General features: G+C 36.6%; 1 pseudogene; it reads right to left on the reverse strand.

The window, feature by feature from the left end:
* Nucleotides 1-9,080: 9,080 nt before the first annotated feature.
* LOC149161243 (uncharacterized) lies at nt 9,081-36,963 on the reverse strand (annotated as a pseudogene).
* Between the last annotated feature and the right edge of the window lie 35,126 nt (nt 36,964-72,089).

Consider the following 72,089-nt stretch of genomic DNA (forward strand, 5'->3'; position numbering starts at 1 on the left):
CATGGATGACATGTTGCAGTTGAGATGAGGACTACTTCATGGACCTAAGCATGGTTTACTTATATGGATGGATTCTTGATCGAGTTCAGGATGTGACAGGATGCTTTGAGGAACAACTAATGGTGGCATGAGAATGTGCATTCTCATGGTTTGGGCGTGATGGTTGGATTAGCTACCCAACTAGTTTAGACATGCGGGTTAACAGTGTGCAGAGATATGTTAGCATTGTGTTGGAGTATTATGGCAACAGTTCACATGAGGACGACACATGATAAGGTCGACACGATATGTTGCAGTGGGCATGTAGCTTGAGATGGAGGGACCAGCCTTCCACGATGGAGCAGCATGAGGAGATAGTGACATGATGGTTGATGATCATGGATTGAGATGACTTCCGATATATGAAATATTGTTGAGATGAGATGTTGGCACATGGTTGAGGTGTGTTAGCACTTGTTGACATATCATGGGCAGTTTTGCACATGGTGGTGATGACATGATGGAGTTTGACACATTGTTGCGGTGGACATGTAGCTTGAATTGGAGGGATCAACCTTCCATGGTGGAGAGCAACATAGGGAGACTGTGACAGGGTGGTCGATGATCATGGACATCTGATATATGACATACATTGGTATCTTGGTGACAGTTGGTTGCTAAGACGAGGCATGGTGGAGACGGTGACTCTACATATGTTGCAAGGATGTTGCTTTGTGTGGAGAAGTCAACATCATGGATGATGATGATCTTGGTGGATGGCTACCGAGATGGTATGTTGTCGAGGACGACAACGATTTCCAGTGGGTGAGAATGTAACGCCTTGCAGGTTCGTGCGAAGGCGCGCGCCCCTCTCACTTGAAAAACGACTAAGTCATGAAAGTGCGGTGGCTCGAACTTGCGAAGGCGCAGTCACATATGCGCGCGGAGATAGGAGAGCGCCCGCACGGTTATAGGGTGACTGGATAGCTCGCCCCACACACAAGCCAACCGAAGGGTGGATTGAGCAAAGCCGACGGCATAAAGGCTTGAAGACACAACGGTTGGGTGATAAAGGGGTCGGCCATGGAGATGGTCGCCGCATGGAATGATGGTATAAACTCTTGATTGAGCACGCTCATTTGACAACAACAACTTCGCATTCTCTTCGCACATATCAAGTGCGCACAAGAGGATGGCGCAGGTCTATCAACGACTCGCACTAAGGCAATGAGCCTGCCAAGCTGGGCGTAGAGTTGTAAGTGCACGGTGATAGGTTTGGAGGTTGCGGTGGTGCGCACGGGCGCCCACACCGGTATACGCTTAGATTGGGTTGAGGTTTGGGCACGGGTTGCGCATGGGTGCGCCTGCCCGCCCAACGCCAAGATTGTGTATGTATATTTGTATTACAGTGGATTATTGTGGCAGACCGTCATGCGTTCTTGCACGGGCGGGCGCCCTCTCATTTTATTAACGCCGGTGGAGCACGGCTCCCGGTCATTGTAAACTCTCATTATATAATAAAAGATCTCTTCTTTTATATTATTGTTGAGTTGTTATTATTCTTATATTGTTGATGGTTTCCGCACATTAATAATATGAATTCATGTTTATTATGAATTGTTGAAGGCATAGTTCGCGAAGTTAATTAACGGTGAACAAGTTATTAACTTAGGTGGTGCCGCACCCGCTCAATAAAACGAAAAAAGAATTGGGGGCGTGATAGTATCGAACTCCACTGCACGCAAGTGATTGTATTGTTGCCCGTTGCTAGTAATGTTGAGCAACCCCAGATACTGGTTTGACAGACTGCCGCTAACAATTGCGCGGGGCGTGACGACGAAGGTCAATCCGTGCCCCCCTTCGCCAGAGGGGGGATGCACCATGCAGAAAACAAAGGTAGTGCTGAAGGAGGAAAGCATGTAGTTGCGTTTCATCCAGACAGGAGTTGAATACAACGCCCGGCCGAGCACCCAACGCGTGTGATTAGTGAGTTGTAACACAGATTGAGAGGGGATAAGTGAAGCACCGGCCTCCAAAATCAAGTTGCTTCCATTGAATCCGTCGAAGACAAAAGTTGTAGGCAAAACTGGTATGACAAGGAAAAAGAACGCTGTAAGAGTAAGGCTGCCCACACAGCATGTCGGAAAAACAGGAGAGACGTGAATTATTTTCGAAGAATCCATCTCTATTTTTTTCTGTGTTCTTTATGAGCTGGCCATATTTTTATATATACACTTTGGACACAATCAACACACAACGATATCAACGACATAGGTAGAAAGTCAACCACACAATCTCTTTTATCAGTTCCGTTAGAGCAGGGACACGCTCGCCATGTTATTCAAGCAGCCTGCGAAAAGCAAAAGTTCGCCCCACGCTTTTGAAAATAATCCCCACATGCTAACTTTCTAGAACCACTTCATTGCGAATTCCGGAGACACCCTTGACAATGGCGAGTTTAATTATTTGACCTAGACAAATTTTAATTATCTGACCTTGCCCATTTTCGTGGGACACTGGATACATTGGAAACAGTCAACCACACAATGATATAAGCAATCGGGAAAGGAAAGTCGGCCAAAACTCTTTCCTTAAGAAAGGCCCCTCATTATAATCAGATTTAAATGAAATAATGACTAACGGTAAGTTTGGTTTCATCCTATAATGATGAAAATAGCTTAATATCTTTCATTTATACCTATAAAAATAAAAACTAAAATTAAAACAAATCATAATCTACACATATTTAGTAAAAGAAAATACTTTTTAACATACTGACACACATTTAATAAAAAAAATTGATTTTTTACATAATAACAAACTAAAAGAAAAATCATTTTACGAAAATAAAAATCCCGACAAGATAACATTGTACAGCATTCTGGATACATGCATAGAGTCAATGTAGTCACTAACACAGTGAGTCTGATGTGTAGGGTCTGAGATTAAAAGCCTTTATCAGACAGGGACAGCATGTAGAAAATGGAGGTAGTGATGAGGGAGGAATATCATTGCTTTTCATCCGTACAAAACTCAAATACAACTCTTGACCAAGATTAAAACAGTGTGAATCGTGAGCGCGAAAATGGGACCAGGTAAGTGAAGCACCCGACCACATGTTCGACTTAGTTCCCTTGAATCTACAGAAGACAAAAGTGGTAGGAAAAATCCGTTTGATAAGGAGAAGAAGCCTCTGATTGTGAGGCTGCAGATGCAGATGTATTGGAAGAAAAACAAAAATGGTAGGCATAATCCGATATGATAAGGTTGAAGCATGGAATAATTGTGAGGTCACATATTCATGGTATAATTGTGAGGTCACAGATGCGTGGTCATAGAAGACAAACCAGAGAGACACAATTTATATACATATATATGTGTTTTTAATCTTAAATTTTTTCAGCAATTGCCCCAAAAAGTGATCGAAGTGGCCTATAAATTTTAAAAATTAAAAATTTTATATTTTAATTTCCATAATCGAGTAAATAATAATAATTAAGAAATAACAATTGATATATTAAATTTGAGTTTTGTTAGTATATTTTTTTAATCTTTATAGACTATATTTTTGGTTTTAAATCTCTTCTCAATATTAGGATATAGCATATTAATGTTGAATTGAAGATGTTCTCTTTTGACAATGTTTTTTTACAACATCAAGTTGTCAAAAGATTTAATAAAGTTACTTGTGACCTGTATATATAAAAACAATAACTTCATATGTCCATTTTAGCTACTTTCACCACCATATCAAAATCTAGATAAATCCTATTGCAAAGATAAGACTCATACCAAACTTCATACCAAACTCGCTATGTAAAAGATTTGCATATATAATAAATAACATGAAAATATATAAAATAGATCTTATTCATATTTGTTTTGGGAATTTTTTTCTAAAACATTAAAATAGAATATTTATTAATTTATTCTCTTTTAATCATTTAATGATTATATAAATTTGATTTTTTTATTAAATTTTTGACTCTTTTATATATATATAGTGAAATATAACTATATATATTCCCTTTATATACATGTCTGATAGACAAACAAGTAATTAACAAGGATATATTGATCCATATCAATGTTTATGAAAGCCTTTACTATTGGATTATTTCCACTAATTTCTAGATTGACTAATACCACTACACTTCAAGTCAATTACTAGAAGTAATGGCAGAACTGTTTGATGGAGATTTCTATAATAGAAATCAACAACATTGTTTTTTGACATTTCTATAATAATAAATTATCCTATCCTTCTCCATATTGGACCCACAATCATAGCCAGTATGGGGTAGATCTCACGTAGACAAGTAAATGTAAACATAATGTTTAACATTTAACATTTGAAAAGTCAATCTAATTATTATTATGTATAAACACTATATAAATTTAAATATAAAGAAGTTTAGGAACACTAAAAAAAGAGATATTTAAAATATAAAGAGGTTTAGGAACACTAAAAAAAGAGATATTTAAAATATAAAAAGGTTTAGGAACACTTAAAAAAAAGAGGTATGGTAAATAAATATAAATATAAGCAAACCAGAGGTATATATATATATATATATATATATATATATATATATATATATATATATATATATATATATGTATTTACTCCAGAGGTATGGTAAATAAGTATAAATATAAATAAACTAGAGATATGGTAAATAAATCAAACTTCTTCTTATATTACTCCATAAAAAGAGGTTTTATTTAGGTGAAGCCTATGGGCCAAATACCATGGGTCAAATACCATATTTATAAAAGAGGTATGGTAAATAAATAAATATAAAAGAGATATAAGTAGCTATGGTAAATAAATAAAAATATATCAAATAGGATTAGAAATCAACATCTAATTATATTCCAAGCATGTGGACCAATACCATGGACCAAATTATTATTAATACCATGCAAAAAAATATTATTAACCCTAATATTAATATTAAAAGATTAAAATTATTATTATTATTAAATCTAATATTCATATTAATATATTATAATATTAATATTATTAAATTTAATAACTTTGGATTAATACAATATTAAATTTGTTATATTACAATATATATTAATATATCATGATATATATATATATATATTAACTTTAGATATATATGGGACAGAAGAACAAAAACATAGAGTGATAGAGGTGGAGAGATAGGGGGAGTGGCAAGGGAGAGATGAAGATAAAATGAAGGAGAGGGGAGAGGAGGAATTAAGAGAGAGAGAGAGAGAGGGAGAGAGGAGTGAGAGAGGTAGAGAAGGGTAAGAGAGGGAGAGGGAGACACAAAGATGTTGGGGGGAGAGAGAGAATGAAAGAGAGAGGGAGATAGCGAGAGGATTGGAGGGCAAAGAGAGAGAGAGAGATGGGGGAAGATAGATGAAGGTAGGAGAGAAAGGGAGAGAGAGGAAGGATGAGAGAGTATTTGTGAGAGAGGAGGAAAGAGGGAGGGATAGAGAGATGGAGTTGAAGGAGGAGAGAGGGAAGGAAGAAGAAAGAGATAAAGAGTGAGAAGTGGAGAGAGAGAGAGAGGGAGTGACAAGGGATAGAGAGATGGAGTTGGAGGGGGAGAGAGGGAGGGAAGAAGAAATACCTAGAAAGTGAGAAGTGGAGAGAGAGAGGGAGTGACAAGGGGTAGAGAGATGGAGTTGGAGGAGTAGAGAGGGAGGGAAGAAGAAAGACATAGAGAGTGACAAGTGGAGAGAGAGAGGGAGAGATAACAACGGGAGGTAAGAGAGATAGAAGAGGGAGAGAGGGAGAGAGAACAACGGGAGGTAAGAGAGATAGAAGAGGGAGAGAGGGAGAGAAGGGGAAGAGAGAGAGAGAGGGAGAGAGGGAGAGGAGGAGGGAGAGATAGATAGATAGATAGATAGATTGGAGAAAGAGAGTGTATGTTTTGAGGGTGATATAGAGAGGCAAAAATAGATAGAGATATAGATGGAAAGTGGAGAGGGAAGAAGCGAGAGATGGACAAAGTGAGGGAGGGACAAAGATATTGATAGATATGGAGTGAGAGAGTGTGTGTGTTTGGGGGGTTGAGATAGAGAGAAAAATAAGGAGGGATGGAGGAAGATATAGATATAGATGGCGAGGGGGAGAGAAAAGAAGGTTTCTTACACTAGATGCATTGATTTCAGTGTAGATGGTGATTTCTAATCCTATTTGATTGTTTGCACTAGATGCATTGATTTTAGTATAGATGTTGATTTCTAATGATATTTGATTTCTTGCACTAGATGCATTGATTTCAATGTACATTATTTATAATCCTATTTGATTGCTTGCACTAAATGCATTGATTTCAGTGTAGATCGTGATTTCTAATCCTATTTGATTTCTTGCATTAAATGCTTTGATTTCAATGTAGATGATTTCTAATCCTATTTGATTTCTTGCAATAAATGCAATGATTTTAGTGTAGATGGTGATTTCTAATCGTATTTGATTTTTTGCAATAGATGTATTGATTTCAGTGTAGATGTTGGTTTATAATCCTATTTGCTTACTTGCACTAGATGCATTGATTTTAGTGTAGATGTCGGTTTATAATCCTATTTGATTTTTTGCACTAGATGCATTGATTTCAGTGTAGATGGTGGTTTATAATCCTATTTGACTGCTTGCAATGGATGCATTGATTTCAGTGTAGATGTTGGTTTATAAGTCTATTTGCTTACTTGCACTAGATGCATTTATTTCAGTGTAGATGTTGGTTTATAATCCTATTTTCTTATTTGCACTAGATGCATTGATTTGAGTGTAAATGTTGATTTCTAATCCTATTTGATTGCTTACATTAGATGCATTGATTTTAGTGTAAATGTTGTTTTCTAATCTTATTTTATTGCTTGTATTAGATGCATTGATTTCGGTGTAGATGTTGATTTTTGATTTGATGTAATTGGATGTATGATGGTACATTAATTTTAAAGTGATTGGATTAACATTGTGCATTGATTTTAGTGTAAGCACAAAAAATTATTGACAATGTATATTGATTTTTGTGTTATAGTAATTCAACCTATTAATATTGGAGAGAAAGAGAGAGAAGGTATGATGTTTACTAGAATAGCTCGAGCTAAAGATTTAAATGGTTTACGATTTAGCCTGTCCTTTTCATGTAATCGATATGAAAACATGACAATCGATATGAAAATATGACAAAAGTAACAAGGGTGAGAATAAAAATAGTAGAAGAAAATAGTTTGTTATTAATCGCAATGAAGACTATTTGTAATTGGGGGAGATGCATTGATTTTAGTGTAGATGTTGATTTCTAATGATATTTGATTTCTTGCACTAGATGCATTGATTTCACTGTAGATGGTTTCTAATCCTATTTGATTGCTTGCACTAAATGCATTGATTTCAGTGTAGATGGTGATTTCTAATCATGTTTGATTGCTTTCACTAGATGCATTGATTTCAATGTAGATATTGATTTCTAATCATATTTGATTGCTTTCCCTAGATGCATTAATTTCAATGTAGATGATTTCTAATCCTATTTGATTTCTTGCACTAAATGCATTGATTTCAGTGTAGATGGTGATTTCTAATCCTATTTTATTGCTTGCAATAAATGCATTTATTTCAGTGTAGATGTTGGTTTATAATCCCATTTTCTTATTTACAATAGATGCATTGATTTGAGTGCAAATGTTGATTTTTAATCCCATTTGATTGCTTACATTAGATGCATTGATTTCAATGTAATTGCTATTTTCTAATCTTATTTGATTGCTTGCATTAGATGCATTGATTTGAGTGTAGATGTCAATTTCTGATTTGATGTAATTGGATGTATGATGGTACATTAATTGTAAAGTGATTGGATTAACATTGTGCATTGATTTAAGTGTAAGCACAAACAATTATTGACAATGTACATTGATTTTTGTGTTATACTAATTCAACCTATTAATATTGGAGAGAAATAGAGACAAGGAATGGTGTTTAGTACAATAGTTCGAGATAAAGATTTAAATGGTTTACAATTCAACCTGTCCTTTTAATATAATCGATATGAAAAGATGACAATCGATATGAAAATATGACAAAAAGTAACAAGGGTGACAATAAGAATAGTAGAAGAAAATAGTTTGAGATTAATCACAATGAAGATTATTTGTAATTGACTATATTCTTATTATTCACATTTTCTATCATTCAACACTATTACATTGTCAATTTACATTCAAAATTTTTATTTCATCACTTTTCATCATTAAAGTTATTAACAATATTTATTATCTCAACAAACTAAGGTAGCTAAGAAAATTTAAAATTAAAATGACCACATTAATTTGAGACATATTTAACATATTTAACATATTTAAAATGATTATATTAATATTAGATGAATTTACCTATTATTGATAAAATTAATCATATGTTCATTAGATTTTCTTTGGCCACACATGATTGAAACCAACCTAGATCCATCTTAAATCTGGGTCTACCAAGTGCAGAGAGGGATCAAATCTCCTAAGGTATAAACCTTTCCTCAAGTTTTGCACTCAAAAAAAGAGGTTTTCACCTCCAGAGATTTGATCCCTCGCAGCGCTTGATAGATCTAGAGTTAAGATGGATCTAGGCTAGTTATTAATAGAAGTTAGTACACTAAATGTGTGAGAAAATAACAAAACAACATATTGCAAGGGAGATTTGAAGGTTAACAAATCCCTAAGAAAACAATAATGTATTTTATTAAAAAAACAATTAAGACCTAGAAGAATATAAATCTATTATGAGAACCTGTAAGGTAGTATCATGGGTCCTGATTTCAATTGAATTTAAGCTCACGAAATATGATAAACGACCATCATGAAGCTATATAAAAATCATGTTAACCATTTGAAATTGGCATATCACTATAATAATATCTCATCAACAAAAATTTCATTAGAACAATTAAAAGAGAAGATTTTCACATGACAAACTGTTTGTTCATAACAGAATTTTACCCAATCCTTGCAACCCATATCCATTCAGTGAAAGAAGGGATCTCTCTGCATGGATCATACCAGTGTTGATAGGATTCCTCCAGATATTGAATCAGATAGGAAGTTATTCTATCATCTAATTAAAACATCTTCAAAGGCAAATTACTCATGTAAATATCTACTTTGTTGGACTTTTCACATGAGTTTCGTCGTTGTCTAGGAGAAAGACTAGACTTCACAACATCTTCCACCTCAGGTGTCCCTGCTGATTTATGTTTTTTGATCTCTCTCCTTTCTTTGTTCTCATCATTTTTATCAGATGGATTGTATGAATTGTATATTATTTATTATGCCTCAACAATTACAACTAAAATATCATTAGCAACATATAGAATCCTTTGTATTTTTGAAACTATCTTCTCAAAATCATAGGTATCAAACTTTGATTTTTTTCACTCCATTTAACTCATGCAGAAAAAATCTATTAACAAAAAAATGTATGACTCGAGTTATATTTGTGGTTACAGGTAATTTTTCAACATCTGGATTTTAACAAAGTATTTCAATATCCCTCAACTTTGCAAAGTAAAAGTCTCTTTCCTTCTCCAAGATGTCTACTGAAAGCTTCAATGTTGTGATCTACATGCCTCAATTCAACAACAAATATCACATAAATAAATATGGGAAGTTGACTTATATGAGAGCCTGAATGACATTCATGTTGCTCTAGTTCCTTTGGAAAAAATCCTAACAAAGTGATCCAGTGATGACTGGAACTGGATTGGATGAACATTCTCTATGAGACAAACATGATGCAATAGAAATATAGAGATAAAGAGGAAAATAGTATGAAGAAAAACAAAAACATCAATGGGCTTTATATGGAGTGTGTTTTTTTGACCTTCTGATTTAGAACGTAAACCAGTGTTGGGTTTACAGATGGAATGTTGGGCATTGAAGACCCATAAAATGATGGTTCAGTTGAAGTTTTTTGGAAGGGTGAAGACACATATCTAGTGCTAACGACATGTGACCCCATCCCACAATATTTAGTCCCTACATTTTCAACTGGAATTGAAGGATCATTTCGCCGAGAGCTAGCAACTATGGCCATTTTAGGCCCCGGTGCAGTTCCCTTTCTTGAAGGGTTTACTCGAGCTGCCTTCTTGTTAAAGTATTTTCCACCTTTGCAAGACTTTCTCCATTCCAGTGTATTGTAACTGATGAGAAAAAAAATAAACCACCAATTAAAAAAATGTTATCATTGACATATAAACAATTATGCCCAATGTAATTTGATAAAATCCAAAAGGAATCAGAAATAAGGACAAAAAAAAAGAGAAAGAAGGTACCTATTCATGACTCCACCATTTATCAAATCACAATATCTCTTTAACCATCGCAGGAATTCTATATTGTCAAGTGGGCAGCCCTTTACTAGTTTGTTAACATCAATGTACTACATGAAACCTCATATTAGATACATCTCGGTATCTTCTTGAAAGTAATAAAAAAACTAATCCCTTCGATGTATTTCCCCTCTAATAATAAAGATAGCACTAGGCCTATATCTAACATGGTACAAACATAGCTACCAAATATGATATATAAGACTACATTAGCTATAGAACACAAGAGAGCATAACAATAAAACAAGTGTGGAATGGGAGCACTTGCAATAATGCATAAAGCACCAAAAAAAATGTCCCTAAAATGTTTAGACATAACTAAAAGAAATCGAAACAAATGAAAAGAGATAGTAATGGAGGACTTAGACAACCCAATTGTAGCATGAAATCATTAAATATGTTTTTGTATCCTTAATTTATATTTCTTCTTCTAATTCATAAATCAAACTCACCCTTGCATATACAAATCAAGCCCATCTCTAATCTTAACAAAGCATAAAAACTATTCGATCCATCTTGCCATATTTTTAACAACTATCAAATAAACCTCTATGCATGTGGCTTATTTTAAAGTTAAAAAAAATGAAGTTGTCATGCATATAATAATTTTTTCTTGAATCTCATATTATTATTATGAAATGCAGAAAATATAAATTTAAAAATAAGTTTCTCACTTCAAACCAATAGTGTTTTTGGAGTGAGATATGTAATTCTATTTTTTGCTTCCATCATTTTGCTTCAAGACCCCAGTCTCACCAACTCAAAATCAAAATAGAGTTACATTCACCAACTCTTTCATTATAAATACCAACTTATGAGAAGAAAGAAAAATCTCCAGGACAACCATACCTTGCTAATCTTCAACTTGTTGAACACATCCTGTAACACTTTGTAGTTTTGAATCATCTCATACTCTGTCTTTACATCAAAATTGACCTAAAACAAAAGCCAAAAAAACATAATGATGTCAACAAATTTGTTATATCAAATCAAATGAAATAACGTCAAAGGTTCATAATGGATACCTTGTGTATGGGAATCACGCTAGTGTGTACAACATCCATAAGTTGAGATTGAGTTGGTTCATAGGAAACCTGCAAGAAACTCGAATAAGTGATATTTTCATTCTCTTTTTAAATATTCAAAAAGAAGGAAAAGAAAATGGTTTGTGTATTCTTCACAGAATAACCCTAAATGATTTGAGATGAAAAAGCTCAATGCTAAGACATAACTTCCATAATTTGAATAGGGAGACCCAAATTTAACATGGAAAAACATAGTGCCTCAGCCTTGAGCTATTGAATCACGCAATTGTGAAATCACCCAACCTCCACTTCATTTCATAAATACACAGTTGGTTGAATTAGTGCTCAACCCCTCAGCCTAGCTCACTGAGCTCCCAAAATGCGCAATCTTCTTCCTCAATATAGCTTGAACTGCACATTGCATAGTCTCAAGGCTCAAGCTTGACCCTTGACTTCTTGAGCTGCACAATTGCACAGTTATTGAGCTTCTCATTTAGCCTGTCACCCAGTTCCAGGTTAGTCAGTGGATCATCATGCAACATATTAAACTAGGGGTTTATCAGACTAACGTCATCATGTCATGAGTGAATTGCAGAAGAAGGTACTATGTCATACCATGACAAGATGATGATAAGGGAGATGGAGAAGGAGGCCATGACAAAAGACACTTTATTAGCTGCAAGGACAAGTTGATAAATCAAGAGAAAGAAAAGGGACGCCAAATTGAGACAACAGTTGGAGATCAAGTTCCGCTGAATACTCCTCATCTCTAAGCCATTTGGAGGACAAAGAAGAAGATCTTGATCCATATTTTAGAAGACACAAAGCAGGCAACAACAAAGAATGGCTTGACATTTCCATGTCATCATGCAAGTCCATGTCATCAGTGTCATGCCATGTCATGTCATGAGTCATCATGTGCCACATCATTTTGTGGAATATGTAGTTCAATATTGGACAAATATAATATAAAGTGGAAGTTCAAGAGTCATTCATGTAATGTGAAAAGTCATGTATGAAGTCAAAATGTCATAAAGAAGTTGAACAATCATGAGGGTAACCCAAGAGTCACAAGGGAGGTGAAGGATCACCCCATTTGTTATATATACACCGTCATGGTCCAAACAAAGGACTTTTCACCTTGGCTTCTCCCATAATGCTTCAAAGAGAGAAAATTAGTACTTTTGAGGAGTAAGTCATGGTTCCAATGCTCCACTATTGGAGCTAGTGATGCTTGTTGTATTCATGTATCTTGGCACTTTTACTTAATACTTGAAGCCTGATGGTCGTCAAATTTTCATGCATGGATTGTAAATATCTGTAAGACTATTCTATGAATAGCTATGATTCATGTTTTCTTTCATCTATACTAAATTAGTTAAACTATTTCGGTTATTTTAGTTGTTATCTAATTACAAATGTCTTGTAATGGTTGTGACAATCGCCGCATCTATGTGGATTATTCTTCTTGATGTTAGGTGGTTATCTTTTCACTAGTGTGCGCCTATACTAGGGTGGTACTGTTACCTTTCTCTTAGAGGCTCACCTTTCCTCCCTCCATAGTAGAAGAACTTTGATACACTTGCAACAGAACATTCACCAGACACACTTACTTGATTTTCGTAAAGGCACATACAAGCTTCTCTATGTTGCTGATAGCTAAAGCTAAGGAAAAGTTATGAGAATACATGGAAATCGGGTCGATACTGTGGATGAGGCTCCTATTCCAAATGGTGTGAGATGTAATTGAGACTTCACATTCGGGAAACCCCCCTAGTTGATGAATTTCGAACACCGTAAAGAATTCTTGAATCAAAATAAAACATAAATTAGTAAAAAACACGACTACGATTCGTTTATGTATAGACATTTTGAAAAGGATACAATAGAGCAAGGGTAGTATTTTACCCTAAATATATCTTTTGCTATTTTAATTCCCATAAAGACATTAAATCCTATCCATTGGGGCTTCACTCAATGAACCTCAGACATATCACGTGTGTTCATGGAATACTAAACAAGACCCCTAATTTGACTACATATTGGAATATCCTGTGTATCCTTAGATTATTGGGAGTATCTTGTGTATATGAAAGTGTCTCACTATGGTAAGCCACTGGATACCCCTGTTGAGTAAGAACTACACCAATAGCATAGTCAAAGGCATTTTTCTCAATCTTAAATGGTTGATACAGGTCTGGTAATGTGAGAACTAGTGCAGAGAAGGGGCACTACTTCAACTCAACAAATGCATTTTGTTGGGTCTCGTACCAAAAGAAAATTTCTTTTGCTCTGCCCTTGGTGACCTAGCTTAAAGTCCAAGTGATATGTGAGAACCCCAACACAAGCCTGTGGTAGAAATTGGAAAGGCCTAGAAAGTTGCAAAGCCCTGTTAGAGTGTTTGGGGTTTACCAATCCTGAATGACTGGTGTATTGACTTGGTCCACATGCACACCCTGCTCATCAATGATATACCCCAGATATTGAACCTTGGTCCAGATTGGCATACAACTTGTGTTGTCGCAGGGTTTGGAGGACCTGTCGAATATGGTGGAGGTGCTCTTCCCAACTCTAGCTAAAGATCAAGAAGTCATCTAAATACACCACTACAAGTTCATTGGTGAAGGGTCATAAGATGTCATCCATCAACTGCATGAAGGTTTTTGGGGCATTCGTCAACCCAAAAGGCATGAACAACCATTTGAAATGGCCCTCCTTCTATTTTAAGGTGGTCTTCCACACATCAAATGGTTTGATAGGCACCTGGTGGTAACCAGACTTCAAGTCAATCTTGTTGAAATATTTGGCCCTCTTTAGCTGGTCTAGAAGGTCATTAATCCATGGGATTGGGTACCTATTCTAGATAATGATCTTTTTTAGCGCCTGATAGTTAATATAGAGTCTCCATGTCTTATACTTCTTCTGTACCAATACAATCAGGCTCCCACAGGGTGATGAGCTTGGACTGATGTTCCCTTTCTCCAACAACTCTTGAATCTGCCTCTTGATCTCATCGATCTCCATAACAGAGCATCCATAGATTGGTTCGTTGGGTAGCGACGTGCCTTGGGGTAGATCGTTGGAATGCTTTACCTGGCAGTGCAGAGGTGCCCCCATAGGTGAGGCAAAAATATCCCTGTACTCCTCCATAACCTTGTCTATCTACAACTACTATGTGGAGGAGCCTTGTTTGAAAGTCATGGCCACAATATTCTTCTTACCCGGAGGGTGAATCATAAGGAAAACAATTTCCTGGTCTGTGAAATGATCTTACTACATTTCTTTGTAGAGATTAAATGGATGGTGATAGGCTAGGCTACCTCTGGTATCCTGTACAACTTGTTGCCAAAAGTGATAATAACAGAGCGAGGTCTAGACTCATATAAAACATATCGCTTCCACAAGTATGGTTGTCCTAATAATACATCACAAACTTCAAGAGGAGTACCGTCACATAGTACCTCATCTGTGAAGGGCTTGATGATGTAGGGAAGATGAAACTTCTTGCTAACACAGATATCTCTTCCTTGGTGAAGCCACCTGATGGTGTATGGATGTGGATGAGATGTAGTCTGTAGACCCAGCCGCTTCATGATCTCTACTAAAATGAGGTTCTTTTGGCTCCTTCTTTTGACAATGAACTACAACGGAGAACCATTCACCCACATCTATGAGTGGAAGAGGCATTCCCCCTCCTCTAGATCTTTAGGCTCATTTTTCAGGATCTTGGTGGTGGCTACAGTGGCACTGGGCTCCACGTCAATGATTTGCTTCCCTTTGTCATTCCCCTTGTCAGGTTCTAACTCAGAGTCGAAACATGTGTCTGATTCTGAAGCCTTCAGCTCGGCCACCAGTGACTGTCTAGCCCGACACTCACTTGTGTTGTGAGTGAAGCACTTATGGATCTTACACCGTTTCCTTGTGTACTTCTTTTTCCTGGGTCACCCCACCTTGGATTTTTCCTTTTCTTTTCAGTTTGGGGGCACCTTTCCCTTTCCTCGGATTCATAGATTCAAAGTCTCGCTGCTTCTATTTAAACTTCTTCTCAATCTTGACAGCATATCTGTACGTTGTGCTGAGCAAGGAGATGTCCAAGAAATCCATATCATCCTGAATGTATTTGTGTAGACAACCGTGGTATTTTAGTACTGAATGTTGCTTAGAATCCTTGATACCAACTTCATGTGGAGGGTATGAAATACATTGGTAAACTTTGGCCTGTCTTGGTCTTTTCCTTGCCGCAACATGGTCCACTTTATGTACTTATCGTAATAGCTCCCGATAGGGCAGTAATGCTCCTTGATGGCATCCCAGAATGGATCCAAAGTGGGTGCGGCTAAAAATAGCGAAGGTGTACTTTTGTCCTTTAGCTTACAATAGGTTTCCAACCAGTCTATGATGTGGAGGGTGGCTTTTAAAAGTGCAAAAGTAATCTTTTCTCGGATGGAAAAATCATGAACAAAAAAATATCCTTCTAGCAGATTTAACCATTTATCTACGATGTTCAAATATATATGACCTTCAAATATGGGGATGTCGAATTTAAATTGTACCTTAAAGGGTGTGGCACTTCCAGAGTGGCTACTAAAATAAGATGCGTCACATTTGGGTAGCCGTTGAAGGATCTAAGAAAAGTTGTCCATCATCACGTTCCTGCGTCGCTCGAGGGCTTCTTCGAGAAATATTTTGAAAGGATCTCCTACCCCCTCTTCTTTATTCTCTTCTACTATGGGAGGCCATCGAGATTTGCGAAGCTGGTCTTGCAAAGGTTCTACCAGTTCGAGCACTAACTCCTTATATCCTAACCTCGTTGGGGATATGCAAAGAAAAACAGAGAAAGAGCATACTGCTCTAACAACATTGATCCAAACTTAAACCAAAATGCAACAAATCACAAATATAACCATAAATATAGAGATGCAATAGAAATAACACTTCATTTCATTAATATCAAATACTGAAATATGCTTACAAACATAATTGCTAGATGGTAGCTCATTTCTGAGAAGAGATGTGGTGGTTGTTAGGGTCCTACAATTTATAGGATCAATTGATGATTATCTATTGATTTTCATGTCATGAGATTTTGTAAATAATGATTTCATTTTGCAAATTATTTTCAAAATTTCAAAAGAACAAGAACAAGAAGAAAAGAAAAGAAAAGAAAATATGATATAGAAAAGAAAAATAGAAAAACGAAAAAAGAGAAAAAGAAATAACAAGAAAATAAAATAGGGGATAAAAAAATGATATATATGTGAAAAAAATAACAAAAGAAATGAATAAAGATCAGAAAAATAAAGAAAAAAATGAATCCCTATAGTGAGCTAGCTAAAATGGCACTTTATGTTCCAAAAATTGCAAATGTATAAGGCTTAAAAAACCTTGGTATTTACGTTTTAGGTGATTTTATTATCTATTCAATGTAACATAATACGAAAATGTTAATTTTTTGTTTTGCAAATAAAATTCATGCTAGAATCAATGGTGGCTATTTACTCTGCCTAGATCTATGATGGCAAGGTGTTTTCACCCCCCACCCCCCCGCATTCCTAACATTTAACATGGGGTGGGGGGGGGGGGGGGGGTGACGTTGTTTCTGCTGAAACTCCCTAGGCTAACGTGGTAGCGCTTGGGGAATTTTTAGGGGTCCCCTCCTCATTTCGCTTACTGCCTACACACCCCCCCCGCCCGAAATACCACCTTCACTCTCCCGCCAATAGCTTGTCCATCCGCCACTCGCCTCCCGCCATGTGTCTCCCCCCTTCGCCACTCATATCCTGACACATACCCATTGACCCCCTGCCACTCGGCCTCTGCCACCTGTCTTGTCACATCACTCCCCTTCACGTCATTTCCTGTTCAACGTTCAAAACTTCCTCCAATTTCTAATTGAATGTTATGTTATTAAATTCCCCTGCCCTACCCATTTTACCAATAAATCCTCTCCGCTCCATAGTCATTAATGATGTTGTTACACAACTAATTATACTATTATAATAAATCCTTGGGGGCAATACTTCATTCCTTTCTGGCTCACCATTAATCCTGCAGGATGAAGAATGAACTGCTACCAATTGTCATTCCTCAACAACAAATTCCTTGCATATAGTCAACATTTTTTCACGGTAACCCTCTTCTTCAGACCTTTTTCTGTCAGGTTTTCTTCTATCACGTTTTCTCTAGCATGTTCTCCCTTTCCCTGTGTTTATCTTCCAAAATGTCGAACTGTAAAGGAAAAGGGCAGATCACAGATTCAAATCCCCTTATTCCCCCAATCCTAGGTTTTGATAAATCCCCCTTAATAGATACCTTGTATAAAATTGTAGTCAGAATTTGATCTCTATGAGCTCCATAACTGGGCAAAGAAAAAATACTTGGATAAAAGTGATGAATTGAGTGTCCGGGAATCCTTTCTCCCACAATTTGTTTTCCCCCAGACTCACTTTTTCCATGAGTTCTCTGTTTGGTTCCACCTTAGATATCTGCCCAGTCAAAGGGTTGTCAGTTCCCATGACAATGAGGTCATTTTTTCCATTTCCCCTAAAAGCATCTTCCAGACCCTACAAATTGACTATTAGACTTCTCACCATCCTTTTTTTGCTGATATTTTAATGGAATTATATAAAAAACTAACATTCCCTCAAAGAGCCCATATTTTTTAGTATTTTCTTCTAGAAAATGTTGAATTACCAAGGACCAATCCCCCATATCTAGTTTCAATGTTTCTTGAAATGTCAAAATAGTTCATTTCTATGGTAACTTGACTGCTTGGGTACCATAATGATCAGTGGGTAGATGAGATAGTGTTAGGATTTTTATCTACTTTTGTAGTTGGAAAGAAACCCTCCATCCTTTTCAATTACTATTAATTTTTGGCCAGCTCTATCCATGACCGGTTTGTCAATTTCAAAGTAGAAGGTGTCTTTAAGTATCAGTCATTCCTAGTTTACCTTATGCTATGTTATTGGTAAGACAAATTTAAGTTCCCTCTACATAAGAAAAATAGCAAACGTAACCCCTCGTCAGTCATTCCTTGGACTTCTCTAGTTAGAAATTATTCAAAGGAGTACTCTTATACTGATTATGTTGATAATTTTTTATATACCTCACTATGTTTGCTGAGGAGTGGTGTGATCCCAAGGATATCACCAAAAATAAAGAAATTTTTACATTTATGAGATCAAGCTAAAGTTGGAGACTCGTATTTATACTAGAACTACACTGAGATCAGATTTTATGGATCAAAATTGCCTCCTTACAGATTTCCAGGTTTTGTACCTATTAGGATCTTTGCATTGGAATACACTAGGAAAATGCTTAATATGGATGAGTTTCATTTTGTCTCCTACAAGAAGAGAGAAAAATTCAAGTCGAAAACTCACATAGGGCCCTATATCATCAACACCAGAGCTGCAACAAAGGAAGAAGATGCTATCTTAAGTCAAATGAAATTCAAAATTAGTTTCTCTTGGCCCTATGATCCTTTGGGAATTATTTCAAATCTAATATTAGAACATAAGAGTACCTATTATGCACACACACCAAGGCCTGAAATTGAACAATATGCAAACCAGGAGGAATAGATAGAGGGTACTCTACAAGAAGCTGAAGAACAACTTGTCAGTCAATCATCTATGAAGACAACAATTCCTAAAGAGAAGGAGCGGAAAAGGGAAAGAGAAGATATGTCCCCTACTAATTCAGAAAATACAGATGCATAACTTATTGTTTTTAAAAGGAAAAAGAAGGAACCAAATACTACTCAAAAACCATATTCTCCAATTAATCCTTTGTTTAGGCCTCAAATAATTACTATTCAAGATGAAACTCCTGAGGAAGGGGACACAGAGCAGCCAACCATAGTGATTTTATTAGGGGCTCCTATCACTCCTTCTACTCAAGTAGAAGAAACTGTACAATCACCTACTGTAGAAGCAACAATCCAATCTCCAGTATCATCCAACTCACAAATTTCAACTCAGAAGAGTATCTTCTCAAGATATAGGGAGATAAAGTTAAAAAAATGAAGCTTTGAAGGCTTCCACCTAATCTAAATTTTGGAAGCAGTCAACTAAGACACACCACATATTACTTTCTTCATTTGATTCAGATAAAGAAAAGTTCTAGATGACCTTCATGGAACCCTTAATGCCATCTTCTAGGAGTGTTGAAGACTAAAAAGCTTCCATTTTCTCAATAGATGCAAGGAAAATATATGAAATCGATCAAATCAATTTACATAAGCAAAGAAGGGACCTAATCTTTTCCATACTTACCAGTTCAACAATGACTACTTCAAAGTTAGAGTCATCTTTAAATAACATGAATTCCCAGTTAAAGGTTGAGAAGGCGTCATCCTTTACTAAGGAAAAGAGGGTCAAATATTTAGAAGATTTTATCATAAAGCTAGGGCATGACCCTAAGGATATTAAAGTAGCAGAAGAGCTCATCAAGAATAAGGAAGCAAGCATTCAAGCATTGAGGAAATAATTGAAGCTTCCCTCCATAGAAAATCCTCAAACTAAATAGGTTGCCAATATAGAAATGGAGAAAGAAAAACTATTTACTTTGGGGATTGAGAAAAATTCACAGACACAAAAGATGGAGCAATGCATGGAAACATTGTTGAAAGAAAAAGAAAAGTGGGAAGCGACGCTGGAGCATCCACATCAGGCACAGGTACAATTATAGAGATGTCAGTGAAAACCAATATTTTAGAGTCTACAGAAGAGCTTACTAGATCTCTGCATGAATTAACAGTAGTTCAAGTCGAGAAAGAAATATTGTCAGCAGTATTAGCCAGAATGGAGTTGAGTAAGATTAAAACTGACAATGCATATTTGTTAGAACTCCAAAAGAACTACAATCTCATCTAGTAGATACAAAAATATCAATACCAATCCTTTATCATTCAGATGTTTGCCAAGGATAAGAATAATATTTGGCAGAATATAAAAACCAACATGACAAACATGTGGCCTTCACTATAGATTACTGTTGAGCAGGAAGAACTTGTGCATAGAGTCAAGAAATAAAGTTAAATTGGAAAGGTAGATTTGGAGCATAGGCCAAAAGAGGCACAAAAAATTATCAATCTTCTAAATTCTAAAACCGAAAAGGAACTAGAAGACATGAACATTCCAGACATAACAAAAATGGTCGTGAAGGTTAAATGGATCTTGACAAAGAGAAATTTGATGATATAGTTGGAAAATAAATGCAAAGATTTTGAGTTGCAGGTCATAAGGTTCAACAGGAAATTTACATTGCTGTAGGAAAAAGTCTTGCCGACTCCCATAAATTCTAATGGCAAATTGATCCCATTAGAAAACTATCAAGAACAATTGTGCAACATAGGTTTTGATGCTTCCAAGTTTGCAAAAGCTAAAGGAGTTATTCGTGGAGAATCATTTAAACAGGGATTAAAGTTTGATTTGAATATCCAACACGAGATCCACCACCTTTTTGTCAATAAACCAACTTTTGACACTTCTACCGAAGTTGATGAAATATTCAGAAATGTGATTAGCTTTTCTATCCCAAGTGAAGAAATTTGGGACGAGTTGCTAAAATTGATCGAGTGAAGTGTAACTAAAACAACAAAATTTTCAACATAAAAGGAACAACCTTTGCAACAAAGTAGCTATAGTCATTACTAGACTGCTACAAAGCCTTAACAACGCAACAAGTTTTCTCTTCTTCTATGTCTAAAAATATATGTATCTTAAACATATATTATTGTAAATATATTTTATTTTTGAAATTTGATCTAAGATGTAATAGTATTCTATAAGTATTCATAAATAAGACTTATAGAGGGTTGGAACTTGTATGAAGAAAGCTAATCTCCGATGTAGGTTGTGCATGTACTGAAGTGATCAATTCCATTAATACAACAAGTTTGTTCTAGGATTCCCGTGTCCGGCAATTGGTGATGTCTCCTCTCAAGTGAAATTGTTATTTTCCCAGTTTACCATATGCTTTTTTGTCTTTATTTTATAAACAAGATTAAGAGCTAAATTTTTTTAAATACGCTATGCTCTAGCTTATAAACAATATTTATGTTTTCACTCTAATATTAAGTATAGAATTCAATTTAAGATGCTCTATATTTAATTGAATCTAAATATTTTCATCCCATTCACTCCAAAAAAGCTCTAAAGATCCAAAAGCCTCCCTACCTATCCCTGTTACATATGTTCTATCATTCTTGTATTTGATCACCCAAAGACTCATGAATCCTTTGCCCAATGGAATTTCCTTGTAGTTTCAACCAAATCTTCAAAAAACCAACCTTTGAACTCAATAACTAGCCTAATACCTTAAGACATAAATCTAAATCTAATAGAGAGATCCCTCTCTGACGTTGGAAGGGCTAGATCCCATATTTGGCCTATCAACCAAAGATACTAGTAAATCTACTAATTAACAACAAACTATTAGAGATTAATAATAACAGTAATTAAAACTAACATACTTTTTTTTTAAAGATTCAAGAAAAAAACTTCAGGGATGTTGGGTTGAGAAGGAGAAAATGCCTTTAGTATTGGCATGACTTTCCTTGATTTGACAAAAGTTTCCCCACCATCTTTGATCGATGCCATGATGCTCTTGTGCCCCATTTTTCAATCCTCCCTAACCATATTGGAGGAATATTTGAAAGATTGTGTGTGAACTACGAAATGGGTATTTGAATATCTCGAGTCAAAATGAGCATTATTTGTTTGATGGGATGACATGGATTACACATATTTATTAAGAGAGGCATTTTCTAGAGAAATCACGTGTGGAACATCTTGATCCATATCTTCTAGGAGGTCTTCGGTTTCATCCTCTTTCATTAATGAGCTAGTTGTCTCCTTTGGCAAAGAATTATGTGGATTACCTTATGGATTCTTTTTGTCTAGCTCTTTTGGAGCCAACAAAGGCTTGGGAATACTTCTAATAGTTGACTAGGGGATAGATTGATTAAATTCTTGCATTGGGGTCTCATCCAGAGAGGAGGGAGACATGAGAGTGTTTCATATTTTTGGTACTAACCGGAGTTTGTGGCTCCCTATGTCTCAATTTTCTTATTCTTTGGGGGGGATTTCCAAAATCCTCATGCTATTTATGAATTGGTTGATCTCTTGGTAATTAATTTGCAATCAGAGGAAGTATCTAAAAATATTCTCATATTCATGACAATGCTTGCATCTAAATAGGACATTTTTATAATCGAGTGTATGTTTCCTAACATTATCCTAATAATAAATTTCTATTAAAGATGGAAGAGGCTATTAAACATTAATTTATACACCTATCCTTGCATAAAATGTGTATTTTCCTCTTTTAGTTTCCTCAGAAACCTTGACAAAGATACCAATGGCATTTTTAATGCTTTCAAGGATTTATTCTTTCCAATATTCCTTTGGAAGATAAAAGATTCAAACCCACATCAGGATAGCAAGGAAGTCTTCCTTCTCAGGATTATACTAATCTTTTTAAAATCACATAAAGAGCCCAACATTATTAAAAAAGTAAAACCCTCCAAAAATCTTCAATCTTCCAATCTATAAAAAATTACTATGAAGAACCATTTTCCTCCTAGCTCTAGATCTATTTGTCCCTTGAGGTTCCATTTGTTTTGGATTCAATTGATCAATGACTTTTCAAAGGGCCATAATCTAATGAACTTGCATATCACAACATGATCCTACATATATTGGATGCATTTTGCAATATTGTTAGATATGACCTTACTTTTCATCTTGCATTGCTTTTGGCAGGTGACGCCCTTGAATTTTATTTTGACAAAATGCTCCAAGTAGTGGTTTCTCTAAGTGACCAAAATCTTCATTACCTCCAGCTAAGATTTGGAAAGGAAGAAAATGATGAAAATTTTGTGAGGGATTCTCATTCGATCCAACATTCCAACGAACTACTAAGACAATTGAATAAAGGAGGGGGACAAGCCCCCTCCCATGGAACAAGCCATAGATAGCTATATAGAAGAAACCCTAGTATTATGGTATATCTATGTGTGTGTGTGTGTGTGTAATATGAAGTTGATATTGAAATATAATAGTTAACATGGATATTCAAATAGTTTATTTAAATTTTTTGTGTAATATTAAAAAAAAAGTATAAGAATTTTACATATTCCTTACACATGAAAGCGAAATATAAGATTTTTGTGTTTTTGCTTTTCAATAATTTATCTCTTTCTAAAATTGATATAAAATTATGTGACATAAAATGGAAATAAAAATATTTTATTTATGTTTGAGAGAGAGGCTGAGCGTGAAATATTTTTGCCACATCTCCTTCATATTCAACTATAATATCGACTACTAGCCGATAGAGCTATTTGGGTTAAGGAAGGAGATAGAAACACCTAAAATTTCCATAAATTTTTAAATTTTAGGAGAGTCACAAATTCTATTTGGGGTTTAAAGGATGCTAATGGTAAAAATTGTTGTTCTTGGGTGGATTTAGAGGAGGCTGCATTGGAACACTTCTCTAGCCTTTTCGAAAAGTCTAGGAAGAAATACAATTTCAATACAATCACAATTTATTCAACACTATCCTCACTTCTTGTCGGAGGAGAACCTAGCCAAGGTGGGTCGTCGTATTACTTTGGAAGAAAATAAATTGTTATTAAAATCCTTTTCTATGGATAAAATCCCCAGCCCTAGTGGGTGGACTTTTGAACCTTACCTTTCTTTCTTTGATTTGATGGGAATTGACATCCTTCAAGTAGTGGAGGAGGCCAAAACTTTAGGGAAGGCTTTTAGGGCTTTAAATGCTACCTTTATTGCATTGATAACTAAATGCTCCAATCATTATTATTTTAATGAATTTAAACTTATTTCTATTTTAAATATGATATATAAAGTTATTTATAAAATCATATCAAATAGATTAAAAGGGAAACTCTGATCTATACATTATGGAACAATTTGGGTTCTTTCCTAGACACTAGATTCATGATGCTATATGTGTGGCTCAAGAGTCCCTCCATACCATCAAGACTAAAATACTAAGGGCTATGATATTAAAAATGGATATGGTTAAATCATATAAAAAAGTAAATTGGGATTTCCTCGAGCTATTACTTCTCGACATCAATTTAGACTTGAGCGTCACAAACGAGATTATGGGTTTTGTAAAATCTAGAAAAATGTTGGTGCTTTTAAATGGCTCTTCGATTGTTTTCTTCAATAGTTCTAGAGGATTAAGACAAGGGTTCCCTATATCTCCCTTTTTATTTCTCCATGTCATAGAAGGAATTATTATAATTATTTTTAAAGAAAAAAATCATGGTTTGATAAAAGGGGTTAAGTTGTCTAGATCGTTGTATCTTACATATCTACTATTTGTGGATGATGTATTGATTTTTTGGGAAGGTAGGACTGCTGAATGGGATATTTTTCATAGAATTATTTCTGTTTTTTTTCCATGCAACTAATATGGAGATCAACAACAAAAAATATTCCTTCTTTCAGAACAAGACCTCAAATGAGACCATAGTTTCCATCATTTCTCTCTTTCCCTTTAAGGTGGAATATCTTGAGATAGATTTTACATATTTTGGTTTTCAATTAAAACTAAATTGTTACCACCGGGAAGATTGGTCTTAGTTAATTAATAAGATAGAAAGAATAATTCATATTTGGTGTTACAGATGTCTATCTCTAGGAGGTAGAATGATTCTAGTTAAGTTGGTGCTGGAAAGTATTTTAGTGTATTGGTTAACCCTCTCTAATATCCCCGGATCTATTATTAGAAAGATTTGTCAATGCATGTTTAACTTCTTGCGGAATGGTAAAAAGGAAAGGGAAGCTCTCCATTTGGAAAAATATGATCTTTTATCTCAACCTAAAACTCTTGGGGGTTGGGGCTTCAAAAATATAGACTGATTTGGATTATACCTCTTTATGAAGAGCCTCTAGAGGGCTATGAATGGTTCTATTCTTTAGCATCACAATATTAAGGACAAATATTTCAAAAACAGATCTATTATAGATTGGCTAAGATCCTATGAGAAGAAATTTAACAACTCTAGTTTTATCATCTAGAGGGGTCTTTTGGTGCCTTCCCCTAGCTATCCACCTAAATTTCATTGAAGCATGGGAAATCAGGTCATTATTGGGAAGGGCCATTTCATAGGAGGTGCCTCTATTTATACACTTTATCTGGAGTTAATTTCCCTCTTAAATTCTCAAGGGTTATACAGTATGAGCCACATAAGAATATATGATCTAGAATCTCTTCTTTATGGTTGCTGTAAAAACTCTGATGATTTGGGTTTATAATGGTCCTTGATGATTGAATGGGACATTTTCGTAAAAGGTCCATACTCTAACGAGATTTACCTAAAAAATGAAGAAGATTGGATTATTCAGAGCCGAAACACCTTTTTAGGACATGTTTATGCTAAAAATCCAATGAAGATGTCTCCTCTTCCTTACTATAACATAAAGATATTTGGTGGTACAAAAATATATGAAAATGGCATCTACCTCCAAAAATCTAGTGCTTTTGTTTGCTCTCTTTGGGAAATAATATACTTACATGGGAAAAACTATAACAAAGTAGATTTATTGCCTCAAATATTTGTTGTCTTTTTATAAATGGGTATGAATCTATGGATCACCTCTTTATTCATTACTCTTTTTCCAAGGTGGTTTATAGGGACGTTTTGTTTGTCCTTGGTCTTCATGACATTGGTCCAACCGTTCATTTTGATTCCAACCTTCGCTAGTGGAATCAAAAGATGGGGAGTTTTAAAACCCGAGTACCTATTTTTCTTTCTCGTAGCATATGGAAGGTGAGAAATAAATTTATTTTTGAAGGATTGACCATCAAAGTTGACATGATTCTACCTCAAATTATTAGTTTCTTTAAGGAGCATTGGAGACCCACAAATGCCCATCACTAGAGAAATTTTGAGGTCTAAAATGGGTCTCCTAAGGAATATTATAAAATAATAGTGGAAACAATAAAATAATATTAGATTACCTCATTAATTTTTGGAGGGAAAAAAAGAAAAAGCTACCTTTTCAACTTATCTCCCAATGATTTTACTATAATTTTGAGCAAGGGCACTCGTTGAATGTGGAATTTATTTTTTCATGCAAGGAGTACCCATGTTGCATGCTTTTGATTGACCCTACTATATGAAAAATGTGAAATACATGAAAAAATGTGATTGCAATAGCATTTTTTCATGTGTTTCAAATTTTTCATATAGTAGAGTCCATCGAAAGTATGAAACATGGTTACTTCTTGGATGCAAAACTAAATTCCGCATCCAATGAGTACTCCCGCATGAAATTTGAGTAAAATTATAGGGAGATAAGTTGAAAATACAAGTTGAATTAAATTTTTCTTATTAATCCAAAATCCTTGAATCATCCCTCATGGTTGACATAATCATATTGAATCCTATTGGTTTTTATAAAGTTGATTTTTGTTGTATGTTTTCATTTTGAGGCATATTTTTTACCTCAAAATTTCTCTTATGAATATCAAGAAATTTAGTTTTTCCATGATATCACAAGTCTGCACTAGTTTGTTTTTTTGTTTTTTTTGTTTTTTTTGTTTTGTTTTGTTTTGTTTTGTTTTGTTTTGTTTTTATGGTGCATCATAGGAAGGGAAATGTGTTGTTGGTGCCTATATCAAGACCCCTAGCCATCTTTCTATCCATATTTGGCTTAACATTGGCTTATGAACAAACACCAAGGCATAACTCATTCCTTGTTGGGATCTCTTATTTTGTGTTTCTCTCAAAAAGTGTGTTAATTTAAAATTTTGTTGTGGCTCTAAATGCATAACTTATTGGTTACGGGGCAACAAAAAATTGCAAGTAATAAATTTATCTTACTAGAAAGATAGGATTATAGACAAAGGAATTTTTTCAACATCTCTCTTTTCGGCACATACACAAGGAATGAAACACACAAGTGGATAACTTATCAAAGAGCACCCTCATAGTAGAAGAAGGATACATATTTTTTGAAGAATGGAAGGGCTCACTCATAACGAAAAGAGAAGAAATTCCTCTTTTCACAGGTTTATAATTTTCTGGCTCAGATAGTTCCTAGTTCTCAACAATTCCTTCCTGTATGCAATTCTGTCCACCAGCTTGTACACTCTTGTATTGGAAAGTATTCTATCAAGTTATTGGGAGAATGATACAATGATAATTTATGCTCTGTTTTTTTGGCTAGGTTTTTTAGCAATTATATACAACTTTACACAACACTTCTCCTGTGAGTTTTCATTAGCTATACATCTAATGTTATTATATTTCTACAACATCTTTTTATGGGCATTGAAATTCTTGTATATGTTTGTTGGAAGTATTCCTAGTTTTATATATGTACATACTTGTTTAGAAGCTTTGCTTTCATCTTATAGTGTATGCACGTAACCATCTTATTATTAATACAATAGTACATTATTTTTTATTGAAAAAAATTAATTACTAGTTAAATGAACATAGTGTGACTAGGGTTATTAATTTTTTATTATGCTCTTAATTAAAAATAACCAAATATGTAATATTCATTTTTTTTTATTATAGTCGATATTGTTTTTTATTTATATAATATTTTATTTTTATTTTAAAAGGGACATATGTCAACTCAAGGTTAAGCACAAAATGAATTACTCATCTTCGTCATATTGGGTTGTAGAATGCTCTCTTCATACAATAATCTTATAGAATCTCCCCAACTTTTAGTAAAGTCTAAAGAAGTAAGGTGAATGGATAGCCAACAGAAGCATATTATGTGGCTTTGAATTATTTTTCCTAAAAATGTAATAAAGAAGGAATAATAATTGATATTTTAGCGATTCAATTATGAATAAAAACAAAGAGTCACAATAATGGTGAGAATAAAGGTGGAGAAGGAGACATTATAATTGATATTTTATCGGCTCAACTTGTGAATAAATACAAAGAGGTACAATAATGGTGGGAATAAAGGTGGAGAGGGAGACATAACAATTGATATTTTATTGACTCAACTAGTGAATAAATACAAATAGGTACAATAATGGTGGGAATAATGGTGGAGATGGAGACATGATAATTGATATTTTATTGAATCAAATTGTGAATACATACAAATAGGTACACCAATGATGGTAATAAAGGTTGTTGGCTCGCTAATATGTCTTTTTATAGGAAATCTTAATCCCTACATTAGTTCTCAACCCGAGGTAAGTCTTTTTATCTCAAGAGTGCCAACATTGCATGTGCAGTAAATCTAGAGGTTATCTAATGATGAATTGTTGCAATCACTAAAGGCTAATTCTTCAATTCAATTCACACAATTCTGAAAAGAACTATCTATGGAAGAAATACTCCCAAAACACTTTGCAATCTATGCAACTTGTTTCGAAATCAATTGAAACTGAATACAAATAAGAATTACACTTAGAATCGTTCAAATAAGAAATACTCCCAAAACACTTTGCAATTCTATGAAACTTGTTCCGAAATCAATTGAAACTGAATACAAATAAGAATTACACTTAGAATCGTTCAAATAAGCTTAAGACTAATCACACTTAATCAAGTAAAGAAACTATAACCACTGAACAACACTACCAATCTATAACAGCCCAAATAAATCTGCATTATTCAACTGAACAACAACAACAAGTGAAGAGTAATCAACAATCGATAATTGAACAACAAATAGCAATAAAATATTCCTAAATGGAAAACGTTCTATATTGCGATCTGTAGAATTTAATCAATATTGTCTTTCAAGATCTATGATAACATCTATTCAAATGAAAACACTATGCTATCGACACGAATTCACTCATTCTAATCAAAGCTCTACTTAAGTATATCTCACGACTTCACTCTGAATCTATTTGAACAACAATATAAATCAATATCACAAATCTTCACGATAAATGAAATAACTGAACATTAAATCAATTGCAAAGACTGAATATAAAACTATAATGCAAAGGAGTGGTGGAACTTCTTGTGAATGAGCCTAGGGTCGCCAGAAGCCTCTACTTAATAAAAACTCAGAATACAAAGATGTATCAAACACAACCTTCTTTCATTAATTTTGAGTAAAAACTGACAGAGTCACTGATATAGCAATGTATATGTTTCAAAAAGAATAATTACAAATTAAAAGTCTGAACTGTATCCAATTGCCTTTTGACCCTATATATAACATAAAAGAGAAACTGGGATAAAAGTGAATCCTCAGGATGAGGGGATCCTGAGAATTTCACAATATAAATTCTGATCATGTGATAAAATAGGAATGTTCAAACTGATCTTCCACTTCCTTGGCTGCCTAAGATGATGTGGCTTTTCCCTTTTATGGCCTCTTGTTGTTCTGCCAACTGAATAGTTTTTTCCCAATCTGCATCTCTGCATACAAAGATAACAAAGAATTAGTTTTTAATACTAGATTTGCCTATTCTGTCACTAAATAGTTTCATACAACTTTAGCTGATATTTTCCTCATTTTAATCTATAAACGGAGATAATTGTATAAGGATGAATGATAAATGAAGCAGTTTATGAAGAGAAACCATACCTTTTTCTTGTCCCAACATACTCCCCAGCTTACCTTGTTGCACGTCCTCGTGAAAGCGTATAGTTCAGATGCAACTGAGTGAGGGAATAAGCAGGATATACTTCCTCCTTGTAATTCCTAAATGTTGGGTTGTGTTATATTCTTTCCACGACTAGCCCACGTAGTTCACCAAGGGGTTAGAAGGGGAGTAGAGCTCCCCCTTCGTTGCGCCGATTGCATAGCGGGGGGAATAACAGGGGGTTTGAGAGGTGCAGGTAACCCCACTCTATGGGGTTCGGGGCAGCGCCTCAGAAAATTTTGTTTTTGGACCCTATATTAGGTTGGGCAGACCTACCTATGGTTTTGTGCATAATTTTCGCACATGGTTTTGAACGCGATGGTTTTCTGTCCATGGTATTGGATGCTTTGGCATGTATAAATATGTATTGTAACATTGAAAGGAAAATAATGAGAATTCAAGCTGGTAGTCCCGATTTTGGGATCCAGGGGAAAATCTTTGTGTATATTTGTTTTATGTGTTATTCTCTCGCATTGTTCATTTTCTTTGTTTTAGAATTCACATGCAGGTAATTTCTGTACGAGGTTAAAACCTACATTTGGTATCAGAGTTGTCTTGGCTTCAAGGGGACGCCTTTGTTGCTGTGGGGTTTCGCTCAGGCCTGTGGTAGACCCCATTCAGTGGGAAATCTGCAGGATCGATTTTGGTGGTGAAAGATGGCAAGCAGTGGAAAGATGGAGATTGAGAAATTTAATGGTCAGAGTTTTGATGTATGTAAACTCAAAATGGAGGATCTGTTGGCGGATAAAGATCAGTGGATCGCGGTAGATCCGGGTACTAAACCAACAAGAGTGTCTGATGAAGAATGGAAGAAGTTGGATTGGAAGGCAAAGAGAACAATACAATTGTGTGTCTCAGATTCAGTATTGTTGAACGTATCAGGGGAAGCTACGGTGAAGGCTTTGTGGGACAAGTTAGGGACCTTGTACCAATCTAAGTCTCTGGTGAATAAATTGTTCCTACGGAAAAAGCTATATAACTTGAGGATGAGATATGGAGACTTGGTGAAAGAGCATCTGAATGCGTTTAATATTGTGGTAAGTCATTTATTGTCGGTTGATATCAAAATTTTAGATGAATATAAGTGCATTAGTTTCTTGTGTTCTCTACCAGATTCGTGGGATAGTTTGGTTATTGCAATACGTAGCAATGAAATTGCCTTGCAGTTTGATGCAATAGTCTCATCCTTGCTAACAGAGGAGATGAGATAGAAAAATATGGAGAGCCAGAATGGTGATGCCTTGTCTGTACGAGGATGGTCCCAGAACAAAAACAAAACTAATTCATTGAGTGGGAGATCTAAATCTCCAGGAAAACCTATAAAGGTGGTGTGCTAGAAATGCAGAAATTAAGGGAACTACAAAAGGGACTATAAATCTAAAGCTCTTGACAAAGGAAAGGGATCTGGTGATGCTCCTTCTGCAGAGGCAAAAGCCACCTCAGATGAAGGTGGGGATGTGTACTTGGTTTCTTCAAGTACACATGTATATCATTAGGCATGGTTGATTGACTTAGGTGCATCCTTTCACTTCACTCCTCATAGAGAGTGTTTCTGCGAGTATGAGAAATATGATTGTGGTGATGTCTTCTTGGGGGATGACAGGAAGGCTAGAATCGTTGGTCGCGGAAAAGTAAAGTTGAAGTCACAAGGTGGAAGGGTTAGAACACTTCCGGGTGTCTTGCATATTCCTGCATTAGCCAGAAATCTGATTTCTGTAAGCAAGTTGGATGATGCAGGTGAAAAAACAGTGTTCGAGAAGGATAATTGCAAGATGGTTCGGGGGGCACTGGTATTGGTGCAGGGAGTTCGAACTGGAACTTTGTACAAGCTTTAAGGTAGTACTATTGTTGATGGGTGCAATGGTTCCGTGGTTCCTGAAAGTGGAGCAAAAAATCTAGTGGTCTTTGGAGAGAAGACCATCTTATGGCATCAAAGGCTTGGACATATTAGAGAGAAGAGCCTTCGAATACTTAATGGTAAAGGTATGGTAGAAGTATGAATAATAGCTCTCTAGATTTTGATTTCTGTGAAAATTGTGTATATGGGAAGCAACATCGAGCGAGTTTCCCTTCTGGTGGTAAGAGGGAAAAACATATATTAGATCTTATGCACAGTGATGTGTTTGGACCTATGAAGGTTCCATCACTGGGTAAGTCTGTGTACTATGTATCATTTATATATGACTTCTCAAGGAATACATGGATATATTTCCTTAAGAAGAAATTTGAAGTCTTTGACAGGTTTAAAGAATTTAAGGCTTTGGTGGAAAACCAAACGGAGAAGAAGATAAAGGTGTTGAGGACAGATAACGCTGGAGAGTTTTGTAGTAAGGAATTTGAAGAATTCTGTAAGAAGTGTGGTATAGCACAACAGAAGACTACTCCATATACACCTCAGCAAAATGGAGTTGTAGAAAGAATGAACAAGAGGTTGATGGAAAGGTCAAGAAGTGTGCTCAGTGGTGCCGGGTTAGGACAGGAATTCTGGGCAGAGGCGATGGAGACAGCATGTTACCTGGTCAATAGATCACCTTCGTCAGTGTTGGAGGATAAGACTCCACAAGAGGTATGGACTGGTAAGAAACCCTCTCTTTCACATCTAAGGGTATTTGGATGTGATGCATATGTACATGTTCCAAAGGAGAAATGAACGAAATTGGATAGTTAATGTAAAAAGTGCATCTTTATTGGGTATAAGGATGGTTTAAAGGGTTATAAGCTTTGGAACCCAGTAACAGGGAAGGTTGTGTACAGCCGAGATGTGGTGTTCAGAGAGGTGAAAGATGTTATTAAACATGATGTCCAACCAAAGGAACATGAGAAGATAGAGTTTGAGCTAAAGGAGGAAGAATCAAACTCTACAACGGAGGAGGAATTAGAATATGAAGAGCCACAAACTCTAGGTGTGAGAAGATCAGTTCGAGAAAGAGGGCAGCCAAAAAGGTATAGTCCATCTGCTTTCTATTCAAATTTTTCTATATTTATTACTGATGATGATCCCAAAACTATGAAGGAAGTAGTAGATTCAGAGGATGGAAAACTCTGGAAAGAGTCCATGGTTGATGAAATGGCATCTGTGCACAAAAATGAGGCTTGGGATCTAGTGGAGTTGCGAGATGGAAGGAAACCCATTAGCAGCAAATGGATGTTTAAGAAGAAGACAAATGCAGAAGGAAAGGTGGAGAAATACAAAGCTCGGTTGGTAGAAAAATGTAATTCCTAGGTGTCGGGAATTGATTTTGGTGATATTTTTTCTCCTGTTGCCAAGGTAGCTTCTATTAGATTACTTTTATCTATTGTTACTGCTTTTGATTTTGAGGTAGAACAGATGGATGTGAAGACAACATTTCTTCATGGCGATCTGGAAGAGGAGATCTACATGAAGCAACCTGAAGGCTTTGCGGTGAAGGGTAAAAAAGAACTGGTATGCAAGTTAAAGAAGTCTCTGTATGGGTTAAAAAAGTCACCAAGGATGTGGTATCAGAAATTTGATACAATTATATGGGGACTTGGCTTCACCAGAAGAAAAGCAAATCACTGTGTGTATTTTAAATTAATTGGTGACCGTGTTATTTATCTGGTCTTGTATGTGGATGATATGTTGCTGGTTGGAAATGACAAAGAAATTATCCAGGATTTGAAGACCCATTTGTCCTCCAAATTCGACATGAAAGATCTTGGTGCTACAAACTATATTTTGGGCATGGAAATTAAAAGAGATCAGACAAAGAGGAAGCTCTGGTTAAACTAGAGGAAGTATGTCGAGACAATGTTGCAAAGGTTTAATATGCAAGATAGTAAACCGGTGGAGGTTTCTATTCCTATAGGTGTAAAGTTATTTGCTAAACAATGTCCCAAGACACAAGAAGAGGAAGAGGACATGTCCTGTGTTCCATATGCAAGTGCAGTCGGTAGTCTGTATGCGATGGTATGTAGTAGACCAGGCATTGCACATGCAGTGGGAGTATTGAGCAGGTTTATGTCAAAACCAGGGAAGGAGCACTGGACAGTAGTGAAGCGGGTTTTCTGGTATTTGCGTGGAACTAGTGATTATGGTTTTTGCTACCAAGGAAGACTAGGATTGGACAGAGTGTTGGATATTCATGGCTTTGTTGATGCAGACTGGGCTAGAGATCTGGATCAGAGAAGATCTACAAGCGGGTATGTGTTTAACCTATTTGGAGGTGCAGTCAGTTGGATGAGTAAGAAACAATTTGTAGTGGCACTATCAACTACAGAGGCAGAATACACGACAGCCACTCATGCAAGCAAGGAAGTAGTTTGGTTGCACAGATTTTGTTCAAGTATGGGGTTAGTACAGGGAGCTATAAGGATAGACTGTGACAGCCAAAGTGAAATTCTTGGTAAAGAACCCTGCATATCATTCAAAGAAAAAGCACATTGATCTTTAGTATCACTTTGTGAGGGATATGATAGAAGACAAAAAGGTGTTGCTAGTAAAGGTGGATAGTTTGAAGAATACTGCAGATGCATTGACAAAATCTGTGAGCTTTGAGAAGTTTTCTTGGTGTAGAGAAACAATGGGCATTGCAGGGCTGGATAAATGACTAAGCTCTCTTGTGGTCCCCTGTGGAAAGAAAACAAAAAATGGGATAATGTTGGTTTGTGTTATATTATTTCCACGACTAGCCCACATAGTTAACCCGGGGGTTGGAAGGGGGGCGGAGCCCCCCCTTCATTGCGCCGATTGCGTAGCGGGGGGAATCATAGGGGGTTTGAGAGGTGCAGGTAACCCCACTCTATGGGGTCCGGGGCAGTGCCTCGAGAAATTTTGTTTTTGGACCCTATATTAGGTTGGGTAGACCTACCTATGGTTTTGTGCATGATTTTTGCACATGGTTTTGGACGCGATGGTTTTCAGTCCATGGTTTTGGACGCGATGGTTTTCGTTCCATGGTATTGGATGCTTCGACATGTATAAATATGTATTGTAACATTGAAAGGAAAATAATGAAAAATCAAGCTGGTAGTCCCAGTTTTGGGATCCAGGGGAAAATCTTTATGTATATGTGTTTTATGTGTTATTCTCTCACATTGTTTATTTTCTGTGTTTTAGAATTCATATGCAAGTAATTTCTATATGGGGTTAAAACCTACACTAGAACCATTCTTTTGCTTAAAGGCAGCGAAAGCCTGAGTTACCTCATGATCCTTTAAGTTATAATCACTACGGTATTGACCAAGAGGGTACCATATGACTGGGTTTTTGTAACGACATCCTATCCAATCTGGCCCCATTGTTAAAATCATATTGCTATATTTATAAAAACGGGAGGAGGGAGCTTGGAAGTTTTGATATCTGAATTGCTCTTGGCCCCTTACAATGTTACTGGAAACTTCCCACCTTTGCCTTGATGCAACCAAGGCTTCTTCTTTAATGTCCTGGAAGTATTCCTTTCTGGCCTAAATGATATCAGTATGAAGTGGCCCTAATTTGCCTACGACACCATCTTTTTCATAAACTGTTTATGCTAGACAACTAGGAATAATGGCTGTGTAGGCTCTCCTTTGACCCATAGGTCAATGCCATACTCATGCCTTTTGAACATGTTGTGAGCCTTGGCCCATTTTAGCTGATTATCAACGAATGAGAGGAACACTTGAAATTGAATGTCTCTTATAAAAGGGGCAGGGTGGCTGTTCCTATCATCCTCTAAAAAAATTTTTGCATATAAAGTTCATAAAGCAGGCGCTGAATCTTCTCATCATGCTCTCTAAAGCATTTGATAAAGTCAAGAGTGGTTTTGATTTCTGCTGGTTTACTAGCCTTAACGAACTTAACTTTTAACAGGAGGTATCTTTCCATGAGAAATAAAGCATAATTTGTGGCGGGGGCTCGGCAAGATAGTGTCTTAATAGAGAAAACAGACAGTTTCCATTTTCTCTCTATATTTTTGAAATTGACCCTCTAATTTTTCAACCTTATTTTGCTCAGCCTTATATTGAGCAAAGGTCTCATATTCAGTCTTGGTAAGTGATTCAAACTTCTCCTTTAACCCTTGATGTTCATGCAGAGGAACCACCTTTTCCTTATGCTGAGCCAGTTCTTGCTGAACTATCAGTAGCTCATTCTGTAATTTTCTGATAACGACCTCTCTTACCAAGGGGATGTAAAGGCATGTTTCATCTATTTCGACCTTTGCATCCTGGGTCTCTGCAGAGTCAGTCTGCATAGAAGCTTCAATTGCTTCCTGAATTATACAATCAACTTGAACATTTTCTTCAACATCTGTTTGGACAGTAATGTTCGCAGTGGGGTAGGTTGTTTGAGTTCCCTGTGAAAAGATACATGGCCCCTTAGTTTGTATGGCAGTGTCTTCTCTCATAGCTGGCTCAGTTTGGGTTTCTTTTGGACAAACCTCAAGAAACTCTATCTGAGTCTCAGCATCCTTCGGAGAACATCATTTTGATTGTGTTTGGGAAATTTCCATTTCCACTTTCAATTTCCTTGTTCTGGTTGCTTCATTTAACCAATATTTCAGCTACCTGATTACTTGCTTCTATTTCCTGTACTCTTTTAGCACCTTCTTAATCCTAGCTCTGTAGGGATTCTCTACTCTAGGGCCTCCGTCTGAAGCCGCGTTATCCTCTACTACCTGTACAGGCTGCAGTATGTCACCATCAAGAATATTCTCAATTGGAACTATGTTTTCTGGTGGAATTTCTCCTTCCAACTCGTAATTATTATGTATCTTGTTTTCAGGAGATCCCAATGCAATGGTATCTCCTGAACAATTATCATTCTCATGGTGTTCTCCTAGGTAGGCGTCATCCACAGGGGACTTTGAAAAGGGAATATCACTTGGTTGATTGGCATCTCTCAAGTTTTCATCTTCAGGGTTTCCTTCTGCTGGGGGGTACACTGGACCGGTGCCTACTACTTGAGTTTCCTTTTTGCTAGTTGTTCCTTCATGTTCCTCAGCTTCGAGGGGTGTTTCCATAGTAGGAATTGACTCCCTCTATTCCTCCATGGCATCAATGCATGGCTGGGTTTGTTCATGACCAGAATTGTTAGCAGGGGCCGACCGGTCAGGGGTGCAATTATATTTTTCAATGTTCCCTGGCTGTTCCCTACCTTCGGTAAACACTCCCATGCTTCCCAAAACCCTTGCCACTTCCTCCTCATAGTCTTGCAAAGGAGGGTCTTGTGGACTAAGAGGAGGTGTGTGGGATGGTTCAACTTCCTCTGCTTGGATTGGGATGTGTCGTTGGGCTTTTACTCGCACAAAGCATCTACGCTTAGCTGATTCTAGGGGTGTAGAGGGGCTCTTTCACTTTAGTATTTTCTTTGGGCCTGGGGTTCTTGGCCCTTGCTGCTCTGTTTCCGCATTTTCCAGGGGTGGAGCCAAGGTAGGATTTATGATACTATCCCATGTTAATTGTTGCTGTGCCAATCTATTTGTGATAATTAACTTAATTAACCCATGATGGCTAACTACACTATGTGGGTCCTTGGTTGTCCTTACCCATCGGGCAACATCGTGTAACAGGGAATTTAGATAAAATGGTAAATTAACTAAAATTATTTGCTTTAAAATGGCTAGAAGTTTAAGTTGTCGTGGCTTTACCATGTCATTTCGGTTGTTGCAGGTGATATATCTGTGGACGATGACCACTAGCTCTTACCATGGTTGCTACAATGCCGAAGGATGAATTCCTTTCCCCGTTCGACTAGACACTCGCCTGGGTCCTAGAATGCTTCAATTGCGTTGTATAAAAGGACGCGTTTGTCTTCCCATTTCGTCCTTTTTTCCGGAAGTCGAGTGACTTTGACCAGGACTTCTTCAAAAACTATCATGCTTATGCCTTTGACCACTGTACTACCGTTCTGCAGATTTTGCATAAATTCCAGTGTTAGCTCTTCATGGAATCCCTGCAATCTGTTTAAACACTGCAGCCAACCACCACATTCAAGGATTTCACGAGCTTGATCCGACACCATCAATACTAGAGGTTCACTCTGGATTGCTCTTTCGCCCATAGCTGCTACACTTGAGGCTGGTTCTTCCGTATACCACTGTGTTTTACCCCTGTAATGCAACACAAGGGAAATGTATATTATAGCAACTATCAAGGAAATGACGTTTCTTGGATAATTATTATTGTTTTTAGTTAAGTCGTTCATCCTGTCATCCATACTTAACGAAAAATCATAGGTTTGCATGCCCGCCATAATGGTTGCCATTCTTCGACCAATCAGAATTTTCTGCTAATTATTACACATTCATGCTCATCATGCAGTTCGTACTCTGGAGGTAATTCAAATGATTGTCACACAGCTATCCATAACTGGAATACATGCCATCCATACGCAGGCCACCCCCCCTCCTGACAAGAAAAGGGCGTCCACATCCTTTCATCACGTGGAAAACAGGCAAATAAAAAAATGCGAAATAAGTGCCAACAACCAATCTAAAAAACATAGCACGCAAATTAGTAAAGCATTTAAGCAATATCTAGACGTGAATTGGCCAAATCAAATAAAAACAACAATTTTAAGTCATTATGTCAAAGAGCTGTATCGTGAGCGAAATTAATCACATCAGCATAATCGACGGTTTATGTTTATTGAGTGTTATTTAATGCTCGGACATATGGAATATAATAAATATAGATTAAAGTTACCATGCTATTCGGCTTGTAAAAGTGCTACCAAATGGAAATTTTCATTAGAAATAAAGTCATAGGTGATAAGAGGTAGATAGCCATTGTAAACATACATTGTATTAGCTTATGGATAAAGATAACCAACAAAAGGCTTTTAGAAGTCATAATGATATTGTTAGTACCATTTTTCTTTAGAAGAGGCACAAATCAAAGAAAATTGTTCTTATTTGCAATACAAAAGAAGAAGAAAATGGCATAATGATCAAGATAAAAATGAGAAAAATTCACAATTTAGCTCTTAATAGGTGTGGTTCAATCGATCAATCGTTCAATCGTTTGAATGGAAAAATCAAAATAGAAAATAAAAAGTGTTGTTTAATTGATTGAATGGCAATTGTTCAATCATTTGGATAGCAAAATCAATCAAAAACAAAAAATGTTGTTCAATCAATTGAACGAGAGTCGTTCAGTTGTTCTAACGGTGAAATTGAAATAAAAACAAAATATGTTGTTCAATCAATTGAACGACAATCGTTCAATTTCTTGGGTAGCAAAAATAAATAAGAAAAAAATGTGATGTTCAATCAATTGAGCGCCAATCGTTCAATAGTTTGAACAACGAAAGAAAATAAGAAAATTGCAATGTTCACTAAATTGAACAGAAATCGTTCAATAGTTTGAACAATGAAAACAAATAAGAAAAATTGCATTGTTCAATCAATTTAATGACAATCATTCAATAGTTTGAACAACGAAAATGAATAAGAAAAATTGCGCTGTTCAATCAATTAAATGACTGTCATTCAATAGTTTGAACAACGAAAACAAATAAGAAAACTTGCTTTGTTCAATCAATTAAATGACAATCGTTCAATAGTTTGAACAGCGAAAACAAATAAGAAAAATTACGTTGTTCAATCAATTGAATGACAATCATTCAATAGTTTGAACAACAAAAACAAATAAGAAAAATTGCGTTGTTCAGTCATTTGAACGACAATCATTCAATAGTTTGAACATCAAAAACAAATAAGAAAAAATTGTGCTGTTCAATTAATTGAATGGCAATCGTTCAATAGTTTGAACAACGAAAACAAATAAGAAAAAATTGTGTTGTTCAATCAATTGAACGACAATAATTCAATAGTTTGAACAATGAAAACAAATAAGAAAAATTGTGTTGTTCAATCAATTGAACAGCAATTGCTCAATAGTTTGAACAACGAAAACAAATGAAAGGAAAATGTGTTGTTCAATCAATTGAACGATAAACGTTCACTTGTTTGAACATCAAATAACAAAAAGGAACATGGGTTGTTCAATCAATTGAACGGAAAACATTCAATTGTTTGAACATCATAAAACAAAAAAAATGTGCTTGTTCAATCAATTGCACGACAAACATTCAATTGTTTCAACAACAAAAAACAACAAAGGAAAATGTGTTGTTCAATCAATTGAACGACAAACGTTCAATTGTTTGAACAATGAATAACAAAAAGAAAAATGTGTTGTTCAATCAATTGAACGACAAACATTCAATTGTTTGAATAATGAAAAACAAAAAACAAAAATGTGTTGTTCAATCAATTGAACGACAAATGTTCCATTGTTTGAACAATGAAATGTGACAAAAGAAAACTGCGTTGTTCAATCAATTGAACGACAAACGTTCAATTGTTTGAACAACGAATTACATAAGGGGAAAAAAGTGTTCAGTCAATTGAATGACAAACATTCAATTGTTTGAACAACAAAAACAAAGAAGAAAAAAAATGAAACTTAAAAAAAAATCATATTTACCTGGTGATGCCTACAAAGGTATGTACATTATTTACAAATTTTCAAGCAATTTCAATTTTTTAAGAAACACTTGTTGGGATATCATTCCCTACAGCTAGAATTTGCATGGAGGGGTTCTCGTGTAACTTCTCGCAGAAAGACTCCTTGGTAAGTGGTTGATGATAGAGGTGCAATCAATGCCCGTTTACCTTAAAGGAATGGCTAGATCTGTATATGGTAGTCAAGTTAAGAGTACCATTGTTATGTACTTCTTGAATCCCATAAGGACTGAGCCATCTTGTTTGCAACTTTCCTGGGAAGTCTTGGAATTTGGAATCCTATAGAAGTGCCCAAAGCCCTTTTTGAAATGTTTCTTCTTGATAAGTCTGTCATGCCATTTTTCCCTTTGCTGCTGTATTATTGCAGTTCATTGCAAAGAAAGAAATCGAGCCTCATCTAGTTTGTTAATCTACTGAAGACGCTTGGTTTGGGCTTCTGTTAAATCTAGACCCACTTCCTGGGCCATCCTTAGAGTCTTTATTTTGAATTCGATTGGAAAAATTAGTTCTTTTACCGAACACAAGCTGGTAGGGAGAGTATCTAGTTGTATTCTTCCAAGTCGTATGATAGGCCCACAAGGCCTCTGGTAGTCTAGCAGTCCAATCTCGCAGGTTCATTGAGAATGTCTTGGTCATAATTGCTTCTATAACCTTGTTAGTGTTTTTGAGTTGACCGTTTGCCTACGAGTGATACAGAGAGGTGATCATGTGCGTGATATGACGGTTTTTGAGAGTGGCAGTAATTTTGTGACCTGTGAATTTCTTTCCACCATCTGTGATCACCTCTCGCAGTAATCCATACCACACAAATAGCCCAAAAGGGAATTTAATCACTGCTTCCTCTATGGCTCTTGGTAAATCTATTGTTTCCACCCATTTTGTCACATAATCCATGGCTACCAATATGTAGGCCTTCTGATTGGATGGTGGATGGAATGGACCTATGAAGTCTAATGCCCAATGATCGAAGGGTTCTATGACAAATTGTGGCTGCAGAGGCATTTCATTAGATTGTCTAGGGTGGCCCATCCTTTGGCAACTGTTGCAAGCCCTACCATATTTTTTAGCATCCTTAAAAATAGTGGGCTAATAATAGCCCATTTGTAATACCTTATGTCCTAACCTTCGGTCTGCGAAATGTCCCCCACATGGTTCGTCATGGCAAACCTTCAAAATGTCATGGATCTCATCCTCGCAGATACATTTGCGTATACACATGTCGGCCCTTGTATGAAAAAGATATCCGCCTATCTAAGAGAACCAGGCGCTGCGCTGAACAATTAGTTTTCTTTCTCTTGTCATTAAATTTTTAGTTAGCTTCCCTACTGCTAGATAATTTGCTACATCTGCATACCATGGCATCTTAACTACCATGGAAAATAGGTGTTCATATGGGAATTGTTCATCTACCGCCAGTGGATCATTAACCTTTAGGATTTGAGCTAGAAAATCAGCAACTAGATTTTCCTTTCCTGGACGATATTTGATAGTAATGTTGAATTCCTGCAAAAGCAATAGCCACCGTGTTACTCTACCATTTGTGATTGGTTTGTTAGCTAGATACCGAATGACAGAGTGATCAATGTACACAAAGACTCGGTAGTTGGTTATATAATGTCTAAATTTGTTTATTGCATAAATAAGAGCTAAGAATTCTTTTTCTATCACTATGTAATTGAGTTCTGCAGCAATAAGATTTTTGCTAATATAATATATAGCATAAGGTTTCTTGTCCTCCTCTTAGCCAAGGATAATGCCTATAGCTACATCTGATGCGTCCATGGAGATGTAGAAAGGCATCTCCCAGTTTTGTCCACATAATACTGGTGTTGTTGAGACTAGTTTATTTAAACCTGCAAAAGCTATGTCACACTTTTCAGACCAACTGAAATCAACATTTCCAGTTAGAGCGTATAAGGGTGCCGCAATCTGTGAAAAATTCTTGATAAACCTGCGATAATAACTTGCATATCCTAGGAAACTACGTACCTCTGTTTGGGTGCAGGGGGTAGGCAGTAAAAGAATTACCTATATTTTTGTTGGATCTACCTATATTCCTGCTGCAGAGATGTAATGTCCCAGGATCACGCCCTCGGTCATCATCATGTGACACTTGACATTGCTTAAACATAACCTGGTAGCGATGCATCATTCTAAGACCTTTTCTAGCATTTGCAATGCTTGATCAAAATCATCCCCATATGGAGTAAAGTCATCCATATATATCTCTAGTCATTCATTTATTAGATCAGCAAAGATGCTTAGTATATCTCTCTGAAACATGGTTGGGGCATTGCACAAGCCAAATGGTAATACCCTGTATGCGAATATGCCCTAGGGACAGGTGAAGGTTGTTTTGTCCTGGTCTTTAGGGGCAATTTGAATTTGATTGTAACCACTAAAGCCATCTAAAAAGGAGAAGAATTACTTCCATACCAACGTATTGAGGACCTAATCAATGAATGCGAGGGGGAAGTGATCTTTCTATGTTTCCTTGTTTAGCTCTCGATAGTCTACACAAATACGCCACTTCCCATTTTTCTTAAGGACGACCACCAATGGAGAGACCCATTTACTGTTTGAGATAGGATAAATAAAGTTTACATCCAGTAGCTTCTGCAATACCTCTTTCACGATATCCTTAAGGTGTGGGTTCAACCTCCATTAAGGCTACCAAATGGGTTGCGCATCCTTCTCTGTATAAATGTGGTGTGTACATAGTTGTGGGTCTATCCCTTTCATATCAGGATAATCCTGGGTAAAAGCCCCTTTATTTTTTTGCAATACCTTGATAAGCTTTTCCTACTATTTGCTATCCAGATCAACATTTATATTTAGAACTTTTCCTGGTTTGATCTCAACTGGTTTTTTATTATGAACAATAGTCGCCTGAATATGCCGGTTGTCTGTATCCTTCAGGGGATCTTTCATGGCTTCATTATTAAGGATTGCTTTCAACATCTGACACTATACATTACTCACATTAGCTGGCTGATTTATAAAATTGTTGATAACATCATCTTCACTCTGATATTTAAATTCCAATGCTTCTGCTACTGTGAGTGGTAAACGGATGCTCTCTTCTAGGTACACTAGTGGGTGCTTACATATTTTTACAATGGGAAAACTTGGCCTGCTAAGAGGATATAACACCAGAATTTTTACAACATCTCCCTTTGTGATAGTCATTCTTCCATCTCGAAAGCCAATACATGCATCAACTGTTTCCAGCCAAGGTCAACCCAAAATCAAAGGATGCCCATCCAACCTACTCCTTGGGTTTATAACCAAGAAATCTACTGGATATTCCCATGAGTCAACAGAAACTGTGATATCTTGTAAGGTCCCTTCTGGTCTTACCACCGATTGGTCAGCAAGTTCTAATAAAGTGGTGGTTGGTTCTAAGGCTGTAATACCAAGTGCTTGACAAGTTTCTATTGTTAATATGTTAATGGCAACTCCTAGGTCAACTACTATATTTGGAAAAGAGCGGCCATATATTTGAACTGTTATTATGGGGTTTCCAAGATCTTTGTACTTTATTGGAGTTTCCTCTCCCAAGAGTAGATCGGATAAGGTTCCTACAACATGGATAGTGGGTGAGGTTTTTACCTTCCTCACAGGATTCCTTAAACACAATTCTTTGATTTTTTTGGCATAGACGGGAATGGCTTCAATAGCCTGGAGGAGAGGAATCTTAATACACAATTTTTTTAGTTCCCCTATAAGGTCAAAATCAGGTTAGGTGATCGATTTAGGTATCGTTAGCCTTTCGGGGAATGGAGGAGAAGTGACTATAATTTTTTTAGGGTCATCATGTTGATTTGTTTCTTCCCCTTGCTTTGATTTAGTATTATTTATAAGTGGTGGAACATGTACAGGTGATGGAATATGTACAGGTGGAGTTACATTTTCAATTGAAGGTTGGTCCCTATTTTCCTTAGTGGTAATGATACATCCTGACCTTAATCTGAGCTCATTACATTCTTTATGCTCAATCTCATACTCTGGGTTTCCAATAATGTGTACCAACTGGATTGGTCTGTTATTAGGATTTGGGTTTGGTTGAGTTGGTAACTCTGGTCACAGAAGAGGTTGAGAATTCTGTTGTAATGTATAAGGAGCTGACAGTGCGGGTTGAGGCTAGGGGCCTGTCCCTATAGGTACATTATATATCCCCAAAGGTCACTGCTAGTTTGTATACCAATTTAGATTTTGAGAGGTGGATGTAGGCCACTGGAATTGATAGGGATTGCCTTGCCAAACATGAGTAAAAGGAGAATTCGGCCAGCCATTTCTTGGAAAAGATTGTGCTGGCCAGGATGTCATAGGAAATGGAGGGCTTTGCCAATTTGGGTAGGGTGATTGGCCTTGCCAGGCTGCCCCAAGGTTCTGCTGTTGATTAAACTGTGAGGAAGGAAAGAATTGGGATGTGTCTTGTGACATACCTGTAGGTTTAGCTTGCCATTGTCGATGCTGGTTCATCAAATATACCGGTTCTATTTCTTCCTTTGCTTCTTTGAATACTGCTTTCAACCTGGGTAATGATGGACATTGTTCAATGTCGTGATCTTTAGTACAGATGGCGCACATCTGAACCATGTCTAATGGGCATTCCCATTGGCTGTTCTTATTTCAACAACATGGGCAGAAGATGGCCAAATTTTTTTCTGCTAAATCTTATTTTTGTTTAGCTTGTAGGATGTCCAGCTGTGTTGTACGAGTGCCCAAGATTTCCATCTTAAACTCTTCCAGGAGGTTTCTAATCTCCATCTGTGTTACACCTCCACTATGTGGTTTTCTTCCTATGCTCATTGGATCTCGGCTAGCTACTCTTGTACGTGTGCTTCCTCGCAAACACTTGATACATAAATGGATAATTTCATCATAATATTCCTCAGAAATATCTCCTTTTCCCATTAAGTTTAGAGTTTCTACCCATTCCTCTTTCATTCCTTTAATCAAGATAGCTCTTAGGACTTCTTTTGGTAGGGCAGTGTCTAGAGACCTCTGCAAATTATAATTAAATTACTCTACATATTCTTCTAGTGTTTCATTATCTTTTGCAGTCATCTTGAAAATATCATCTTTTAGTTCCTTAGTTTTACAAAAGTCCTGGTATCATTTAAGGAAGGAGGTTTTCATTTTGTCCCAAGAATTGATGGTTCGCCCACCTGGACCCATAAACCATCTCAAAGCTACCCCTTTTAGAGTGGACAGGAACAATTTCAGCTTTTGGGGGTCAGTCGTATAGTCATATCCTCTACATAGGACATCAAACTCAAACAGGGAAGCGTTAGGATCCTTTGTGATCATACCATGGAAGGTTGGGATGCTCTGTAGAGGAATAGCCTTCATAGGGGCACTAGCCACCTGGTCGACTATGGGGTACTCTAATGTGGAGGTTTGACCTTGGAGTGGCTGATCTTCCATTTGATCAAAGATATGCCAATAGTATTCGGGGATTTCAAGGGGTGCTTCTGGAGTAAGCAGAGAGTTAGCAACCCGAGCTGGCTTTACAACACTTCCTAGGTCTGGAATCTCAAGAGATCCTTGTTCAGATAGTTGTGGTTCTACTTTAGCAGCCCCACGAGTTTCTCCTTTTCCTTCTCTTAAGTTATAGGATTTTCCCTCTTGTGGAGGATTAGAGTGTAAGCTTATTGTAGCTTGAAAACTCTGTTCCAATCCTCCTACTTGGCTTTGAATCTCAGCATGAGTTGCAGATGGTGAGCTTGCTGCTTGAGGGATAGCAGTAGAACTTTTTCCAGGTATAACATGGAATCCTAATGATGCTTGAGACTCTGCTCTTCTTGTGATTTCATCTATAAAGGCCATTCTCCCAAGGTTCACTGGTCCTTTGGGTTTTGTGGGTTTTGGTGGAGGATTCTACTATTTTTCTATCTTTTTATTTCTAGTCATTCTTAAAAGCAAATTCCTATTTAACCTCTAAGGTTTTGCTGTAAAGCAGGCAAGTAAGCAAGCACTTTACTTGCTAGGTATGCAGGTTCTTACCTTCTATTTTTAAAACCCAATTCTCCTACAGTAAAGAAATAAAAAAAATCACTTGAAACACTCTCCGCGGCAACAACGCTAAAATGTTGGCTCACTAAGATGTATTTTTACAAGCAATCTTAATCCCTACATTAGTTCTCGACCCGAGGTAAGACTTTTTATCTCAAGAGTGCCAACACATTATGTGCAGTGAATCTAGAGGTTATCTAATGGCAAATCATTGCAATCACTAAAGGATAATTCTTCAATTCAATTCACACAATTCTGAAAAGAACTATCTATGGAAGAAATACTCTCAACACGCTCTGCAATTCTATGCAACTTGTTCCAAAATCAATTGAAACTGAATGCAAATAAGAATTACACTTAGAATCGTCAGATAAGATTAAGACTAATCGAACTTAATCAAGTAAAGAAACTATAACCACTGAACAACACTACCAATCTATAACAACCCAAATCAATCTGCATTACTCAATTGAACAACAACAGTAAGTGAACAATAATCAACAATCGGTAATTGAACAACAAATAGCAATAAAATATTCCTAAATGGCAAAAGTTCTATATTGCAATTTGTAGAAGTTAATCAGTCTTGTCTTTCAAGATCTATGATAACATCTATTCAAATGAACAACAATATGCTATCAACATGAATTCACTCATTCTAATCAAAGTGCTACTTAAGTATATCTCATGACTTCACTCTGAATCTAATTGAACAACAATATAAATCAATATCACAAATCTTCATGATAAATGAAATAACTAAGCATTAAATCAATTTCAAAGACTGAATATAAAACTATAACACAAAGGAGCAGTGGAACTTCTTGTGACTGGGCCCAGGGTCACTAGAAGCCTCTGCTTAATAAAAACTCAGAATACGAAGATGTATCAAACACAACCTTCTTTCATTAATTTTGAGTAAACACTGATAGAGTCACTGATATAATAGCGTATATGTTTCAAAAAGTATAATTACAAATTAAAAGTCTGAATTGTATCTAATTTCATTTCAGCCCTATATATAACGTAAAAGAGAAACTTGGATAAAAATGAATCCTCAGGATCAGAGGATCCCGAGGATTTCGCAATATAAAATATGATCATGTGATAAAATAGGAATGTTAAAACTAATCCTCTGCTTCCTTGTCTGCCCAAGACGCCATGGATTTTCCTTTTATGGGCTCATGTTGTTCTTCCAACTAAACAACTTTTGCCCAATCCACATCTTTGCATACAAAGATAGCAAAGAATCAGTTTTTCGTACTATATTTTCCTATTCTACCACCAAATAGTTTCATCCAACTTTAGTTGATATTTTCCTCATTTTAATCTATAAATGGAGATAATCGTATAAGGATGAATGATAAATGAAGTAGTTTATGAAGAGAAATCATACCTTTTTCCTGTCCCAACAAAGGTGGAGAGAGCTACATAATAATTGATAATTTTTTTAGTCAACTTGTGAATAAATACAAAGAGGTACAATCTCAGTTGGAATAAATATGGAGGGGAGGCATAATAATTGATACTTTAGTGACTCAACTTATGAATAAATATAACGAGGTATAATAAAGGTAAAAACCATGCAATTATTGCTACTCACTCTTTCATGTTTGTTTGTTTTTTGTTTTTTTTTTTAATGAGCCTAGGCGTAGCCCAACACTTTTATTGGATGGAAGAAGAATGGCCAATCCATAGTGGGAGGTTATCACTAGGATTGTGTGAGGCCCAATCTAGCTTGAATGTCCTTTGGGATATTTTATTCCCCCAAAATGGCTTCCATCCTCAACCCCTCCCCATGAGGTTTCAACACGAGACTTGGGAGAACCAAACCCCTCTCAAACCAACTAGTCTACACCTCATGGTTACTCACTCTTCCATTTTATTCACCATCCAAATCATTATTATTGGATAACATTGTCTTTCTCACATAAGGCCTTCATTTATATATATGTGTGTGTGTGTGTGTGTGTTTTGGATTTTTCTTACATTTAAAAAATAAAATCCCTCATCTAGAAAAAAATAACTTTAACTATTTAGATATAGAGAGAGAGAGACTTTATTTTTTACCAGATGAGAAATTGTACTTTTTAAATGTAAGAAAACATATTAATTATCGAAACCGGAAGGTAATTAATAAACCAAAAGACCTAGAGACATTTAGCAATAGCGACTGTCTACCTATTTTTAGATTCACCAATGGATTATTTCAAGTGGCATGGTTTTCCTTAAATAATCATGATGAGTTAGTGTGCATTTATGGATAGCAACCAATGATGATTGTCCTTACTACTAATTAAGAATTGAGTTATGATAAGTTTTGTCATTTCCAAAAAATAAAAATAATAGTATGTATTATTTGATGTGATTCTCTATAAGCATTTGAATTTTCCAAGAAATACATAAATGTTGCAATTAGTCTGAATTGAATATCTTGCAATTATAATCATATAGGTAACTTTCCATGTGCATTGGCAAAACCTTTTAGTTTTAAACTACCTTATACATAACTTAGCTAGAAGATCTCACACTTCCATTTGCTTGACCTACCCTAGCTTGTCCCATACATAAACTCCCCTAAATTTAGGAAGCCCATTCCTTCACCTTAAAATGAGAGCCAAGGCTACTAAGGTTATAGTGGGTGGCTTTCTTAGATCTATTACCTTCTCAAGATCCCTGTTGTGAAAATGATTGTAGATTACACATTTTTCCATAGGGTCTCAATGAGGAATGTTACTCGTTATAGGGTCTGGGCAAGAGAGAATGATGAACAAGTTTGATCCATCAAAGGAGCAAAAAATTTGCTATTTGTCCTTTGAAATCTACCAAACTCCTCTCTATAAGAAAAAGATCTTCTTGACAAGGACATATTTTTGGTTTCATTTCTTCGCTACTATTTCTTCTACTTTCTACTTTTCTCATTTCTCATATTGGTGCAATTATCTGCTACAAGATTCTTATGTGCTCCATTATTGCTTAAATGTACATGTAAGCTAGACTCTCCTTTATGAAACCCTATACCAGATTTGATTATGGGAGATATTTGACTACTAAGAATACAATCCAAGATCTTGGTGCCCTTCTCCTACTTCATATGATTTTATTTCTATTCAAGTTGCTTCCTCATTGAGATAATATTAGCCTTAATCTTTTCAACTCGACCCTCTCTTTCTTTTTGTTGGCTCCTCATAACCTCTTCAACTCTTTTTGCCTCTTCTAACTAGGTCTTCAAGTTGATGACTTCATCTTTAAGTTCATTCTCCTTCTCATAAAAAATATGCATTATTTTTTCTTGATCTCTACATATAATTGTTAGCCTCTCTACTTCAACAGTTATATTTTCAATTACAACCATGGCTAAGTCACATTCAACTTCAAGGAGTATCATTATGTTACAATCATCATCTTGATTATTCAAAGATGCATGGTTAACATCAAATCCATCTAATACACAACTAAGAAATAATTCATCCTCATTTTTACCTTCAAATCTACCATGTTGCAACACATTTGGTTCTCTTGCACTTTCCTTTTATGATATCTCCTCTCGATGATTTGTTGCTCCATTTGCACTAAAGGGATGAATCTCATTAGGATGAGACTCTTTCATCTAAGAGGCATTCTTCTTCTTTTTCTTCCTCTCCATTGCTACTACTAATGTTGCCTCCATAAAACACCTGCAACCTATCTTAGATCTGTTACCTTCTCAAGATCTGTGTTATGCAAATTATTGTAGATTACACATTTTGCCATAGGGTCTCAATGAGGAATGTTACTCGTTATAGGGTTTGGGCAAGAGAGAATGATGAACAAGTTTGATCGTGACAGAAATGGTAGAGCACAAATAGAGGACAAGGGAGTGGGAAAAGCATGAGTAGAAGACCAAAAAATGCTTGGGGTTAGAAATGCTTGGCTCTAATATCATGTCAGGTCAAGGAATAACTCCTCAATTGGATGAATTTTGTATTGTTGTGAATAGACTTATATGGAATTACAAAAGAGACTCTTGGTTTCATCTTCCATGTCGACTCCTATTATAATGGTTCATATTTCCACTATTTACAAATTCACTAAAGTTTGAAAGGATTGTGTTTCTTAAAAATTTAGTGCATTAAAGTTGAATAATTTTATTTTAATGAAATTTGGACTTTAACCATTGTTTCTTTCCCATGTCAAGAAAAATCAACTCCACTAATATTTTCACATCCATTAAGAATATCAACATCTATCCTTTCGAATGTTGAAAAGAATAAATTCCAATAATCCTTTCATTCTGATCACTTTTCTACAAGGTAACTTGAGTGAAATTGCAATGATCAAAGATCTATTATATTCCCAATTCGCTTCCATCGATTGTTGCTATATTATCCTTCAAACCATTAGGTGAAAAATATAGTGGCAACTATATTTTTTAGGAACTAGTCAATCAACTATATGGATTATTAGATGTGGAGGAACTATTCGACCAAATTGAGTGCCAACATCAAGTCACAAGAATTTTGTCTTTGGTTGGGATTATTGTAGCGAGAACTATCCAAATACAAAAGATGGATAAGAGAAGATGCAAACTTTCCTTTAACTACATCCGATCGTTAGCTTTTAGGCTTAGATTTCAAAATCAAGCTCTCTTTTCAGATCCCTAAAACTACAATGGAGTAGAGCTTCTCAATTGTAAAAAATGGTGTAGTAAGTAAAGAGATAGAAAGTGTGAAACAAAGAACATGCATGTGAAAGAGCTATGCAGTTGAGCAAAGGAGTAACACTTAATGAGGAGTAATGCTAAAAGAGGAATTTGTAGGATTAACCCCTAATGAGGAATGTTACTAATTATAGGGTTGGGTAAGAGACAAAAATGGATAGGCGTTGGGCACAGAATCCCCCCAAGGCATGTTTTGGGGCTTAAAGCCCAAGTTTTGACCAAGTCTATTGTAAAGACTCCGCGATTTGTGGGCGCTGAGCATGAAGTCATAATAGAGTCATTGGGTTGTCTGCCCTTGTTTTTGTAATGTAAGGTCGGTTCGAAAGATCTACCCATGGTCGCGACCATGGGATTGTATAAATAGAGCGAGGCTCTAAGTGCAGAAAACAGTTAATCTAATCAATAAAGGAATCGATGGAATAGAAGTGTTGAGTCGAAGTGTAAGTCGTGTCTTTGGGTCATAGAGTAGGAGAAGGATCTGCAGCTGAGTGCGTGGAGGCCTAGTAGTCCACAGCTGAGTGCGCAGGGCAAGTCAAATCTGTAACTGTTGGAAGCATTAATAAAGAGAAGTTTTATCACATTTCTGTGTATATTTTCCTGGTTTTTGTATTGTTGGGTATGAATTGCAAGTTTACTATTTATTTGCTACGCAAACTCATATGAATGTGCTGTATAAATAAATATAACTTAAGGCATCCATTTACGTTAAGATGACTAACTGGTGTAAGAAGATAAGTAAGATCTTGGGTGTGACTTAGGGGAATAGTGCAGAGCACTGCAGCACAGAAGCCCCACAACCCCTAGTGAGGGCTACGCAAAGGCAAATATATCAGGGCGCGAAGGCCACGGAAGTGTGTGAAGTAACCTATGCGAAGAGACTCTCAGTTGGACCGGATCAAGCCCTCAGACATCTCAAGGGTACGACAACCTGGTTCTAGCACCCCCCATACTACTTCGGGTGAGACCTTAGTCCCCACTCCATAGAGAGCTGTTGTAAGGGCTAGCAGTACAGGGATTTGTTTGGCTGATTAACTCTGAACCTCGGTTAGGCTCCAGCAAGCCAACAAATGGTTCCGTTTCTGGGACCGAGATTTGCATAGAGATGTCTGATGTCATATCATTGGAATCCAACTAAGAAAGGAATTGAAGATTGGTTGGATATGAAGATTCATGAGTTCGCGGCATAGGAGAACAGGAATCCACGGCTATCAAAAGGAGAGTGGTTAGAATGCTACTTGTAAACAGAGATCCATGAAATTTTCTTCGCGTCTTTCCCTATTGAGCTGTATGAGTGGATTGTGAACCCAACAGATAGCCAAGGAAGGTGTGAGCTTGACGGACTTATTGTGTGGACTCTAGAATTGGTGCACAGATTGGAAGCATCAGAGGATAAGCTTGCGCGTGCTGTTGAACACTAGCTCGATCGAATTATAGGAGGATTTATTACTGAATTCATGGTAGATACTTCAGTTAGCTATAGTGAGTCAGAGCGACGCTTCCTCAAAGGACCGCGAGGTAATTACGTTAAGTCTTTAAACACTTGTATTAAAATGCTACTGCGCGAAAAGTGGGTCATACGAATAAATTGATGGTTGTGGCTACACGAAGTGGGATAATTTACAGAAACGAAGGTAGTTCAAAACTAGAAACTAACCACTTGGTTTCACCTCCGTGAGGGGAGGGGAAAGAGCTTGTGAAGGTCTCACCAAGAAGTACGATCAATTTGATAAGGCAGAGGATTCCGCGCATACCACCCCCACCCAAACCACTGCCAGTTTCGTTGTCTTCACCCCCATATTTGCCCATACCACCTCCGCCACCACTGCGATTCAATATGTCAAGCGTGATAAAATTGCCAATATTCAAGGGAGTAGGAAATGAAGATCTAGACCAGTTTTGGTTCATGATAAAGGCTATATGGGAAGTGCAGGGAGTCATGGATAACAATATAAAGAAAGCCACATTGGTTAGTGCTCTGCAAGATCGCATGTTGACCTAGTATATTAAGCATTCTAATGACAATCCGAATACAGGGATCACAGACATCCAAACTGCGTTGAACAGGGAATTTAGCAGGCCGAAGTTAGAGGCGCAGTTGATCATTGGGTTCAAGGAAATCAAAATGCTACCAGGTGAGACCCCTTGGGATTTGGATCAAATACTGAAGTGCACAATTCATGAAGCTAACATGACATTGACGGATGGACAACACCGTGAATGGTTTGTAGCATCATTAACATCGCATTTAAGGAGCACGCTGTCACAAAAGAGGCTAACAACTCAGGCCAGGGCCTTGGAGATCGCGATGAGATTTCAGCAGATCCATGCACAGTTGAAAAACTCGTGCCATGAAATGCAGAGTCTGAAATAGGATAGGACAACTCACCCAGAGGTGCACGACGAGGTATGGTGTGTAAAGTGCAAGGGTCAGGGACATGACAAGGACCACTGCCCAGTGTTCGAAAATTACCTCGCGAGAGGAGGACCAATGCCATTGAGACCAGAGGCACAAGCAATACCTAGCGTGATGCCTGCATTATGGTGCATGATTTGTCGAATAGGGGGAAAACATACTACAGACAACTGCGATTTATTGCAAAAATACACACAGAATTCACAACAGTTGTTCTGTAATTTTTGTACATCAGTGGGACATGATGTGCCCACCTGTAGAAGCTATCAACTAATGATGGATAGGACTCCTACCTACAGAGTTTAGGCCAAAACACGGGCCCTTGAACAGAACGCAGGGATGGCGCAAACTGGATTTCAGGGGTGCGGATGAGGCTGAGGTGGACAAGGACCTGGAAGAGGTCGCAGACAGCTGATATGCTACAATTGCGGAGGGGCAGGGCATTATGCCTGTGATTGTATGAATCTGATGCGTCCATCATGCTTGTATTGTCCATTTTTTGATCATGAGACGGAGGATTGTCCCACACTGATAGCACGGTTTCATGATAAAGGAGCGCTCCAACCTCCCCTGACTCAAAACCTACAAATGATGAGGTCTGAGCTGCACGAGGAAGACCCTAATGTGAATATTGTGCTCTGAAAATAAATTACGACAAGGGATGACAAAGGCAAGCAGCCAAAGGATAGTACTTGGGTTCGCAAGGCTCCGACGAAAGAACTAGAGTTTGATTTGGAGCGCGCTAAGGAAACCTTCATGGAAGCTAGGGAGAGCTTCGTTGATGCCTCCACTTCAGGAAGCAAAGCCAGACCGGAGCCGGAAATGGACCCATCGATGCTCACAACATTCTTGGAAACATGTATGAAGCTACTGCGCGACAACAACGCTGTAAAGGGATTGCAGGAACTTATAAATAGATGTGTTGGGACTGCGCTAGGAGAACCGTGCATAGTCTAGAAGATCGGAAAGCACACGGATAGGATGGGAAGGGAGATGATATTGACTACAGAGATTGGAGAATATGAGATGGACCAAGTGATTCTAGACCTGGGATCAGACGTTAATGTTCTACCGAAGCAGACATGGGAGCACATGGGGAGGCCTACGTTGCAATGGTCTATGGAAAACTAGCAAAAGATCTTACCGATGGGAAGATTGCAGGGACTCACCATAGATATCGAAGGAGCAAGCGGGCTGGCAAATTTCAAAGTGATAGAGATTTTTGATGATAGCAATCCCTACCCTGCGCTATTAGGAATAGTTTGGGCCACTGATATGAATGGGGTGATAAATTTGAAGAAGCACAAGATGATTTTTGAGAAAAATTCTCTGCACATAGTTGTACCTTTGGACCCTGCAGAAGGATTGCACTACACAAAGCCAGTGCATAGCTATGAAAGCGACGATGACTTAGACTGCATCTACAAGATAACTGCGTGAAAGCAAGACTAGGTGAATCCCACCACAGATGGACGAATCTCATGGGAGCGCGAAAGCTCCTGTACATTGGATTCGGATGAAGAGATAGAGCGATGGAAAAAATGGTTACACGAGGTAACCACACTGAACTGTAACATGATGACGAGATCGCTGCAGTGCGTATCAAAGGAGGTAAGGGATCTTCCTACGTATGATGGGTTAAGCGAGGTAGATGATTTCCTGAACAGATTTTAAAGGGAGGTGTCGGAACAGCAACGATCTAAGGCTTTGAAATGGGTACTGCGCGCTATGCCTACAAGGTGGTGGGGTACGCACCAAGGAAGCTTTGAGGACTAGCGTGAATGCAGGAGAATGATGCGCACATGGTTTGGAAAGCCTTAGATGCAATTAAAAGACAAGTATGACAGACGTGATGATCCACGCGCGTACCTCGCCAAGTGGACAAAGGTCTATGGGGAAGATCCGCAACCTGAGTGGGTGCACCTGTTCTATCATACTCTAGATGTTATACCCATGAAATGGTATATAGAGACAGAGCTCCACCATGGGACAAGTGAATGGGATATCTTACGCGAAGGATTCCTATTAACCTTCACGTTTGAGGATCATTGGTGGGATACTGTTGATGATGCGCTACAAGCAGTAAAAACAACTATCTTTAAAATACCCCAGGAGCCAATAGAAGTGATTCAGCCTAAATGGGCGACCCAGCTGAGCTGCATGCTGGAGTGTTACAATGTAAATACTGAAGAAGATGATGAGGATCCATGAAAAGTTAACATTCTAGAAACTGAAGGCTATCGTGAGGTTCAAGGGCCATTGATTGAAGACCCTGACATAACTGTGCTGGTAAAGACAAAGCAGGTGAACATTGGTATAGAAGCCGAACCTAAGTACGCAACGCTCGGTGATTATTGGGATGACGTGAGGGTAGATAAAGTCGTTGAGTTACTCCGCGATTCCTAAGACCTGTTCACCACCAAGATCACGGACTTAAAAGCAATCATCAGAGATTTAGGAATGATGCAAATCACATTAAAGGCCGATGTGAAGCCAGTTAAGTAGAGGCCTTACCTCTTGAATCCAAATTACAAGGAGAAGGTCCGCATACAACTAGACAAGATGCTTGCGGCTAGAATCATTGAGCTGGTGGAAGAATCCGATTGGGTAAGCCTTATGGTAGTGCAGGAAAAGAAGCAGAAGGGCAAGATAAGAATATGCGTGGACCTCAAAAAATTGAATGATGTGTGTGTGCATGACCCATTCCCAACTCCGTTCATAGATGAAGTATTAGAAAATGTCGGTGGGAAAGAAGCATATTCTTTTACTGATGGGTTCTCAAGGTACCAGCAGATCAAAATCGCGCTGGAAGATAGGAGCAAGACCACCTTTGCAACTGAGTGGGGTTGCTTTCAATACACCATTATGCCATTTTGGTTGAAGAACGTGCTGGCCATATTTTCGCGCATAGTTGTTGCTGCATTCAAGGAATATATCCACAAGTTCTTGGAGGTTTATCTGGATTATTGGACTATATTTGGATTGGTTAAGCACCATGCAGCAAGATTACGCTTGATGTTGGATACTTGTCGACGACACCAAATCGCGTTGTACCTCAAGAAGTGTAGGTTCCTCGTTCCCTTTGGGAACCTGTTGGGACATGTGGTTTGAAAATAGGGATTGATGGTAGATCTCACGAATATTGTAGTAATTCTAAATTTGGAAGCACCGCGAAGTGTCAAATCGTTGCGCACTACCCTGGGACATACGGGGTATTATAGGAAGTTCATCAAAATCTATGCCCAGATCACCGTGCCGATGGAGAAGGTGTTGAAAAAGGATGTCATGTTTTGCTAGAATGATGATTGCATGAAGATCCTGGATGTACTAAAAGAGAAATTGGTCTTTGTGCTGATCCTGGTCTTCCCAAAATGGGATGTGGAGTTTCATGTCCATGTTAATGCATCATGTATAGCGTTGGGAGCGGTACTAACAAAGGAAGGTGGAGAGGACTTGGATCACCCTATCGTGTTCGTGAGTCATAAATTATCTAAAGCAGAAAAGAACTATTCCACCACTGAATGTGAAGGACTAGCTATGGTGTACGCGCTCCAAAAATATCGGCACTATTTGCTAGGGGGACACTTCAAGATGTATACAGACCATTCCACGCTAAAATATTTGGTCAATAAGCCTATGCTGGGGGAGCACATATGCAGGTGGCTTTTATTGTTCCAAGAATATGATTTTGAGGTCAGTGTGAAGCCGGGACACCTGAACGTGGGACCAGATCACTTGTCACGCATTGAGACGGGAGAGGAACCTACTAGTTTGGAAGAAGGATTACTTGATGCACAACTCTTTTCTGTGCATGTAGCCAATGGACACTTCAAAGACATAATACACTTTCTCACGACTGGAACTGCACTGAAAGAATACTCCGTCTAGCAGAAGAAGGAACTGGTGGTGCGCATGGCAGATTTTTCTGTCATCGTGGGGCACCTATATAAGATGGGCAATGATGAAATACTGTGAAGGTATGTGCCTAAATTCAAACAAATTCAGATCCTTACGGAAGCACATGGGGGCACCGGACACTATGTAGGGCGAGTGACTACGCAAAAGATTCTCCGTGCAGGGTTGTGGTGGTCAACCCTTCACCACGATTCAAAAGCACACTGTAAGGCCTGTGATATATGTAAAAGAGCAAGTAAACAATCGCAGAGGGACGAGATGCCTTTGAATCCGCAAATGACGCTGTAGCTCTTTGAAAAGTGGGTGATCGAATTTGTAGGACCTATCAAACCATAAGGAAAGATGGACATGAGATACATTATCACCGCGATAGAATACCTGACTCGTTGGGCAGAAGCGCAACCGATAAAATATTGCACGGCCGCCACGGCTGCAAAGTTTCTATTCGAACATGTATTGAAACAATTTGGATGTTTGAAGATCCTAATGAGCGATCGCGGTACAAATTTCTTGAACGAAACAATCTGCACGCTGACAGAAGAGTTTCAGGTGTATAATCAGAAAAGCACACCATATCATCCACAATCCAATGGAATGGTAGAAGCATTTTAAAAATACTGGAGATTGCGCTAACCAAAGTGTGCAATGCATAGCGAAGTGATTGGGACATACGTGTTCCTGTAGTACTATGGGCTTATAGGACAACGTGCAAGAAACTGATGAGCCAAAGACCTTTCTGGTTGGTCTATGGTGTGGAAGTTGTCATGCTAATGGAGTATATTATGCATAGTCTGTGCATAGCAACACTCACAGGTATGACGGACTATGGAGCCTTGGAATAAAGGCTCGCACAGTTGGAAGAACTTGAATAGGAATGGTTCCTGGCTGGCTTCCAACAACATGTACAAAAGTAGCACGAAAATTCCTGGCACGATCGCCATATTAAGTTGCGCACCTTCAAGGTAAATGATTTAGTGTTACTGTATGACAGTAAGTTTGATAAATTCTTGGGAAAGTTTAGAATGCATTGGTTGGGACCGTATGTTGTTAAGGAGGTCACAGACGGAGGCACAATGCAGCTGGTAAAGCTAAATGGAGAACCCTTCCCAAGCAAAGTGAATGGTAGTCACTTGAAGCCATACACGGGTGGCCCGATTATCTGACTAGCTGACAAAAGCACAATCTTTGCACTCCAAGTAGCTAGAAGAAGGCATGGGAGTATAAACAGATACAAGGGACGTATGAATCGATCCAGGGAAGTAGTTCTGACATCGCGGTCTCGGGACAACGTGTATAGGAGATTCAACAAGCATCCACTTAGTGCACTGTTGACCTTGCAGCTGTTCGAGTAGAGTTGGAGGGTCTCCCCATAAAGATCTCTGCACTGACAGAGTGAATCAAGGGTGAGTCACGATGTTTATGTTGGGGTCCTGTTGGGCGTGGAATCCCCCCAAGGCATGTTTTAGGGCTTAAAGCCCAAGTTTTGACCAAGTATATTGTAAAGACTCCGCGATTTGTGGGTGTGGAGCACGAAGTCATAATAGAGTCATAGGGTTATTCGCCCTTATTTTTGTAATGGAAGGTCGAAGCGAAAGATCTATCTATCGTCTGCAGACCATGGGATTGTATAAACAAAACGGGGCTCTAAGTGTAGAAAATAGTTAATCTAATCAATAAAGGAATCGATGGAATAGAAGCGTTGAGTCGAAGTGTAAGTCATTTCTTTGGGTCGTAGAGTAGGAGAAGGCTCTGTAGCTGAGTGTGTAGAGGCCTAGTAGTCTGCAGCTGAGTGCATGGACCCCTGCAGCTGAGTGCACAGGGCAGGTCAAATCTATAACTGTTGGAAGCATTAATAAAGAGAATTTTTATCATATTTTTGTGTATCTTTTCCTGGTTTATGTATTATTGGGTATGAATTGCAAGTTTACTGTTTATTTGCTACGCAGACTCATATGAATGTGCTGTATAAATAAATATAACTTAAGGCATCCATTTACGCGAAGATAACTAACTGGTGTAAGAAGATAAGTAAGATCTTGGGTGTGACTTAGGGGAATAGTGCAGAGCGCTGCTCCAGCAACACAGAAGCCCCACAACCCTGGTTAGGGCTGCGCGAAGGCGAATGTATTAGGGCGCAAAGGCCAGGGAAGTGTGTGAAGTAACCTGCACGAAGAGACTCTCAGTTGGACTGGATCAACCCCTCAGACATCTCAAGGGTGCGGAAACCTGGTTCCACCACCCCCCCATACTACTTCGGGTGAGACCTCAGTCCACGCTCCGTGGATAGTTACGAAAAGGGCCAATAGTACAATGATTTGTTTGGCTAATTAACTCTGAACCTGGGTCAGGCCCCAACAAGCCAACAATAGGTCTAAGCGTGACATAAATGATCCATTATTAGAGCATGAGCATATGACCAAGGAGTGGGAAAAGCATGAGTAGAAGACTGAAAACTGCTTAGGGTTAGGAATGCTTGGCTCTGATATCGTGTCAAGCCAAGGAATAATTCATGAATTAGATGATGTTAGTATTGTTGTGAATAGACCTATGACATTACAAAAGATACCCTTGGTTTAGTCTTCCATGGTCGAATCCTATTCATATTTTCCTTATTTAGAAATTCATCAATTTCCCATGGATTAGGTTTATAACAAATTCAATACATTAAAGTTGAATAACATTTTTTTTAAAATAAAATTTGGACTTTATTGTTGTTTCTTTCCCATATAAAGAAAAATTAACTCCACTACATTCATTAAGAATATCAATATATATCCTTTGATTGTTGAGAAGAATCAACACCACTAATCATTTGGATTTCATCACTTTACCACAAGATACCTTGAGTGTAATTGCAATGATGAAATATGCACTATCTTCCCAATTTATTTCCACAGTCTGTGATAAATCATCCTAATTCAAACCATTAGGTGGGAAATACAGTGATAATGGTATGATGGTACATTAATTTTAAAGTGATTGAATTAACATTGTGCATTGATTTCAGTGTAAGCACAAAAAATTATTGACAATGAACATTTATTTTTGTGTTATAGTAATTCAGCCTATTAATATTGGAGAGAAAGAGAGACAAGGTATGATGTTTACTACAATATCTCGAGCTAAATATTTAAATGGTTTATGATTCAACCTATCCTTTTCATATAATTGATATGAAAACATGACAATCAATATGAATATATGACAAAAGTAACAAGGGTGAGAATAAAAATAGTAGAAGAAAATAGTCTGAGATTAATCAAAATGAAGACTATTTGTAATTGGGGGAGATGCATTGATCTTAGTGTAGATGTTGATTTCTACTGATAATTGATTTCTTGCACCAAATGCATTGATTTCACTGTAGATGATTTCTAATCCTATTTGATTTCTTGCACTAAATGCATTGATTTCATTGTAGATGGTGATTTCTAATCATGCTTGATTGCTTGCACTAGATGCATTGATTTCAATGTAGATGTTGATTTCTAATAATATTTGATTGCTTGCACTAGATGCATTGATTTCAATGTAGATTATTTCTAATCCTATTTGATTTCTTGCACTAAATGCATTGATTTCAGTGTAGATGGTGATTTCTAATCCTATATGATTGCTTGCAATAAATGCATTGATTTCAATGTAGATGTTGGTTTATAATAATGTTTTCTTACTTGCACTAGATGCATTGATTTCAATGTAGATGTTGGCTTACTAAAGGGTGAAGATACATATCCAGTGCTAACAACATGTTACCCATCCCACAATGTTTAGCCTCTACATTCACAACTGGAATTGAAGGATCATTTTGCCAAGATCTAGCAACTATGGTTGTTTCAGACCCCAGTGCAATTCCCTTTCTTGAAGGATTTACTGGAGCTACCTTCTTGTTAAATCATTTTCCACCTTTGCAAGACTTTCTCCATTCCAGTGCATTGTAATTGATGAAGAAAAAAATAAGGCACCAATTAAAAAAATGTTATCATTGACATATAAACAATTATGCCCAGTGTAATTGAATGAAATCCAAAAAGAAGCGGAAAGCAAGACAACAAAAAAGAGAAAGAAGGTACCTATTCATGACTCCACCATTTATAAAATCACAATATCTCCTTAACCATCTCATGAATTCTAGATTGTCCAATGGGCAACTCTTTACTAGTTTGTTAACATCAATGTACTACATGAAACCTCATATTAGATCCATCCTGGTGTCTTCCTAAAAGTAATAAACAAACTAATCCATTCGATGTATTTCCCCTCTATTAATAAAGATAAAACTAGGCCTATATCTAACATGGTACAAACATAGCTACCAAAGATGAGATATAAGACTCCATTAACTATAGAACAAAAGAGAGAAGAACAATAAAAAAAATGTGGAAGGGGAGCACTTGGCATTAATACATAAATCATAGAAAAAAATGTCCCTAAAATGTTTAGACAAAACTAAAAGAAATGGCAACAAATGAAAAGAGATAGTCATGGAGGACATAGACAACCCAATTGTAGTATGAAATCATTAAAGTTTTTTGTATCCTTAATTTCTATTTCTTCTTCTAATTCATAAATCAAGCTCACCCTTTCATAGACAAATCAAACCCATCTTTGATCTTAACAAAGCATAAAAACTATTTGATCCATCTTTCCATATTTTTAACAACTATCAAATAAACCCATATGCATGTGGCTTCTTTGAAAGTAAAAAACAAAGAAATTGTCATGCATATAATAATTTGTTCTTGAATCTCATATCATTATCATGAAATGCAGAAAATATAAATTTAGAAATAATTTTCTTACTTCAAACCATGTGGTGTTTCTGGAGTAAGATATGTAATTCTATTTTTTGCTTCCATCATTTTGTTTCGAGACCCCAGTGTCACCAACTCAAAATAAAAACAGAGTTACATTCACTAACTTTTTCAATATAATTAGCAACTTATGAGAAGAAAGAAAAATCTCCAGGACAACCATACCTTGCTAATATTCAGCGTGTTGAACGTGTCCTATAACACTTTGTAGTTTTGAATCATCTCATACTATGTCTCTGCATCAAAATTGACCTACAACAAAAGCAAAAAAAAGCATAATGATGTAGACAACTTTGTTATATCAAATCAGATGAAATATTGTCAAAGGTTCATAATGGATACCTTGTGTATGGGAACCACACCAATGTGTACAACATCCATAAGTTGAGATTAAGCTTCTCCATAAGAAGGTTGCAAGAAACTCGAATAAGTGATATTTTCATTCTCTTTTTAAATATTCAAAAAGAAGGAAAAGAAAAGGGTTTGTGTATTCTTCATAGAATAACCCTAAATGATTTGAGATGGAAAATCTCAATGCTCAAACATAAATTCCATGATTTGAATAGGGAGACCCAAATTTAAGATGGAAAAACTTAGTGCCTCAGTCTTGAGCTCTTGAACTGTGCAATTGTGCAATCACCCAGCCTCCGCCACCTTTCATAAATACACAGTTGGTTGAATCAATGCTAAACCCCTTAGCCTAGCTCACTGAGCTCCCAAAATGCGCAATCTTCTTCCTCAATTCAGCTTGAACTTTGCATTGCGCAGTCTCAAGGCTCAAGCTTGACCCTTGACTTCTTGAGTTGCGCAATTGCACAATTATTGAGCCTCTCTCTTAGCCTATCACCCGATTCCAACTTAGTCAGTGGATCATCATGCAACATATTAGACTAGGGGTTTATCAGACTAATGTCATCTTGTCATGAGTGAATTACAGAGGAAGGTACTATGTCATACCATGACAAGATGATGATGAAGGAGATGGAGAAGGAGGCCATGACAGAAGACACTTTATTAGCTGCAAAGACAAGTTGATCAATCAAGAGAAACAAAAGGGACATCAAATTGAGACAACAGTTGGAGATCAAGTTCCACTGAATACTCCTCATCTCTAATCCATTTGGAGGACAGAGACGAAGATCTTGATCCATCTTTTAGAAGGCACAAAGCAAGCAATGACAAAGAATGACTTGACATTGCCATGTCATCATGCAAGTCCATGTCATAAGTGTCATGCCATGTCATGTCATGAGTCATCACATGCCACATCATTTTGTGGAATATGTAGTTCAATATTGGACAAATAGAATGCAAAGTGGAAGTCCAAGAGTCATTCAAGTAATGTGAAAAGTCATGTAGGAAGTCAAAAGGTCATAGAGAAGTTGAACAATCACAAGGGTAACCCAAGCGTCAAAAGGGAGGTGAAGGATCACCCCATTTGTTATATATACACCCTCACGGTACAAGCGAAGGACTTTTCACCTTGGTTTCTCCCATAATACATCATAGAGACAAAATTAGTACTTTTGGGGAGTAAGTCATGGTTCTAATGCTCCACTATTGGAGCTAATGATGCTCGTTGTATTCATGTATCTTGGGACTTTTACTTAATACTTGAAGCCCGATGGTCGTCAACTTTTCATTCATGGATTGTGAATATTTGTAAGACTATTCTTTGAATATTTGTGATTCATGTTTTATTCCATCTGTACTAAAGTAGTTAAACTATTTTGGTTATTTTAGTTCTTATCTAATTAAAAATGCCTTGTAATGGTTGTAACGATCGCCGCATCTATGTGGACTATTATTCTTGATGTTAGGTGTTTATCTTTTCACTAGTGTGCGCCTCTACTGTGGTGGTACTATTACCTTTCTCTTAGAGGCTCACTGTTCCTCCCTCTGTAGTAGAAGAACTTTGATACAATTGCAACTGAACATTCACCAAGCACACTTACTTGATTTTTGTAAAGGCACATACATGCTTCTCTATCTTGCCAACATCTAAAGCTAAGGAAAAGTTATGAGAATACATGGAAATTGGGCCGATACTCGGGATGAGGCTCCTATTCCAAAGATCCCCTAGGTTGATGAATTTCCATCACTGTAAAGAATTTTTTAATCAAATTAAAACATAAATTAGTAAAAACCACAACTACTATTCATTTATGTATGGACATTTTGAAAATGATACAGTAGAGCAAGGGTAGTATTTTACCCTAAATATATTTTTTCCTATTTTAATTCCCAAAAGGACATTAACTTCTATTTACGGGGGCTTCACTCAATGAACCCCTGACATATCACATGTGCTCATGGCATACTAAACAAGACCCCTAATTTGACTACATATTGGAAAATACCTCTAAAAATCACATTATTTAACGCGCTACCAATACGAACCCAATACACCTTCCGAATTTAAAAATCCCTACCTTCACTAGATATTATAGGTATCCATTTTTTCATTAACATTTTATACCCCTTTCTATTTTTTCATTAACTTTGAGATCCATTTTTTATACTTGCCAATATAAAAACCCTTTATCCCGTAATATATGCTCAATATATTATATCATTTTTTCCTCATTATTTATCCCCCAATATGAATACACGTTGTATGGCATTACTCCCCTAGTGAAGCCCTCATGCTTCTCTCTCATGATTTTATTATCCAATCATGGGAAATAGTAGGGGAGACAGTGGTTCATGTCTTATGCAAAATTACAACATGGAGATGGCTGAGTGAAGCCCTCGTGCTTCTGTCTCATGATTTTCTTATCCAATCATGGAAACAATAGGGTAGAAAGTGGTTCATGTCTTTTGCCAAATTACGACATGGAGATGGCTGGAGCTATTGATCAAAATTATCATAGTTTGATGCTCCTAGGACCTTGTTAAGACGATATTACACTTTATCATATTTATATTTACCTTCTCATCTTCAGTTCCTCATGGTTATCGTGATTGATAGGGCAGATAGTGGTTCATGTCTTCTGCCAAATTACGGCATGGAGATGGTTGGAGCTACTAACTAGAATGATCATAGCTTGATGCTCCTAAGACCTGGTTAAAACCATATTACACTTTCTCATATTTATATTTACCTTCTCATCTTGATTTCCTCATGGTTATCATGATTGATATCATCCTTCTACTACCATGATTTTTAAATATTTGTGAAATGATTTTTCTTTGTTAATCTTCAAAGGAAAATCACCTAAAATTAAAATCCTTCAAAATATCTCATATAAGTAAATAACCTATTTACCAATAGTTACTACCACCATAATTTAAATAAGTAATTGCATAAAAAATGAGCAAGAAAAAGATGGAAATAAATATAGCATCTTCAAATGAAAACCACCTAAAATCAAAATCCTTCAAAATAGCTCATACCAAATTAATAATTTATTTACCATTAGTTACTAACCACCATAATTTAAATAAGTATTTGCATAAAAAAAATGAGAATCCTTCAAAATAGCTCATATCAAATTAATAACCTATTTACCATTAGCTACTACCCACTATCATTTAAATAAGTATTTTCATAAAAAATAACATTATACTGAGAATAAATATACCTATTAGAATCACAGCCTAGACTATTTATGTTTTATTGAACGCTTTAACATGTAGCTATCCACCAATTATTTATGAACTTCCTCATCCCTGAGCCTCACAACACTTATTTTATTTTATGGTAGAATTTTTCTTAGTTGATATCATTGTGTGGTTGATTATATCGATGGTATTACTAAACTATTCACTCTATACGAGTATGAATGTGGTTTTAGAATGTTAGTATGTTGAAATTATTTTCAAAATCCTGGGCTTCTAGTCTATCCCAAAAGGGCTAAAAAATGTTCCCTTAAAAAAATCAAAATATCCAAGTCACTCGCCAATTGTTTCTGTATCGAAAATAAATAATAACACGATCACTCGTCAATTGTTTCTGTACCGACAATAAATAATAACAAGAAGCAACTCTTCGTATTTATTTCCTGCTAATCCCACGCATTCATCCTTAATGCAATTCCATCTGGCTCCACCAAATAGAAGTAAATCCAAACGGACCAATTCCATCTACCTAGTGCCCCACCTAATAAAAGTAAATCCAAACCGACCTTACACACTAGACGGAAAATATATGAATGAATGGTTACTAACCACACTAATTTATAATATACTCCTGAGTTCAGAAGCCTGCACTATGTAGAATTATTAATTTAAATTGGTTTGATAGGTAGGTCATAACTATCTAAAATGTCGTTCTATTGAATGGAATTTTATTTCACACATAACGTTTTCATATTTTCCTAATAAAATCTGTCTATAGCCACATCTATAGCCACATGAAACAAAGGGAATTATATATATATTTTAAATTTGAATATAAATTTGTTAAAAGTTTTAATTGAATAATACGATAAGGAGTTGTCTTTAGTGCGACTTTTTGGAGATTCCGGTGCTGGAATCCGGCGGAAAAATTTGAGGTGAAATCTTGTTTTGTGTTATTCAAACTGGTTTTTTAACTACATATTTGGATTCAGCACCCTCAAAAACCCCAGGACACTTTGATTGTGAAGGGATTACCCATCAAGCTTGTGATTTCAATAAATTGTTGCCGGATTTTAGAGAAATTTGACCGGAAAAACCCACCGGAAAAGCTTCCAAAAAGTCGCACTAAAAACAACTCCTCCAATAATTAGGATGGGATTCTCTCCAAAGTGATCGAGATTGATCATTTAAATTTAAGTATGTTAATTGATGGTTGAAAATGGTTGTTGAATATTATGTTCTTGAAAGTTTGTGATATTGTTTTATTATTAATTATTAATTTATTTTATAACGAGATTTAAAGATTTTTTTATATTCATGTATTGATGTATATTTTAAGTATATGTTATATTTTCTTGTAATTTGTAAATTATTTTATTTATATTAAATATATTTACTAATATTTATTAGTAAAGGTCAAAAATTAGAAGTATTTAGTTGCATTATGAAATACATGAATGTTTATCCAAGGGGTATGAGGTAAATTATACGTAAAGGTAAAGTTGAAATGAGACTTTCTTGTCAAGCTAGTTGGATAGTTATGGCTAGGTTGTTAATTTCTCAAACTTTTCTTGGAAGGAATAAAATTTCTGGAAAAAGGAAACTGAGAGGGTACAATGAACCCGAGGTGATGAAATGGAGAAGCACTGTAAAGTTGAGAAGAACTATTACGCAGAAAAGATATGCTGGTTTCCCAAACGAAACTCTCAAAGTGGAAATTGTCTTTGATTAAGTCTGGTTGTGACTAAATAGCCATAGGAATTGATCTTGTGTAGTACTATCCAAAAGGGAAACTCTACTAGTGAGGATAGCTCGGGGGCAGATGCATTCAGGAGACAAATCTCAGTGGTAGGGAGGAACTTTCCCTTTCATGTGGTTGTGGCCACTTGCGTAATCAATTAAGGATCGTACAAATAAGTATTGCAATAACTCAACTGATGAGTACTGTGAATGATATTTTGAATATTGTTAGAAGAAATATGGGATGAATTAATGTATGTTGTGAATGTTATTTTTGATAATTTTCAACAAAAATGTTAAATGAGTTAATGTGTACTATCGATTTACTACAAGTCAAAATTTTAATTTTTTTTTTTTAACTTTCTAATAGAAAGGATAACCAAGGTTGAAATTGTCAATATTCTGGGCATTAAACCCCAATGTTTTTGATAAATTTTAGTCTGAGAAATAATCATATCTTATTTACTGTGTTGAGAGAAAACCAGGGAGATAACCAGTGAGATTTGCAGGAAGGGGACAATCTTGAATAGCAAAATACAATTATAGGGTAAAATATCGACAAGAATAAGTTGGAATGTGGTTAAAGGAGAGTAAACAAAAACAAGATAGATAAGTGCTTGTGTGATTGAAAATTTGAGAAGAGGCATTGTTTTTGTTTTCTTAGTAAAACTTCGTTTATAATGAGGGTTATATAAAAAAAAAATGCCAGGAGACATCAGATTAGTTCCTGGGCCTAGCCTTTTGACAACCTAAGAACAATCCCTCTATCCTCTCGCATCAACTAACCAAACTACCAATCTTTAACCAAATTTGTGACCATCACTTTGTGGAAAGTTCAAGGTTATAGATTTAAAGGAAAAACATTATTCAAATAACACAGGAGTAAGCAAGTCAATAACATATACTAAGCCATTTTACAAAGAAAATTCTAAACCAATGTAGCTCGTAACTTGAATCATTTAAAAGATACGTGTACAGAAGGCAAGATAACATACAAATGGTCATGTTAGGGGTTGTAGCATGAGGAAAAAAATAACATAACCATAGCAAACCACATAACCTTTTATAATCTTGAAAAGAGCTGTAAAAATAAACATATACACAAATTTATTATATTTCCAAGTCTTCGGAATTACAAACTTCCTCATATGAAAGAAAAGTAGTATCTATGAAAAAAACCCTACTAAGAAAAATACAAAACCTCAAATGTAAGGAGCTTGATAGCATGGTTGTGCCTTGCATTCAATAAATATTTGCTTAAACACATTTATATAAGAAGCTCGCCAACAATGACAAGAGATAAGTTAAACTCAATTATGAGACTAATCATTACAACCTTAATCGTAATTATATATTTTTTTAAATATTCCTGGAGATAAGGACGATCGAACTAGAGGAGCCAGGTATAAACCCTATTAGAGAAGGGCCACAATGCTAACCTAAAATGGACAGAGTTACTAGTTGACGAATTGAGACTCTGAAACCCTAGAGCAATCTTTGCAACCCAAATGCAAAACTTATATATAGGAAATATCAACAAAGTCACAGTAAGCATTGTAAGGTTTTAAACATAATAATGAAAATACACAAATATGAACTAATTCTAAGCATAACCCTTTGTTAGCCCATACCTAAGGTAAGAGAAAGGAACTTGTGCAAATGGTACAGTTGAGACAAAATCAGGTGTAAACTAGAGATTTTAGGAAAGCCTGTAAACAATGAATTTAGAACAAATATAATAAGGGTCACCTAACTATAGTGGCAGGAGAAAAGAGGTGAAAAAAATAATAAGGATCACCTAACTGTAGTGGTAGGAGCAAAGAGGTGACAAATCCTGCTAGAAGATGCAACCCTAGCCAACAACCAATGAGCCCCCATCCTAGAATTTTCATGAACAATCGATTCATCAATCTAATAATATTATGGGAAGCAAAGGAGGGAACTGAGAAAAGTTGGAAAATGAATTACTTGGCAGGCGTCTTATGGCCAAAAATAGAAGCATTGGAAAATCTTAAAATTGCCAGATTTAGAGAGCTATCCCTCAAAGAATCGAGGTGTTGAATGGGTCCTCTGCGATGCAGAGAGGGAATTCGGTTACCTCAACCAACTCCCTCATTTCTCGACCATTGATTATTGTGATGAGAGGAGTATCACCAATGAATTTCCCAAATCGAGACCGTATCATCATGTCGCATGCAAAAAAGGGGATTCCAGATTGTTCTGGATTATTCCAAAGTAACGAGTTTCATGATAACCTAACTCGTGAGTTTGTGAAAGTTATTGGGTGGCTGTGTTACATGTTAAGTTAACATTAAAGGTTGAAAATGGATAACTCATGGCTTTCAGTTGCATAATTAAATGAACATATATATTATATTTAACTTTTCTAATACATAGCATTAACATCGAAAGTGTAATATCTTGTGTTAACTTATGTGGTGACAATTTTTTTTTTTTTTGTGATTTTTATATAGTGGGAGAAGTAACAAGTGGTATTAAAGCCACATTCCAATATTGTGCCCTATTTGGGAAAATAAGTAAATAACAAAATTTGTTGTGTGAAGAGAGTGAAAGAAAGGAGGCACGATGAGGAGAGTTGGACATTCTCCAGTAATACCAACCATAGGATTTGGTCTAGTATATTATACAGAAGCTAACCCTGAGATGTAGGTACAATTGGGCAAAGAGTCTTGAAATTCCAATGTTGCACTATTTGAGACAGTACGAGAATTAAAGAATGAAATGAAAAGTTTGAGAGCAAACAATGAAAGGTTGATGTAAGAACAAGATAAAACCATGAAAATACTATTAGAATGACAAAATCATCGACATCCTATTCCCAGCCCAAAACATGGGAACAAAACTGGGACCTTCAGACAAAGAGATGAGCACCCTGATTCAGACGAAGAGATGAGCACCCTGATTCTGAAGGAGACCAACAGAACAATGAGGAAGAATCGGAGATAATTTTTAATCATAGGGGGTCTAAGAGGTTGAAAGCAGAATTATAGGGAGAGTTCAAAAAGATAAAATCTCTAACATTTGATGGTAAACAATAGGAGTCTAATGAAGCATGGCATATTAATATGAACAAATATTTCCAAATTTATGAATACGATCATAACCTAAAAGCTCAGCTAACAATTTACCAACTACAAGGTAAATCCACCTTATGGTGGGAGGAAGTAAAAACAATATGGAGAATTTATGAACAGGAAGTTACCTAGGAAGATTTCCAAAAGAATTTTGAAGACAAATATCTAACTGAAAAATTATATCATGAAAAAGAAAAGTAATTCCATGATTTGTGGTTAGGATAACTTTCTATAGATGAATTATAACAAAATTTACATCCCTGCTACGGGATCTCCCCTCTATATGCAAGAAAAAGGTTGAATTTCAGTGGTTTATCAGTAACCTGCCAACATTCATGAAGGAGCGGCTGTAATTTGATAACCTTAAAACTTTTGACAAGGCTATTAGGAAAGCTCGAATTTGTTACCAAAAAATGAAGAATAAAGGAGATAGCAACAAGAAGTGGACAGAAAAAAAGGGGATAAACCTTCACAGAATGTAAAAGGATCAAAAGAATTAAACTTTAAAAGTTCCTACAAAAATCAGCCGAATAGGAACTCAGGAAGAACTCAGCAAAAGAAAAAGTTACAGAATGAACTAAAATCCTCTGAACATCCTAACAAACCTGAGTTGGAACAAGTAGCGAGATCTCCATTATAGTGTTACTGATGTGGGACTACATTATGTAAAAACATTTCCTTACTGAAAAGGGGAAGAACCAATAACATAAATTCAAGAGGCATCTACTGTAGGAGAGGTAGCAAGGAGTTTTTCCTGAATTAATGTTGCAATGGAGGATCACCAGGTAGTGTACCAACCTATTATTATGGAGTTTAAAGGTAAAATATTCAACCAAGCTGTGTCTATTTTAATTGATTTAGGGGCTAGTTTAAGTTACGTAAGTCCTAGGATAGCAGAAAAATGTCATTTGTAAGCTAATAAATTTAAGAACCCATGGTTGGTAGAACTAGCCATGGGGGCTTAAAGAAGGGTTATAGCCAAGGTAGACAATTTTCTAGTAGAACTTGTTGACCAACCAATAATAACAAACTTGAATGTTCTACCCCTAGGGTCATACAACATTCTAATTGGCATGGACTGGCTGAAGAAGCATTGGTCTCCTATCAATTGTAAGGATAAGCCTATTAGTTATTTGAATGACAAAGGTGTAAGATGTGAGGTGCGGGGAGTGAGGATACCGCTGAAACTAAGGCCAATCACATCCTCCCATTAGACTTAATACTTGAGGAAAGGGTGCCAAATTTATGCAGTACAAGTAGGATATTCGAATTCTAAGGAAAAAATTGCCAGAGACCTACCTGTGGTACAAGATTTCGCTGATGTGTTTCCTGAAGACATCCCTAGGATACCACCTAAAAGG

The sequence above is a fragment of the Pinus tabuliformis genome, chromosome 5_2 (assembly GCF_031772625.1).
Source record: "Pinus tabuliformis cultivar Carrire ecotype Pingquan chromosome 5_2, CPIR1, whole genome shotgun sequence".
NCBI classification, from domain to species: Eukaryota; Viridiplantae; Streptophyta; class Pinopsida; order Pinales; family Pinaceae; genus Pinus; species Pinus tabuliformis.